The sequence below is a fragment of the Lutra lutra genome, chromosome 10, assembly GCF_902655055.1.
Source record: "Lutra lutra chromosome 10, mLutLut1.2, whole genome shotgun sequence".
Taxonomy (NCBI): Eukaryota; Metazoa; Chordata; class Mammalia; order Carnivora; family Mustelidae; genus Lutra; species Lutra lutra.
The window spans coordinates 76,271,487-76,343,575 of record NC_062287.1 but is presented as its reverse complement, the minus strand read 5'-3'; the positions used below and the strand labels follow the sequence as shown (position 1 = coordinate 76,343,575).

The window sequence follows — 72,089 nt, the reverse complement described above, 5'->3', positions numbered from 1 at the left end:
TTATTAAGAATGTAGGAAAACAGAATGATTTGATTCCTGGTGTTAGCATGGGCACTGCAGTAGAATCATGGAAGGAAAGGAAAGTGGATTTGTTTGAATCCTTTTTTGCCTTACCCTCTAAAGGCAAGCGTATACATTTCCCCTGCATAAGAGAGAAGTGTTTATTGAATTTTAGGACATAGTTCTTCTGCCTGCCACTTTCCATTCTGTGACTGTCTGGTGAAGAATGAACACCCTTCAAATTGAGAGGTAGGCAAGAGTGAGAAAAAGGTAAAAATTAGACTGACTTCTTTGAGCATGGAATGAAAGAAAGATAAAGATAAGGGCAAGAGACTGAATGTTGCCTTGTATTTTAGACAGTCTAGATCAGAGGAAAAATATTTGTAATGGTCTTGATGTCAAGTCCAGCTACATTTTAGCAATATCAGGGAATAGTAAATGTTGGATAAGGAAAGGCTACTTTTGCCTTGAGTAAGTAATACAGAGATTGTAGGATTTATCACTTGTTCCTCAGATTTCAAACTTTACTTCATAACCATGTATTAAGACCTGACACCCTGGACCAGGGCAAAAACACAGAATGTACACCAGACTCCATTTTTCTTTATCTGGTATGCCATCCAGCCAAACTCATTGGACTTAACTATGCTAGCTAGCTCTTTTGAACAGTCCGTATCAGCTAATTGCTGGCAAATACACTTCTATTTATTTATTCATTCATTCTTGCATTTCTTAACACATCCATTTTCCCAAAAGATTTTTTTGAGAAACGTTCAAATTTCAGGTACTGTTCTAGAAATATAGGCTATAATAAGGCAAAGAAGAAGGATGAAGAAGAGGAGGAGAAGAAAAATTGATCAGGACTTTGCAGAGTACTTTGTTTTGTTGAGCACTTACTCTGGGTGGTAGTTAATTTATACGTGTCAGCTTGGCTAGGCTGTAGTGCCCAGTTGTTTGCTCAGACACCAGTCTGGATGTTGCTGTGAAGGTGTTCTGTAGCTGTCATTTAATATTTAAAAGATCACCCATGATAATGTGAGTGGGCCTCCTCTAATCGACTGAAGGCCTGGAGAGCAAAACTGAGGTTAACTAGAAACAAAGGGATTCTGCCTCAAAACTGTAACATAGAAGTTCTTCCTGAATTCCAGCCTATCAGCCTGACCTACAGACTTTAGCCCAAAGATTGCAATATTGACTTCTGTTTCCAGCCTGCTGTCCTGCTTAGATTTTGATTTGCCAACCTCTGCAATCATGAGAATGAATTCCCTTAAAATTTCTATCTCTCCTCTCCCACGCCTCCTCTCTCTTTCTTCTCTATATTAGGCACTTCCCTAAAGCTTTATATTTACTTAATATCTCATGTCATCTCTGTAACCAGAGGCAGATCCAGATATTATCAGGCCTGAAAATAGTCAATTTGGAAGGCTATTTTTAAGAAAAACAATACAAAATTGCAAATATAAAATTAGATACTGAATTTGGAATGAACTTGTGTTAATGAGTCTTTGAAATTTATCCTTTATTGATGTCATGGTAAAGTCACCTCTCTTTATAACAATCTGTGAGATAACACTATTATTTTTATTTTTCCCAACTGACATATGAGGGAATTGAGATTTAAAAGACTGACTTGCCCCATGCTCAGGATCGGACGATGTAAAATTCTAGAATAAATTATATCTCATGCTTGAGGCTTAAGGCACTTTATGTAAGTATATTAGGTAATATTCCAAACAGGAAGTTTCTATTTTAGATTGAAGAAAGACAATTCTGAGAGGTCTGTGCCTTCCAATTTGATGTACCTTTTTAATTTCTAGATCCAAAATGTTCCACCACCACCACTGACCAAACACAGAACACAGAGAAACAATGTACCATGTAATCAAAGTTTTGAAACCCACATAGTGCTGGTATATTAGGATTTATGGTCACAAAGTGGGAATAGCACATTTAAAAAAAAAGAAAAGAAAAGAAACTGGGGGTGCCTGGATGGTGCAGTCGATTGGGTGACTGGCTCTTGGTTTCAGCTGAAGTCCTGATCTCAGGGTTGTGGGATCAAGCCTGCATCGGGGTCTATGTTCCATGCAGAATCTGTCTGAGACGCTCTCCCTCTTCCCCTTGCCCCTGCACACACAGTCTCTCTCTAAAATATGTAATAAATAAAGCTTTAAAAAAAAACTGGAGCAAAATGGAGTGATTTTAATACTAAAGTATTTTAAAATATATTTCCTTTTTTCTTATTCTTTATTCTCAACCAAATGTCATATATTATATTCAAGATACTTGGCTTTATAAAACAAATATTATTGGACCTACAATGAGCTGTTTTTGTTTTTCTTGTTTGTTTGTTTGTTTATTTTTTTTATGAGAGAGAGAAAGAGAGAGAGGAGGGACAGAGGAAGAGGTTGGGAGAGAATCTTAAGCAGGCTCCACATGGAACCTGACTCAGGGCTGGATCTCACAATCCTGAGATCATGACCTGAGTTGAAATCAAGGGTCAGGTGCTTAACTTACTGAGCCATCCAGGCACCCCTGGACCTAGAACAAGCTTTAAACAAATCTTAATATTTTGCCATATTTTCTCCAGATTTTTAAAAACAAAATATTATAGATAAAAGTTAATCCACCATTGTATTCCCTCTTCGGTCATATTTCTTTCTACCTCAATGTTTACTGGTAGAATAAATAAATAACTGAACTAATGAACAAATCCAGTTGCAATAATATTTTCTCTCCTTTCCTTCTCAACAAAGTCATAAGTGCTTCCAACCTCTACTCCAATAAACACTAACAAATACCATGCAGATTTGAGTTGAAGAGACTGGAAATGGATATTCTGATGCACCCAAAATGTTAATAATGTCTTTGGGCAATACACTCAGTTGGAATGGAACAACTAACCATTCCTTAATCTTTAATCAATGTATAGGCACTTGATACATCTGTCTTTTAAAAATTCCTTTCAGAATCTCCCCCCATCCATTTTTAGAATCATAGAATCACTTTTCTTTAATTTCTAGTGAGATCTATAGCTTTAGACAAGGACTAACGCCACCAAAGTTTATGAAATTCAGCATCCATATGTGAAAGTCACTTTTAGCATGAAAGGTGTGATATTTTATACTCTGTTGGAAAGAGAAAAATGATATAGACATAGGTAACAGAATCACTTCAAAGTTGTGTGATCTATAACATCTAAAGAATTCCTGTCTTTGAGTTCTGCTCTGGCTTTCTTGTTCATGGCTTATAATCTCTGGCTGGCCCTCAACACTGGGGATAGAGAGGAACGAGCCGTTCCCCCACCACACCAGGGTTCAGAATTCTTCTGCTCACTAAAGGGAAGTAGAAGTCTGGTCTATAGCTAAAAAGAGACATTTATTAAATTAAATGTCCAAACAGTCAGTGGCTCAAACTCTGAGACAGGCAAGCTTGATTTGGTATCCTGGCTTTTCACTTTACTCATTGTATAAAGCCTGAACAAGTGATCCCTTCACTATAACTTAGTTTCTTCATCTATGATATGGAAATAGTAACAGTAACTCCTTCACTAGATTAACATTTAATTAGATATTTCATCTAAGTTTGTTGTATTGTGCACAACATAGAGTTGATGTGCACCAAAAGTATGTTACTTTAATTAGTATTCTTTTTTTTGAGAGAGAGAGTGGGAGAGGGACAGAAGGAGAAGGAGAAGGAGAGAGAGTATCTTAAGCAGGCTCCATGCCCAACATGGAACCTGACTCAGGGCTGAAATCATGACCCTGAGATCATGACCTAAGCTGAAACCCAGAATCACACTTAACCAACTGAGCCGCCCAAGCACCTGGTTAGTATTTTTAAAAACCAGGACCTGAACTGGGACCTCTACATCTCCCAAAGTCACTTCAGGAGCCACCAGGTGCATACATTATGACCTTACTCCCTGACCACAGGTGATGGCTTTGGCGTGGGCATCTGACGAGTCCTTTCCCGATAATTTTGGAACTAGAACTGAGAAGCAGACTCTCTTTGAGTGGGTTCTGCCAAAGATATAAAACTCAGAAGTTGACTTCTAGGGCAGCCATGATCATCTATTATGAATAAAAAGCTGGTTTTTGGCGGAAGGGAAGGATAACACCCACATGTAAAGGAAATAGATATGAAAAGCAGTAGTGTCTTAACAGCATCTGAATCTCTAATTGCAGTTGGTCCTGAGATGCAGCCAAATCCCTGCATTCAGTAAGGTCTGCATGTTCTACAGCATGTCTCAATAAACTTCCAATACATATATAGTTTATCCATTATACTTAATACTTACATCATATATAATCATATATCAATACATCTCCTTTATACTTAAATTAGTCAAAGTTGAATTTCTATTTCTTGCTAACAATGGCAGCAATTAAAAATACATGATCTTGGGGCACCTGGGTGGCTCAGTGGGTTAAAGCCTCTGCCTTTGGCTCAGGTCATGATCCCAGGGTCCTGGGATCGAGCCCCACATAGGGCTCTCTGCTCATCAGGGAGCCTGCCTCCCGCACCCCACCCGCCCCGCTTCTGCCTGCCTCTCTGCTTACTTGTGATCTCTGTCTGTCAAATAAATAAATAAAATCTTTTTTAAAAAAGATACATGTCTCATTTACTTTTCAGTAATGCTGAAAGGTAAATATATCATCCACATTTTACAGATAAGGAAATCAATTTTCAATGAGTAGTTGCCCAAGGTCAAACCACTGATGAAAAGTTGAATCCGGTTACAATATCCTTCTGCCTCCAAGTCGTTATTCCTGTTTGTCCCTTCCCTCGCTCATGTTCTTGCCTTTTCTTTCTGTTGTCCTCTCTCCCTTCACCTAACTTCTCTTGTCCTTTAGGTACCAGCCTACCTTTCCTTTAAGAAGTTCTTCTTGACTCTAAGGACCAGGTCAAGGTTTTCATCCTACTCTCCATAGTGTCTATGCTTCCCCTTATCGTAGTATTTATCAGCTTGTATCCTGAATGCCTCTCTTCCTTTCTGTATGCTCCACTGTACTATAAGCTGTCTAAATGGAGGAGGGGGTCTCTTTTCCACCTTTGAATTTCATGCCAGTCATAACCTCTGGCATAAAGTAGATCCTCTATACATGCACTTGGATTTGAATGGGTAAAGGATATATTTACAGGAGGAAGAAGGGGAGATCCTTATATCTCCAAAATCACACAACTGAGGAAACTGCCAACTTTCTCATGTGGAAGATCCCCTAGTCCAGCAGTCAGAACCTTCTCTTCCTGGGCTACATTCTCCTATCTTATAAAATCATATAAATCATCTTTGTGCTTAACAGCCCCCTCTTCTACACCCCCCCTCCCCATTTCCCTGCAGCTTTGCAGCTCTGCTCTAATTGGGAGGTGAGAGTGGAAATAACAAATAAAGGCAATTTAAACACTCTGAGCTATCATATGGCAGTTCTACAGAATGGAAAAATGTGTCTTGGGCTAATAATGTTCATAACATTTCTGGCTTTAAATGCTGTCCTTGTAATCTCCAGAAATAGAAGCTATGGGTTTTCATTAAGTTTTACTTCAGAATGTCAACAAGTATCTGGTTTTAATATTTTTTTCTTGACATCCAAGGAAGTATGTGCATAAACATAACGTGCATGCATACACATACACACACAGAAAGAGAATGTAAGTTTTAAATAAAATAATTAAATCTAATCATTAATCTAATATCAAATCTAATAATTCAATCTAAAATAATTACAATATTATCAAAGATTCTTCAAAGTTGAATCAATCATAATGAAGAAAGTTGAAAGAATAATATTTACAGAGATAAATTTTTAATGAGTACCACCTGCACCTAATTAAACTTTTCTCCCTAGAAATGATCTCAAGTAAAGGAAGACCAATTGGAATGGAAGCTAAAATGAGCTATCAGATATGAGATTTATCTTTTTTTTTTTTTTTTTTTTTTGGTATTTCACTTGGTGAGCCTCATGTCTCAGCTTGATAGAGAAGACAGCATGCCTTTTTGTAGAGACCATACTGAAATGGTTTTGAATTATTAGGACTTCTGGGGAATTGTGTCTATTTTGGACAGGTGAGCTGTGCTGAAGCTGTGAGTCTGTCACCATCCTCATTAAACAAAATTCTGAGAGATCAAATCCTCATGCGTGTTTGGACCAGAAGCTTTCAAACAGCTGTTGAGCAGTGAGGGGTCTACTTTGTGGCCAATAGCCATCCAAGTTGTTCTTTAAAAGCATTGTCTCCTAAGCAAATGGAAGGAAGGGGACAAGAGCTCTTCAGCACTGCAGGGGACACTGCAAACAAAAAGATATGCAGTGTAAGTGCTTTCAGAGTGGTGCAGCTTGGCTCCAGAACACAGAGACTTTGACTTTCTTCATGCAGGATGGGGGATGGAGGAAGAGAAGAAATCACAGAAGCACAGAGGGTTAACACCATTAGACCAAAGCTCTTATAATGTGGGGAATTGAGTTTGAGTAAAGGACTATATTCCTCAATCACTGTCGAAACTATTTTCCATAGGAAGATTTTTGGTTCTCCAGTCTGTAAGTTTTATTGTATTTAAAACCCTCTATGAACTATGTTTACCTTCCATGATTTTTTTTTTTAACGGAAAGTTGCTATTTCTGAATTTTGGTGTGATGGAACAATCTGTTCAGCTGTACCTCTTCATTTGCTGATTATAATAAGGAAAGGGTTAGTTGTTTTACAAATACAATTTATCACGAAAGGAGCTAACTCAAAGAGATAAAGTAAATTGATGTTTGTATTTATTGCCATGAAGATGAAAAGAGTTACTTTGGAAATAAGCTGCAAACCTGCTCCAACCAGAATGCGAGTGAAAATCAATAATTCATTCTCATACATCTTCCTGTACTTTGCTGGCAATTGCAGACAAAATTAACAGCAACTCTGACAACCAAAAGGAATGACTCTACCATGTTTCCCCAGGAGGCCTGCACCATTTCAGTCCCAGTGACATGATGAGCAATTGGCTTTGGGATTTATTATAGTTAGGGGGAGGGGCCGGAGTGAGGATTCTCAAACAGGGTCTAGCATGGTTTGGACTTGCCACCAGTGCCAGTGGAGGTGAGTGCCTGAGCTTTCTTAGCAGTTTGCTGAGACATGGAGCAGAAGAGAAAGGAGGGTACTTGAAAGCTGCCAGCAACCACACATTAAAAAATGCAGTCAGATCATTTAATACACTCTCCATCTCCTATTGGACCCCATACTTTGTGGTCTCAGATTCTCTCTGCACATCTGCTGCTTTATCTTCTTTAAGGAACTGCTCCCTCTGTCAGGCTCTCATTTTCTGTGTGTCTTTGGGTCTCGATTAGCAATGGCAAAAACTTAGCCATAAGTCTCAGTGACCTCTTTATGTTAGTGCCTATCACCATATAAATGACAAAATCTCTTTATCTAAATTCAGGAGTGAGAGATAAAAAGGGAGACCAGGCAATAAAGAATAAAAAATGGAGAGAATGAATTCTCTCTTTGGATTTCCCCAACACAAAATATCTACCCTGGTCCATTTAATTCTGTCCAGTGGGGTAAAGTCGTATGGTCCAAATATGGATACTCAATTGCCCTCTTTCTAAAGGTCCAGTGGTTGAGGTAAATTCTAATAAAAGAATTGCTGACTGGGAGATGATTATGGCATATTTAATACACTAAGTCAACACCAAAAACTGCATTGTGAGATCAAATTGGATGAGCGTCATATGAATATTGATCACAGAAGATGGGAAAATAGAGACATGGTCAACTAAGGGCATGATCATTCAGAACACAGCATGATATGATGTACAAATTAAGCTCTTAGATAACTGATTGATTGTTGGTTGGATGAGATCACAAATAAGCAAAAAGTGGTCATATTAGTAAAGAGAGACAGATCCATCATTCATTAAATGCTAATTGAACACCAACTATGTGTTAGGTATTGTTCTAAACACTAGAGATACATCGGTAAACTAAATAGAATATACCTTGCCCACATGCAGCTATGGTCAGTAAAGGGAGATAGAAAATAAATAAGTAATTCGTAATGTAATGTGTTGTAATAATAAGAATGTTTTTATAAAACATAGACAACAGAATTCTATGTTGGCTAATACTTTGTTTATTGAGTACTTACTTTATACCAGGCCCTGCTCTATATCCTTCATGCATTCTCTCACATTCAGTTTTCACAGACCCTGTCATGTGGCTACCTGATTATCCCTGTTTGATGAATGAGGTTTCTGAGACGCTGAAGAGGGTTTCTGCTCAGGATACATAGCTTTGAAGTCACTGAGTTGGGAAAGGAGCACAGGTTTACTTAACATAAGAGATAGTGCACTTAAGTTCTGCATTGTGTGTGGTTCTTCGAAGGTGTCCAGTGAATGCATATTTAAGACATACATTCTAATATCAATTACCAGCTCATCCTAATGAAAAAGATGTGGAAACTCTTAACCAAGAAATATTCTCTTTTCCAATGGAGCCTGGATTTCTCTTCTTTATTCCAGTTGTTTTTGCAAAAAAGAGCCATAAGAGTAATTGTGAAATTCCTCTTGATCATGATTTTACAGGTGATACCATTCACATCAAGTGAGTTTGAATAATGGTTGAACTTTAGACTGTCTGTCTTAATCAAAGCTTTCTTTTAAATAAATGCTCCTCTCTAGCATTTGAAGAGCACATATTGCTGTGGTTTTTAAGCTTATCAAAAGGTCACACTAAGATAAATTATAAGTGGAAAAGGGGAGAGATGATAAGGGAGAGGAGTGGGGATTTGTAGCAAAGGGAAAGAGCAGACCCTGCGGGAAGACATTTGGATCAGTGGGGGATAGTCAGGGTTGATGAATGTAAGGAGGAACGTAAACTAATTCCTATAAATGCCCTATAAAAAGGGCAGGTCCAAAGCACAGTCCCTCCAAAGAAGACTCTCTTAGAATCTACGAGAAGATTCTGCCTGAAAAGAGTCTGAGTTAAGTCCTATCTGTCCCTTGCCAGACAAGGTCTTAGCAGGATGTGAGGCTTTGAGTAAGAAAGCTGGCAAGCAGCAGTCTTGGCATAGGGATCATTCCCTTTCCTGTCTACCATTTGTACCATTCTTTGTTTCTCTGAATCTGATAGCTAGGGACTTTTCTCTCAGACACTTTGACCACAGGCAAGTCAGCTCCTGCAAAGCTCTTTTTGCCTAGTAAGTAACTTGTCTAAAATTCATAACAAGAATGAATTTGGTCCAACAAACCATTTATCAGAGGAGAGCACTCTTCTAAAGGGTTCTTTCACTCACTCAAGACTTTCAAAGTCATCAAATCCACATCATGAATTTTTTTTTTAAGATTTTTGTTTATTTGTTTGACAGAGAGAAATCACAAATAGTCAGAGAGGCAGGCAGAGAGAGAGGAGGAAGCAGGCTCCCCGCTGAGCAGAAAGCCCGATGTGGGGCTTGAACCCAGGACCTGGGATCATGACCTGAGCCGAAGGCAGCGGCTTAACCCACTGAGCCACCCAGGCGCCCCCACATCATGAATTTTTTTAATCAAGAAAGGCAATTTTAACATAACTGTATCCAATGAACTAAAAATAATACACAGTCTGGATTTAATTTTAAAATTTCTTCTTTTTCCAGTACTGTTAGATCTGATCCTGATTCTTCCTGGTTCTTTCTTTTCCCTAATTGCTAGGTATATTTTCCATATTTTGTTTAATGCTATTTAGCAACTACTACCCATTCTTCCCCTTTTTTTAATAAGAGAAATTTTAGCTGCATATGTGGTCACCCAGATAAAAACTACATTTTCCAGCCCCCTTTGCAGATAGGCATGGCCATGTGATTAGTTTTGGGCCAATGGAAATAGATCAGAGCCATGCATTTGACTTCTGGATTATGACTCTTCCTGTTGATTGGCATGTTAAAGTAGAGGAGGGACATCCATGAACATGCAGAAAAGGCAACACTCTCAAGACTGAAAAGCAATAAAATGAACAGGCCTCACTCCTCAGTACTGTCAACTCATCCTACAGTCTTGGGCTCCTGCCTCAGAGATGAGAGAGAAATAAACCTTGAACTGGCCAAACCATTCAAGCAACTATGTTTTAGGGTCTTTTTCTTAAAACATGCAAGCCTACATTCTAACTACTATACTCTGCTCATGACCCACCTCGTTTTTCATTGCTTTGGTCACTCCATGCACCAGGATTCTACTATTGATCAGGGTCTTGACTTTTAATTGCTTAAAATGTGGGTTTTGGAGTTGCCATCAATGAAATTTAAACAGCATTTTCTTCATTCCAATGCACCCACTGCAGGAAATCATCTTTCTTTGTTTTCATAGACCTACTGGAAGAGCATCTGACCAGTATCAAAGTTTCCTAAGTATGCAGTTGGAAATTCTTTGGAATTCGTCCAGACCATTCCTAGCCTTTTAAACTCTATCACCTTATTCATGCTCCATGTTGCAGAGAGCACACAAAACCAGACCAATAAAGAAGAGCAGAAAGTTTTAACATTTTCCCAACACCATTTCCATTTAGCTTTTCTTAAAACTTTATCTACAGTGATAACATTAGTTCATTTTTATTTTTAAAAGTTGTCTTGAATCTCAGAAAAGATCATTTAAAATTGTCAATAAGGGGCACCTAAGTGGCCCAGTGAGTTAAGCCTCTGCCTTCCGCTCAGGTCATGATCTCAGGATCTGGGATCAAGTCCCAGGTTAAGCCCTGCATTAAGCCCTGCATCAGGCTCTCTGCTCAACAGGGAGCCTGCTTTCCACCTCCCCCACTCTGTCTGCCTGCCTCTCTGCCTATTGTGATCTCTGTGGGAAAAAAAATTATCAATAAGCCCAGTACCCAGAGTTTACCCTTCCACTAACCCTTTAATATTTTGGTTTATATTTTCCTACTTTACTTCTGTTATTTTTCAAAATAAATTTCACATTTAAAAACTAACAGTCAGCTAAGCATCTACTTTTGGCTCAGGTCATGATCCCTGGAGACCCACATCAGGGGTTTCTTGCTCAGCAGGGAGCCTGCTTCTCCCTCTGTCTCTCTGCCACTCTCCTTGTTTGTGCTCTCTCTCTCTCTCTGAGACAAATAAATAAATAATATCTTTTTTAAAAAAAGGTAAAGAAATAAAAATTAACTGTATTTAAGTTTCACGTTTAAATTTTCACATTTAAAAACTAACTGAACTCTCTGTTATGTATATTCATCAGGATATGCCAATTGCTATAAAAACTCCAGTTGCAGGGCTTAACATAACAAAGGTGTATGTCGCTCTCACTTAAATTAATAGCTGAGTTGGTTCACTTGGGATATTTACTGTATTTAATCATTCAGAAACCCGGGCTTTTCCATCTAGTGGCTATGCCATCATTAGGTGCTTCCAAGTCCTATACTGCATTTGCTGGATCTGGCAGGAAGATAAGAGTTAGCATGGAGGCATGAAGGCTCTCATAGGAGATTTCAGGTCTCAGCTTCTGCTTACCTTCTATTGATTAAAAATCAGACATTTAAGAACATCTAAATCCAAGAGACTGGGAAGTGCAATTTAGCTGGAAGGAAAGGTCGCTTTTGATGAACACCTGCTCTATTTCTACAACGTAGTGTGTTCCCATGTGAGTAAATATTCTCAGAAAATGTAACTTCAAATGATTGCCTAGATAGTTCCCACCTACTCTGATACTCATATCCCTGGTTCTCGAATAGCTAACGATGTGCTCCAGCTTTCATTTCTGTTTGTGGAAGTATCTCTTTAATTTTCCATTTTCTCTTTCTATCCATTTCTTGGCCATGTTCTCTCTTCTTCCTTCAACATTTCACCAGAGTGTTAGTGGGAAATTTTCTACTCTCAATCTGCAGCCTCAGAAACCAATTAGCTCCAAACACTGATATGCATGCAGAAGAATGGGAAATAGAAAGGATGTTTAGAACCTGCCAACCACTCACCTTTTTGGTGTCAATTAATAGCTCCTTATTTAATTTGGGAAATCATCTCCTCCACCATTCTCAATCAACAACTTTAAATGAAACTGACTCCACCTAGGAGTCATGGATAAAACCTATATCTGAGTAATTAAAACATCGTATTTTCCTCTCCAGTTGTTTCAAGTGAAAGGAAGTCTGTGTGAGAGTGGCTAAACCTTAGAAGAAAGCAAAACAGAAGAAATCCAAAACAATTCGAGTTAGGCTTCTGTCTCTTTCAACAAAGAGTCCCAACTAATAAATATGGAAACAAGGAGGGAGCAATTCAGCTTTCATCAATTCAAGGAGATATCACTCCAGAAAAAGAAAACAAAGCAGCATTTAGGAAACAGCAGAATATATCAAAAATGAGCAAATTTTTTAAAAATAAAAGCATTCTTACTGAGCAACTCAGTAAACAGAGTAAAGCAAAAGAGGAAGAGTGTTAGATCAAGTAGAGAAGATAACGTCTCAAAGTTGGTTCAATAGCTAACTCTAAGATTATTGAATTTCTGCCATGGTATCCACGTGAGTATAGCCAGATAAGTTTCACCAGTGAAAACACAGGCATATTCCTAAAGTGTCAACAGAGCCACTTTGTATATTTTTGTGGACGGATTAGGCTTTCTGCCTCAGGTTACAAAAAACATTTAATAAGGTTCTCCAGCTCATCCTGAGCAAAGGTTGAGTGTGGACTTGGCAAGAAGATCAGCTACCCATTGTCCAGGTGAAAAGCAGTGATTCCCCAGAGAAAGTTGTGGAAAGGCAGAATGGATTCTCCCTTGCCATCATCTCAGGGCTTAGATATATTCCTGGATCATGGGCTTGTGAAGGGCTTTCTTCTTACATAGATTACCAGATGAAAGAGAACAGGTGATAGCTTATACTTAAAATATGACTGTTATTACCCTTTAGATTGTTTAAAATTTGATGACAAAATTGCCATGTTACTTTTTTTTTTTTTTAAGATTTTTATTTATTTATTTGACAGAGAGAAATCACAAGTAGGCAGAGAGGCAGGCAGAGAGAGGAGGAAGCAGGCTCCCTGCTGAGCAGAAAGCCCGATGCGGGGCTCGAACCCAGGACCTGGGATCATGACCTGAGCTGAACGCAGCGGCTTAACCCACTGAGCCACCCAGGCGCCCCGCCATGTTACTTTTTGATTAGACAAGAGGTGGGAATGGTTACCCTTGTGGTAGAACACGTCTCGCTTCTTGGAAAACCATATGAATGGTCATTTACTTCTGCAAGTGCTTTGTAGGAATTATAATAAAAAATAGAAGTGTCTCAGAAGCTGTGGAATGAAGGTGCTAAACTGCTTGATGTGCTAAAATGAATGTTTGTTGATGACGGGCATAGCCACATCTCTGAATGTGACACTTGCTTCAGAGAAGGTTTAATTTCCAAGTACGGATCTAGAAAAACATGTTTCCGAGATATCTTACGGAGTTACATATTCTTCCTTTCGACTATTCTGTCACAGGAGAACAACATTTGTCAACATCACCAACAACTTCCATGTTGTAAAATCTAAGGATCAATTTCTGTCCTCTTTTAAATAATAAATAACAACATTTGACGCTGTGGTCAACCCTTCCTTCCTGAAATACTCCTCTCTTCTGAATTCTGCATCAACTAGAAGGACTTATATTGCATTACTAACATCTGGCTTAAACAATAAAAGGAATTTGTGGGGGTGGGTGTGCCTGGGTGGCTCAGTCGGTTAAGTGTCCAAATCTTGATTTTGGCTCAGGTCATGATCTCAGGGTTGTGAAATTGAGCCCCACATCCTGCTCCATGCTCTCGGAGAGTCTGGGATTCTCTCTTTCCCCCTTTCCTTCTGCCACTTCTTCCCCACTCTCTAAATAAATAAACAAATAGATAAAGGTATTTATGGTTTATACAAATGTGAAAAGTTCAGAGGTAGCACAGGATAGGTCCAGGCAGAGCTTTGTCCAGGTTCTGGCTCCATTTATATACAGTTCTTACAGCTCTGCCCTTCTTCAAGAGTCAGCTTTCTCCATAGCTCTACTTCTTGTGGTTACAAGATAGCTTCCCACCACATCTAGGGTTAAGAGCTTATTCATTTATAACTAGTAAGAAAAGACAGCTTTTCTTTAACTGTGGAAAAATGAAAACTTATGTTTCATATTGATTGGAACAGACTGGAATGGAATCTTGTGGTCAAAAAAATGTCATGCACTACCTAACTTAAGCCATCTGCTTCTCCAACTACATTTCACCCCATGCTCCACATTCCTACTGGGCCCCAGAAACATTGTCCAAGCTTGTTCCCATGAGCCCTTCCTTCAGCTGGAAGTACTCTTCCTCCAGATATTTGCATAAATGGCTGCTTCTTACTTCCAGAGCCAAGCTTACATATCACCTCTGATAGTGAATATGGTGGGTGTCTACGCATATTCCCTTTGCTGTGCTGGTGCACCCATCCCCAGCTATTGGGTGTGTTGGTTATTAACAGCTCACACCTGCCACCTTTTCCAAAGAACTGCCCCCAGCCCCATAGTTTAAGAGGTTACGTTCTCCTCACCAGGAGGAGGAATGAAGCCAGTGACTGACCGACAGGTAGCTACAAAAGGTCAACCTTCTTGCTTCAAGGTGGTACCAGTTGTGTAGTATAATTTGTGTTCTAGAGCTCTTGGTGGGACCAGGCTTAAGGACCCCACATCTGAGACCACATCCCTGCTTTGCTTTCTTTCCCTGGCCTCTTTTTCCCCTACTTCCCCTTCTGCTAAGAACATATATTCAATAAATCACTCAGGAATCCCCATCTCAGCTCCTCTTTTAAGAAATTCTGTATAAGTTTCCTCCTCAGAGAGGTTTCTTGACAACCAAGTCTAAGGTAGAACTCTACCCTCCCACCATTCTCTATCCCATTACTCACTTATTTTTCCCTAACACATACCATTCTGAAATTTCTTATTTATTTGTTTATTTATTTATTTATTTACTTACTTACTCTTAAAAATTTGTCTCCTAAACATGTAATAAACTCCATGACAAACATGCAGTATCTGCCTGTGCGTGGTCACACAGTCCGTATTGGTTGAATGAATGGCATGTAGGCTTTCATGGATGAGGAGGAAAATGTTTTTTCTGTCTGGACTTCAATCTCTTCAGGCTGGCCTCTGAGGTGGGCAGATGCTTTCCAGCACAGCTGCAGGTGAAGGGGAAAAGGTGATGTATGCCACTGGGACATAGGTTAAGAGCATGGCAGGGAGTTAGTCACAGATCTTTCTAGGAAGTCAGGCCTGAAATGAGTGAAGTCAGGCCTGAAATGAGTAAAGCATCCTATATGAGAAGCCTGAGAAATTCCCAAGTCACATAGCCTCTAAACTGCCAGCCCAGAGACTTCCAATGAGAGCCTAAGGGCCGAATTGGCCTGGAGACATTCTGTTTAGCTCACATTGTTTGTTGATTTGCCATTATGTTTGCCAGTATCTAAAAATAATAATTCTGGGATGCCACATAAATATTTCGATTTTCTGCCTCTCAGAAAAAGGTGGCATCAGTTCCACTGGGCCGTAATCAGCTGGAACTGAGGAACTGCTGTCCCCTTTCAAGTGGGTGTGAATTTTCTGTTACCCCATCTCTACTCTCCTTTCTCCTTCTACCTACTACACTTGACATCTGTAGGCCTTTGAATAGTAATCCTAAATAGTGATCAGTTGAAAACCTTCTATAATCCCGGATCCCTTCTTTGACCCACCTTTGTAGAATCTTCAGGTTGTCTTGAGCTGCATTGTAACTAAGGGAAAGATTAGAGTGGTAAAGGGACAAGTCTGGGTGGAGGGAAACACTGGGGCTGAAACCCAGCCAGAACTCTGCTGCCAACCATGTACCTTGAAGCCAGGCGACCGAAAGAAATGGCATCCCATTCCAATCTCCCTCTTTGTAATTCACTGGCAAAGGGCAGGCCACATGTGGAGACCCTGCAGGCCAGGACAGCGGTATCAAGAAGGGTCCCTGATGGAAGCTCTCCAGTCACTTTGCAGCAAGTCGGGGTGGATCAGTCCTCTGGCGCCAAATTCATCAGAAACCCAGTCAGTGACTCGGATGGATAAGGACACCCCAAGGGAATCTCCCCAAAAAGGAAAGTTAGACATCAGGCCAGGAGTGGACCTCAGGTTTAGCTGTTACGTGATCTCATTAGGACCCAGAAGCAGAGTGACCTAGAGGGATTCTGGTTTTATTTGATTTTCAGGCAACTTTTCAATTGCACAGATCTTACCTTGAGATATGTGTGTTTGACTGGAGAATACTCGCTCCAAATAACAGCTCTACCTTCTGCAGTGACTGCTGTTGCCATTGCGTTGAAGAGATCCACTTAATTTTCTGAGTAATGTTAAGCATAGACCAAGATGAACTGCCAAGTGGAAAAAATCAGACTCTCGACTGATTTGGGATACCAGTCACACAGCCAAGTACATTTGTTTTATGCCCTTGTCTCCAGTGCTCATTTTATTTCTTGCCCTTTGATCTAGGACTTCTGCCATCTGATTCTTGAGGGGATCGACAACGTGTCTTATCAGACTGACTCCTTGTCAGCAGAATGACCATGTAGCGTCTCTGTGATGTCTTCCTCACTGGCCGGAATGCATCTTTACTCTCCCACTTCTGGCCGTGTCAGAGAATCACATTCCCCACACATCTTGGAGAGAATGCTAGGCAACCAATGCCCCCAATAAGCCAAGAGATAGAATATTTTGTAAGACTTTTATTACTCAAACTAAATGGAAAAAAATGGAGAGATTATTAAGAATAGCCGCTTTGTGGTCCCCAATTGAAAAAGCTCTGAAAAACTGAGAGACTTCTAGGATCTCTTAAGACCAGAGGGAGGTTGTTATGGCTTGCCTTATGTCCCCCCCCAAACTTATATGTTGAAGTCTTAGCCCACAGGACTTCAGAATGTGACTTTATTTGGAAATCAGGTCTTTGTAGGTATAATTAGTTGAGTGAAGATAATGTCACACTGAACTAAAGTGGGTCCCTAATCCAGTGTGACTGGTATCTTTATAAAAAGAATGCCATGTGAAGAGACAGACAAGTACACAGGGAGAAGAATGTCATGCAAAGATTGGAGTTATACTGTCATAAGCCAAGGAACTAACCAAAACTAGAAGAGTGGCCTGGAGCAGATCACTCACTAGCACCTCTACCAAGAGCTTGACCCTGCTGACAACTTGATTTCAGATCTCTGGCCTCCAGAACTGTGAGATAATTAATATCTGTTGTTCCAAGCTACCCAGCTTGTGATGCTTTCTAATGACAGCCCTAGGAAGCAAATGCGGAGGTGTTCTGAGTTTCCCTCCACTCAATTCTATATTAGGTGAGAGGCACGGTTTGGGTACTGTGGGAAAACATAAAGAGAAAACATGATTGCTTCCTTCAGTACATTTGCTGGGAAGCACCAATAATAAGACAATAATAAATAAGGGTTATGTGAAAAAAAAAAAAGGAACTTCTTGTCAGTGAGCAAAACAGAACATGACATGCCAGGCTTCCAGGATCATTCCCTTATTTTCAGTGTTCCTTTCTCCTCTCCCCACACAGGGTCTTCATGCAGTCATGCTCCTGCCCAACCACACTGAAGAATGTCCTATTAGTCCTGGGTTCTAGCCCCATATTGGACAAATCAAAGACTACCTCTGAGTCTTGATTCTTTTTTTATTTGAAAAAAAAAAAAAAGAGAGAATAATGACTCTTCTCCCTTCTAAGTCACAACATTGGAGTGAGGATCAAATTACAGAGAATAACTGAAGGCATTTTGAAAACCTGTAACAGATCATAAAAGATTCATAGTTACCAATGGGCTAATATGTTTATGTCCGGTGAAATGCTTTCCTTTTATTGAGAGCCTTTTGCAGAGCTGCTAACTTCACCCAAATGGGGAAGCTTGAAGTCCCCGCATTTGTTTGGCTCCCTATAGAGATTTACAGAGTTCACAGATGAAGTTATCTGACTTAATTTTTGCCACGATTTAGTGAGCTCTGCATTTTATGCCCATTTTGAAGATGAGGACACTGACCTCAGAGAAATGAAGTGGTTTGCTCATAAACCGTTGGAGGTATGGATGCAAGAGAGAGAGGTTCTTGTCTCATGGCATTGAAGAATGAATCTCACGGACAGACAATGAGTAAAGCAAATGTTTTTCAAGCAAGGGTACAGAGAAAGCTCTCAGAAGTGAGAAGGATCCCAACGGGGTGGCTACTGAGGGTCTCTAGCGTTGTTCTTTTATAGAAAGTTAACCAGGGAACTTAAGTCTTTTGACTTCTCTACTTGACAACACCTTTGTGTAAGCAGGACTAGTGGGTAACATCCTTAATGGCTCACTTCTTTTTAGGGTCTGTTTATTTTCTGTTGACCACAGGAGACTTGTTGGGAGCCGTGAGGCCTGGTGGAGGACATTGCCCCACTAGGTTAAGGTTTGAGCTGATGCAGGCCTAACTCTGCTGAGGGCCAGAGAGCCCTGCTGGCTGCCTAGGGCCGGATAGCCCCGCAGATAAGCATGGTCTGAGTCTCTTGCCTTTTACTCTGATCCCCGTTATCTCTCTCAAGTAAGGAGCCCCTTGCTAATCTGCTACAAACATCTCTTAGGCTTATGGGCCAGAGCAACTTCAAGGAGGTAAATTATTCTGTACCTAGGACAATGGAGAACTTTAGATGCGTACAGCAGACGGTCTCCTCCCTAGGCTGACGTTTGTCCAAGGCCTTCACAAGTGGAGCCATTAAAATACACCCTGCCTCCTGCAAAGGCAATGCCTTCTCTTTCCTACTTCCCTCCTATATACTTAATTTCTTCAGATAGCTTCTTGTTTTCCATAAACCTATCTCTTGTTTTCCTGCACACCCCAGAATAAGTCACCAAAAAGCACCTCCCATGGCTTTCTGAGGGACATGATTACTCAAGAAGCAAAACCCCATCCATGGCACCAGTCTGTACCCATTATAGCTTAGCTAGAATAACATGGGCTGAACAAAGAGAAATTATTTGATGAGTGCTTGAGTCCTTTAATGTCCTTTGCATGAATATAAACCCCCTACCCCCATTAAACTGCCTATATAAGAAGCTTGATAATCAGAACAAAGGTGGAGATGCCTGACTACTGACCAGAACTCGCTGTGTGGCTCTCCCATCCATCTCACTGACACCACCCCTCCTTTGGGGACACCTGGACCTGCCGAGGCTGGACATGGGCAGAGACTGTCTTAAATAAGACTACCCCCCTTCTCAGACACGTAGGGCAGGGGGGTCTGGTTTCCTTACACCTCCACATTCTTGGGATTTCTGTGAGACTACTCATGGAGACCCTTACCTTGCCCTGCCTGTCCCTTTCTCAACATGATGTAAGGCCAACTCCAACATTGAATTTGTCAACTCCTAGTAAGGGGGATGTTTTGGATCACCCATCCCTTTCTGTGCTTTTAAAAATAAATCCTTAATGCAGGCAACTATAATGTCCACCATGACTGATAAAGAAGTACGATTTTGATCTTACAAGCCCCCTGGTGATACTTTAAGATTTTATTTTTGTTTCCAGACATATCATAAAGAACCATGTTCTATCAAGAAAAAATTCTTTTAAAGAAATACAACTTCAAAAAAAAAAAAAAAAAAGCACAAAAAATGATGGAGTATGGTCAAACCTTAACTTGAATCTACCATTTGGATGAGTCTATTTTTCTCTGAGTTGAGTGCATCAACTTCCTTGAGGAAAGAAACCAATTTAGGGTTCAGAACAAAAATGCTCTGAAATATGAGAGAGAAAACAACCAAAATTGAGACACTTTGTCTTGTCCTTGTGGATAACCTTGAGTTTCAGACGGGCTTTTCAAAAAGAAGAAAGAGAGAAGTTATTATTTCATAAATATTGTGTCTAGTTCTTTCTGTCTAGAGTTGTGAAAGCCAGGGACAAGTGGATCACTCTGAGACTTGGACTCTTTCTGCAAGGTGCAAAAAGCATGAATCATGTATTTGTCAATATATTTTGATTCTCCATATCCTGCTCTTGGGTTTGAGCTGTGAGTAGGTGGATATGAAACTAATGAAAAGTCAAGCTTCTATCTTAACATCTGGAAAGACACTATGATTCCCGGAGTACATCATCTTCCCCCACACCATGTCTGCCTTGGCGCTCTTGTACAGAACCCACTTCCAGTTCCTCCCCACTCCTATGCAACATCCTATGAGAAAGAAATGCTCATCTTAGGCTCCACTAAAAATTCTCTTGAATATAACATCTAAACAGTGTAGTCTGCCATCTAAGGCCCAACATGTCCAGGCTAATCATCCCATTCAGCCTAGCACCTGTTCCTAAGCATACGTGATAGTCCATCTGCATCACCTGCTCACACCTTCCCAACACATCACTGTAGCTGCACCTCCATGATCTGCCAGTGATGTGGCCTCTGAGTCTATGCCTTTCCTCCTCTTATAAGGTGGGCAAACATCTATTCCACTTTCAAAGTCTAGTTTGATGTCTTCTCTCTGTCTCTGACTTTCCTTCTGACAAGAAGAATTAATTTAATGAGGAGGATAATATAATTCTGCTTGCATATCGACTATGCATGAATTCTATGACCATGAATTCTCCCATTAATTATTTGTTGAGTTCCTAATCTATGTTAGGCCTTGGAGATAATATGGAGAGCAAAAGATAAGCCTCCCAGCATTTACAGTTTAGTGGGAAAAATAATTTAATATTAACGTTATTAACAAATAAATGCCTAATCGCAAATTGTGATAAATCATGTGTAAAAGTGAAATGGTACAGTGGCATATTTATGACAGAAATGATTGTGAATTGCTGTTGATATGTGAATTTGCTGCCCAAATGAGAGATTCTATATGTATGAAGTTCGTTCTTTTTTTTTTTTTTAAGATTTTATTTGTTTGTTCAAGAGAGACAATGAGAGAGAGAGCATGAGAGGGGAGAAGGTGAAAGGGAGAAGCAGATTCCCCGTGGAGCTGGAAACCCAATGTGGGACTCCATCCTGGGACTCCAGGATCGTGACCTGAGTCTTGATCAGTCAGTTGCTTAACTGAGTCATGATCAGTCAGTTGCTTACAATTGCTTAACCAACTGAGCCACCCAGGAGCCCTCTCTCTCTCTCTCTCTCTCTCTTTTTTTTTTTTGCTCTGATGACATTCCTTCTATAGCTATTTTTAGTTCTATTCTTCTTCTTTCCTAAACCATTAGCTTCTCAAGAGCAGAGACTATGCCTAATTCATTTTTTTATCTCTGTAGTATAGTATAAGGATGGCATATAGCTTAATAGATGTTGAATGAAGTAATGAATGGGCAAATGCTGTAACTCCTGAAAAAATGTTTTAGTATGCTAGAATTAAGCTTAACTGATTAACATATCTATGTATTAAGTAAGTCTCACTTGTTCTGTGTGCATACTCATTAACATCTATGTAGTGCTAACACTAAAATACCAAAGTAATTACCAAGTTCTTTCCACCTTAGGGTTTTGCACATACCATTTTCTCTTTCTGAAACATTCTTCTTGTCGTGCTCTGGCAGGCTCAGTCATACCCACCTCTGGGGTCTCACATTTTATGTAACACCCCTGAGAAAATTTTCTTCCACCCATAGACTAGGTCAAGTCCCCCATTTGAACCTCTCAATGTACCTATACATCTCTCTCATAGCATCTATCACAAGCATAAGTGATTTTTCTGTTCGTTCTTTATTTTCTGTCACCTCCATGTATTTACAGCTCCATGAAGGCAGAATCCATTTAGCTCTTTTCCCCACCATACTCCTAGTACCTGCCGCATAACACATTCTCAATAAATATTTACTTGACAGACTGCCTGACTTACTGAATGAAAGCGTGTTTCTGAATTATCTCAAAATCTCTGTTATGAATTCCAAGATGTAGGTTAACATAACCCTTCTGCTACTAACTACCTGGGGAGAATTTGACCAGTCATTTCATGTTTCCATCTGCAGCTCCCCCATCTATACATTGAAGGGGTTTTGAGCATGTATTTTCTTCCTTCCCAGTGCCAGGACTTTATAATATATCCCATCAAACCTATAAAAGTTGAGTGTGACCTGTTACTAGAACTTAGACTTGTGTTGGTCACACAACTATGTCAACTCACTTCAGGACATTTACTTAATACAGGGTTCCATATAATTGTCAAACCCACAGTTTTATATGAATGTGTAAGGTGTTTCTTTAAAGGGTCAGAAAGAAAGTAACATCACAGAAAGAAGCCCACCAGGATGAACAAACCTCCAATGACTATCAAGATTTTTTAAATGTCAATAAGAGTGTAGGTAGAAAGTAAAAATTTAGGGGCACCCAGATGACTAGGTTGGTTAGGTGTCTGCCCTCTGCCCAGGTCATGATCCCAGGGGGGCTCCAGTCCTGATCCCGGGGTCCTGGCATAAAGCCTCTCATCTTCAGGGTCCCTGCTCTGCAGGAAGTCTGCTTCTCCCTCTCCCTCTGCCCCTCCCCCATCTCCTGCTCACTCTCTCCACTCTCTCTCTCTTTCAAATAAATAAGTAAAATCTTTAAAAAAAAAAAAAGACAAGAAAGTAAAAATTTAGTTTTATATTTAATGGAATTCTGAGAACAATTACAATCTTAAGTTAACTTGAGGAACTCAGCTATTTGTCAGTGGGAATAAAATCAGAAAACTTCAGAGCCTCAGAACCAGGAGGAACTTTAGAAAACTATCAAGATTAATGAATTCCTTTATCTTCCAGATGGGGAAGCTGGAGCCCAAAGAGCTGAGGTGACTTGCCTTGGGTTATAAAAAGAGGTTTTGGCAGATTTAGATATTTAATCCACATAATTCTGATTTTTCTATTATCCCATTGCAACTGGAATTGAGAATTAATATGCCTTTAGATTAATGGTGATGCAGTAATTTCCACCCTACATTCAAGGAGATAGATATGCTTCTCAAACCTCTTTTTTAATCTTTGAGAAGCAGTCCTATAGACGGATGAGATCTGTCAGAAAAAAGGCTTTCATCTGTGACATTTATTCTCATGCACACTTTTGTTGGCTTTGTGCCCAAGAACTTCATTTGGATTCATAAACCTGTTCATAACTGTGTATAATTCTACCTTTATCTTGACTTTATAAAATAAAAACATTCTCCCAAAGCTGTTGCATTAAGTGCTATGGCTCTTGAAAACTGTCAAATGCTCTGGAAAATTATGACAATATCTTCATTGGCAGCCCAGAGATTAAAAAAAAAACCTGGAGAGAAATAAAACTTGTGTTCCCAGGCAAAATATCTTATCTGGTTTGCTTTTATATTTTACAATACAGAGAATTGTCTAAAAAAGAAATAAAACACCATACATAAATTCTAAGAATAAATAAATATTAGTATTTTATCATGTTTGCTTCAGATCATCTTTCAAAGTTAAAAATGACAAATTTGAAGTTTCTCTTAGGCTTTTCCTAAATCTATTTTCTTTCTTCCTTTCCAGCTACCACCCCCATGAATACTTCTTTGTGTTTCCTTCCCATCCATGTCTTTATCCTTTTACTACACAGTATATCATCTGATAAGTATATATTTCATATGAATAGCATCCTACAACCTGATTATTCTGCACCTGTTTTCTGTTGCATAGACTCTATAAGCTATAAATAGAAAAGTAATTTAGGTAACTACCCTGAGTAATTTAATTTTGGTAAAGATAAAAATATCTGAAGATGGTTTCCAAAATGACCCATTGTGATGAATTTGACATTGAGGTCATACTTGAAGAGTCCATACCTTGTGTTTCCTTAGCACAAGGGGGAAAGGTACAAGATGACCCTTCTTAAATACTAACATGAAAGTTGTGCTACAGACTTTATTTATTATTTTATTTAATCACAATCTCAGCTACAAATTAGGTATTAGAGGGCCATATTATTGGTGAAAAAAAAAACCAGAGCTTCAGAGAAATTAAGTTACTTCTCAAAGTCATACAGCTATTTAGAGGCAGCCAACTGTAGTGATGACGAGGATACGATCTAGAGCCGGGCAGCTTACATTCATGTCCTTACTTTACCCCATTAGTTGTAGGACCTTGGATAAGTTACTTCACTTCTCTGTGCCTGCTTCCTCTCATTTACAAAATGGAGTTAACAATAGTATCTACCACAAAGGATTATTTTGAAGATTTTTTTAAAAGATTTTATTTATTTATTTGACAGACAGAGAATACAAGTAGGCAGAGAGTCAGGCAGAAAGAGAGGGGGGACCAGGCTCCCTGCTGAGCAGAGAGCCCAAGGAGGGGCTCGATCCCAGGACCCTGGGACCATGACCTGAGCCGAAGGCAGAGGCTTTAACCCACTGAACCACCTAGGCGCCCCTGAAGATTTTTTAAAAAAATATTTTGTTTACATATTTATTTGAAAGAGAGAGAGCATGCACGGAGAGGGAGCAGAGGGAGAGGGAGAGTGAATGAGAGAATCTCAAGCAGACTCCATGCGGTGCCCCTATGTGGGGCTTGACCTCAGGACCCTGAGATCACAACCTGAGCCGAAATCAAGAGTTGGTTGCTCAATCAACTAAGCCACCCAGGCACCCCACAAAAGGTTATTTTGAAGATTAAATGAGTTAAATATTTACATGTGAAACCCTGGGAACCTGGGAATTTCATAAGCCCTGTATAAAAGATTCTTATAGCATTATTATTACATTATTATTATTATTATTATCAGATCGCTTACTCACGTCCTCCTTTGAAACAAAATCCAAAATAATAACACCTAAATAAACAAACAATGAAAAACAGAACTAACTGAAAATGAGGAACGAAGATAAAAGTAGCGATTGAGCCAAACAGCCCGTCTCTAAGATTCTGGAGAGGGAGACAAAGAGGAGACGTGGCAAGCGGACCCCATGTCTTTTCATTTCTAAATGCCAAGAGTGCACTAATGCAACAGCAAAAGCAGCCCTCAAACCCTTAGAAATGCAAGGATTTGGATCTAATGCATATTGAGCAAAGTAATAAAACACGTCCTCGAATGCGATTTAACAAAAGTGAAGTGTTTTCTTCATTTGGTTTGCTGTTGGTAAAATCTGAGGGTTTCATTCAATAAAAGCTGCTGAATTTGGACAAGGCACAGGGTTGTAGGTCCAGCTGCAGCAGCTTTTAGGTGCCTGGCCACATTCATGAGGAAGCTTGGAGAAGCTGGGGCATTTTCAGCTACTATATGGCACAGAGCAACCTTCACAGAGGAAGTGTTTCTGACAGCCGCAGAATAAAAATGCAGTTTTGAGGTCTTGTATGAGGATGGAGAAAAAAGAATTTTAAAAGACCCTGCTAGTGATATCACCCCATTAAGAATTAAATCTCAGGGGCACGTGGGTGGCTCAGTGGGTTAAGCTGCTGCCTTTGGCTCAGGTCACGATCTCAGGGTCCTGGAATCGAGCCCCACATTGGGCTGTCTGCTCGGCGGGGAGCCTGCTTCCCCCTCTCTCTCTGCCTGCCTATCTGCCTACTTGTGATCTCTCTCTCTGTCAAATAAATAAATAAAATCTTTAAAAAAAAAAAAAAAGAATTAAATCTCAGTAGCCATGGCCTGTGGGTAAGACTGACAAGGGAGTATATATAAGAAGCGTGGGGAGGTGAGATAGAAAAAATGTGCAGGTCATTAGAAACCCAGGGGAGGGGGCGCCTGGGTGGCTCAGTGGGCTAAAGCCTCTGCCTTCAGCTCGGGTCATGATCCCAGGGTCCTGGGATCCAGCCCTGCATTGGGCTCTCTGCTCGGCGGGGATCCTGCTTCTTCCTCTCTCTCTGCCTGCCTCTCCGCCTACTTGTGATATCTCTCTCTGTCAAATAAATAAACAAATTAAATTAAAAAAAAAAAAGAAAAGAAAAGAAACCCAGGGGAGGAACACAGACAGAAAGAAAGCTGGAAAATGAGCTTGGAAGTTCAGCTCTTTCATCTCCCCTCCTGCGGAGATCCAGGCACTGGAGGTAGTTGATGCTGATCTCGCCAAAGGGCCGGGACTCCCCCCAGCGTGGGAACCTCTAAGGCTGAGAAAAGTATCCTCACCTGAAACTTTAAAAAAAAAATTGACATGGGGAGCACCTTGAATGCACCCACCTTTGAGAGTTTTGGGAATTAAGAAAAACCTTTTCTCAGGGAAAAGCCTCTTAACTTCAGTCATATCTGTGTGCCCTGTCTGGGCAGCTGGGGTGCTGCAAACACCTCAGAGAGGAAACCTGGATTTTAGGAGCCAGGAGAGCAGGGGCTGTTTTCTCACCACGGTATGGATAGTGACTTGCACAATGCTTATTAAACATTTATTGAGTGAACCCATAAATTAGCAAATGAATCCCAGAAAAGCAGATTGCCAGTAGCACTCTCGGTAGACAAACACAGGAATAATAAGCGAGGGCTAGTAACTTAAATATCCGTCATGGTTATAGAGGTTTAAAGTGTGCATATATAACTTTGCATTTCCCCAAATCATCCATGCAAGTAGAAAGGTAAAGGGGAAAAGGTGCAAAGATAGATATAATTTTCAAAAATAAGGTACTGGATACATAGATTAAATACAGCTTATGCAGATGCAGTAAAATATTAGACTATTGTTTAAATACGAAAATACACATGCTATATTGTCAATCCAAAAAGTAGTTTGCTGAAATAGACCAAGTATGACTACAGATTTGAGAACTGTCAAATATCTTCTGCATATTTTTCTTATAAAAGATTCCAGAAATATTAAATGGCTTTTATTTCTGGATAGCGAGAGTATCAACTACCCTCATTTCCGCTGTTTCTAAAAACGGTTCTTTACCTAATAAAGCTCCTTTCCCTTGTACCACATTTATAATCAGAAGAGTAATAAAGTGATTTAAAGATAAAAATAAATCACTCTCTTACTGTGGCCAAATAGTCTATATCTTGTTCTAATCCTACCTAGGGAATCTTTAGGAAGTTAATTACACTTTCTTACACCCAGTTCCCTTACTTGGAAAGTAGAAATGCTAATATTGATATGTGGCCTTTCAAGTTCACAAGACAGATGTGTGGATGAAATGGGATAATGCATAAGAAAGCATTTTGCAAATTACAAAATACCTCATATATATAACATTGCAGATGGGGATACGCATTGAGATGAGGAGGAAAAGGAGTGTGAGGAGAAAGGGAAGGGGTGCCTGGGTGGTTTAGTCCATTAATCTTCCGACTCTTGATTCAGCTCAGATCATGATCTCAAGAGTCTTGAGACTGAGCCCTACATCAGACTGCACTGAGCACAGAGCCTGCTTGAGATCTCTCTCTCCCTCTGACCCTCCCCCTGCTTGTGCACAATCTCTCTCTCAAAAAAAAAAAAAAAAAAAAAAAAAGGAAGATGGAAGATGAGGTGTAGGAGCAAATGAGGGTAGCCAGTGGTAATTTCTGGAGACATCATTAGAACGATTCTCTTACTCTCTTACAGGACATGTAAACTTTTGCATTATAGAATTGGGAAAATTATAAAGTATTAGATCCAAGACGCTTTCATTTTTGCCAAAGTTATACAAGGATGTCATGTGAGGTTCCGTAAGAGAGCTGGGTCTCTGGCTGCTGTTTCTTTGTGCAGAGGATGGTAGGGAGAGAAAATACATTCCCTCCCCTCCCATCGCCTTCCACACACACTCTGAGCTTATGTGAGTTGTGGATATGGGGTTGTGGTTCAACCGATAAATATTCTTCAATTAACTTCTTACATTAAATCCTGGCTAGAAAAGAAAGTAAAAATAAAAACAATGCACAGGGGGCACCTGGGTGGCTCAGTGAGTTAAAGCCTCTGCCTTCGGCTCAGGTCATGATCTCAGGATCCTGGGATCGAGCCCCGCATCGGGCTCTCTGCTCAGCAGGGAGCCTGCTTCCTCCTCTCTCTCTCTGCCTGCTTCTCTGCCTACTTGTGATCTCCGTCTGTCAAATAAATAAACAAAATCTTTAAAAAAAAAAAAAAAACACAACGCACAGCTTACCATAACAACTCCATTCCAAACCCATAACATCCTCTGTATCCTCTGTATCCAGTCAGTTTCTCTCATTGAGACTTGGTAGTTAAATAAGGAATGTCACCTAAATCATCCCATGAGTCCTTTTGAGCAATAAAGTTCTAGGAATTGAAGATTCCAGAGCTGTATGATTATGGTCTTCCCTTTCTACACATCTGTCAAATCGGGAACTGGAGTGGAATGATCACTTTTCCAGCAACACAGACATTGCACGGGCTGCTACCTTGATACGTCTTGCTCACGGCTTGCTGGTTTAGCTGACACCTTATAATATAATGCCAGTACTCTGTTTTACCTCGGAAAAGTTATTTAACCTTCATGAGTTTCAGTTTCTCCCCTTGCAATCTGGGCTGAAAAGGAGCACCTGCTTTGGGTCATTGTGGAGTTACAGGAATACTCTGCCTAGAATGGTTAGGACAATGACCAGCACAATCTACAGGTATAATCCAAATTAGATGGGATCCTTGACCTGACAACTTTTGAATTTTTTTCCCAAAGTTTTCTGTAAGTTTAGTGCACAAGCTATGAGAAGACGATCATTGAAAGATAGAGTCTGACTCTGAGACCCATTTCTTGATGCAAAATTCTGTCTATGGAACCACATCCCACACACTCTACATGTAATAATGTAATAACAAGAGTTATTTTCTCTTGTAGTATGTAATAACATATTACAATATGTAATAACAAGAGCACCATGTTCTTCCATTAGAGCTCAAGTAGCTAAAAAGGTTATTATTCTCAAACCTAGCTTTGGCTTCACTGGAGCACAAAAAAGCTAAATTCCCATGAAGCTTCAAACTAAATAAAGTAAACCCAAATTAATGTATTGTATTTTTACAAAAGGATAAATAGAGCATTTTATTAATACTTTTTTTTTGCAGCAACAAAATGAGAGTCCACATCTTCTCATTCAACACAACAAAAGCTATGATCACATTACATCACTTTGAGACACAAAGCAAAGGATGTTTTTATTTTCTTAAGGTCAAGGATGGTTTGCATCTTTAAAACAAATGTTATGTTTTCTATTTGTAGTATCACGGCTTCCAGTCACTAGCACAATACAATGAACAGATCAAATATCCAGAAGAGACAATTAAATACACCGATGACATTTTGCATTGAATTGGGAAATGCATTATTATCATTTAGAACATTCTAAAGAGATCTGATGTTAACTTTTTAAAAGAAAAAAAAAATCATTCCAACCACCCAGACAGCTACCACAAGCAAAATGAAGATAATATACAGACAGGAAATTGTATGCATTGCACTTATTGCTTGGAACACAAATGTTGCAATTCCTGTTGAGTTGTATTAAGAAATGACAAGCAAAATGCCTCTGCCCCATCTAAAATTCTATGACTCTATGAAAGTAGAAATTGCAGTCCCCTAACCCAACATTAGGTGTATGCTATTTTTGGTTTTTTGTGATGATTGTTTATTATGCTTTTGTGTATGGATATGTATAAGATATACAGATATATATAGATATAATTTTAATATAATTTATTGTCCTATATATTTAAGACAAATATCTTTTAAATGGGAATTTAAATAATAAAATCATCTACTTACAATATCTCTATTAAGTTTATCTTTTCATATTATATATAGCTCTGTGGCACAAGTTTCATATAGTATTTTGTTATTAAGGAAGAAGAATATCTAAACCATTTTTTTTTAATTTCTTGTTGTTAATATTGCATTTTAAGGGCTGTATCTCCATAGTAAATTTCTTATTAGATTCTTTATGGTGTATGCATCTTTTTTTTTTTCTAATGCAAGTTACAACCAGTACAAAGTTGTAATAAAAAATACATTAAAGTTTATTTACTTTTTATATTTTTTGCAAAAAGTTATGTGATATGCTACATGAAAAGTCAGATTTCTGTTGAAACGTGAAGTGTTTTATACTGTTAGGTAAATGAATGGAAGAACATGAAGCATACCCTTACCTTTACAGGTTCTCTTTCACAGATAGAAGTATATGTGCACAAGCATTTCATATAAAACACTGCAAGATATTTCTTTTCAGAACCAACAAAATATTCCACATTATGTAATAACAATAATTATTTAGTACACCTTGCTAGTTGCTAGCCCACAATATTCTTCTCTAACTGAGAGATATATCAACTCCATAATATATTCAATAAACATTGCCACCACCTGATCCAGCCAACGTGACATCCTCAGGTTTCTTAACAGGACTTCTGCATGATATCTTGCAATACAGTGTAACAAATATATAAGTGCATTTTGCATGATCAAGTAGCTTTGGCTTCCTAACCTTTGTAGGATGGGATGTGCCAACTGTCGTAGTTGTGCTTTATTAAATGGTGATGAGTTTTAGCTCACATGAATCCAATGAGTAACTACTCGCTTCTACAATTTTGACCAGTCAACCTTTAAATCACAAACGCAAAAATGGATGGCCTGAATGGAAATGATGGCATTTCACAACTTCTACAGATTGCACTTGATGGTAACTTCATGAGTTTGTTTTGATTCATTTTTATAGCAAGACTTGCCTGGTTGATATGTTTACGTGTGTACACCACTTTTTTTTTTAATTTTTGTGCAATCACAATTAATTTAATCACAAACACTAAAAATAAATCCAGCAATTAGCTTTGTTATGAATAGTCATCTCGCTCCTTATAGGTGTATGAGTCTTGTACTTCTTCTTGTACAAATTCCTCCTTCTTTTCCCAACCATTAGGCCAACCTCCATTGGCCTGTGTTGTGGCACCATAAGACTTGGTGGTACCATAATTTATATAATTTTGAGTAATGTCCCCTGTTTCTTCATCGAGCTCATCTTCATGGATAAATCCACATTTTTCTTCACTTGTTTCCTCAGGGTCTGCCCAGGGTTGCTTCTCTCCTGAGGCAAATATTGCATAAAATACAACTCCGCCGTAGTGGACCAGGGCAGCAATCAGGAAAACATACTGCCATTCTTCACGTGACTGCGATGACAAAAAGCAGCACGGTGAGAACAGACTCCCCATGTTTGAAAAGCATAACCTCTTCTTCGAATGCTCCACCATCAGGCTTTTCATAAAAACGCTATCTTTAGGGGAAGACCCTATTCTGATTCTATAAAGCAAAGACTGTGGTAGAAACTTTCCATAATCTTATGACTTTCATTAATTAAAAAGTCTTTTAAATCTCAGGTTCTGAAATAAAACTCCAAACATATCTGTGGTCTGCTAATTTTTAAAATACCCATCATCTCTCTTGGAATTTCCATTGATTTACGTGTATTTTTTCCTCCTACTTCTTTTGTTTATTTCCTTATGGTGAACAATAATTGTGAAGCTCTACATGTCAGGACAGAGAGCTAATAACAATATTCTCCCACTGATAACTGCAGAGTCTGAATTGATGTTTCCAAATAAAGCTCAGAAGTCTTCTATTGAGTGCTCTAATAAGCTAAGAGAAAAAAAGGTCTTCTGTTGTTGTTTTGCTACACCAGAGATACAAGAAATATTAAAAGGTGTTGAAAAGCACACTGCTTATTAGTTAGGAAGGAAGATTTCCTCAGAGTTCTCAGAGATTTTCTAGTGAGCCTCAGTTAACTCCTTTATCAGAGGTCTGGTGGCTGGACCACAGAGAGAGAGCCAAACAGAATACAGTAATTCTTCTCTACCATAAGGGAGAATCTTCTAAAACGGATCATTTCTTTAGCTACATCTTACCTTATTCTTTGTCATTGCACCAACAATGATAGGGCAAACCATTCCTGACAATGTGCCAACACCATTTGAAATGCCCATTAATATACTGGCATATCTCGGAGCAATATCCAAGTGGTTAACATTGAAACCTGAAATAACACACATCAGCTTAGAGTCAGAGAATCCTAAACCCCTGGGAAGTGGGTGACTGTAGGATATTCTCTACCACATTCAACACACTCAATGCTCTCCTTACAGGAGACTAGGTATACAGCAGGTGCTCAGTAAATATTTTTTTATACTTTAGCTCAAAGATATGATCGGAGTGGAATAAAGTATGGTTTCTTATTCAATACTTAATACATGATGCTCAAATCACAGAGAAATGTTCTCTTAAAAAAAAAGAAGAAGAAGAAGAAGAAAGGTAAGCAGGAGGAAAATGAGAAGTGACAAATCCAAATAACGATTTCTAAATGTGTTATTCTTTTTATTTTCTAGTGGGACTATGTTAATTAAATTGTCAACAATAGAATATTAAAGAGGAAAGGAGAATATATGCATTATTCCAGCAAAAAGCAGCATGTTACATTTATAAATTTAGGAACATGTATCTTACCAGAAATAGCAAATCCACTGAATCCCACTGCAAGTACCAAGAATGAGATAGCTACCCCTCTAGTGTGAGAATAGCCAACGACCAGAAGCAGGGTTGCTTCCATGCCAAAACCTTCAGAAACAAACACACGTAAACACTTCAGAAATTTGTGTAAATTTTTCCAATGAGCCAAAAGTGCTAGAACTTCTCAAGCTTATCTGACCTAAGAAACCTCTTCAGGGAGTCTATCTTAAAAGTAATAATAACAGCGGCAGCTGGGTGGCTCAGCCCATTAAGCATCAGACTCTAGACTTTAGCTCAGGTCATGATCTCAGGGCTGTGAAATCAAGCCCCAGGTAGCCCATGCGCTCTGTGTTCAGTGGGAAGTCTGCCTGAGATTCTCTCCCTCTGCAAATGAATAAATATTTAAATGAATAAAATGAATAAATGAATAAAATATTTAAATAATAATAATAACAGTTATAATTTATGCAGAGAGATTACTGAGATTACTGAAGCTTTCCACTTTATTTTTTTAAAGATTTTTATTTATTTGACAAACAAGGAGATCACAAGTAGGCAGAGAGTCAGGCAGAGAGAGAGAGAGAGAGAGAGTGAGGAGGAAGCAGGCTCCCCACTGAGCAGACAGCCCAATGCGGGACTCGATCCCAGGACCCTGAGATCATGACCTGAGCCGAAAGCAGAGGCTTTAACCCACTGTGCCACCCAGGTGCCCCTGAAGCTTTCCATTTTAATAAAAACACTGAACACACCCTTAAGGTCCAATGGGGGGCAAGGATGAGCTATTTATGTAGTTATTTAAAACTAGGAGTCATAAGGGGTTCCTGGGTGGCTTAGTCATTAAGCATTTGCCTTCAGCACAGGTCATGATCCCAGGGTCCTGGGTTCAAGACCTGTGTCAGGCTCCCTGCTCAACAAGGAGCCTGCTTCTCCCTCTCCCACTCCCCCTGCTTGTGTTCCCTCTCCTGCTGTCTCTCTCTGTCAAATAAATAAATAAAATCTTTTTTTTTTAAAAAACCTAGGAGTTGTGAAAATTTGAGGATAGGGAAGTGATTATAAATGAACAGGGAAAACGTGAATTTAGCTGCATATTTGACATGCACAGTAAAATTACTCACTCCTGTAGATCAGTACTTCATGAACCAAAATCATGTCCTTCATGTGACTTATGTACTTACCACCACAATTCATGATCTTTCTTACTGTAGTAGTTGAAAGAATTTGCTTGCTTCTTAGAAAATCTGCAATCTGTCCTCCAATGGGCACAATAATTGTCATTACTAAGTGTGGCACAGCAGATAGCATGCCAACCTGAAGAAAAAGAAGAAGAGGAAACATACACGTGACCATAAGTGATATGAGCAATGGTCTTGGTTGTTTGAATCTGTCATAAATTCTTTATAGGAAAAGAAAGAGAAAAATACTGTCTTCAAATGACCGCTTACTCATTCCTAGAATAAGCAATAACTTCCACAGAATAAATGAGAAAAGCTAACTAAATTACATTTTATCTTTTAGGAGAGAATAATGCTTTTTCCTGTGTAATGAATCAGTAAATTTCGAGTTTATGAATAAACTATCCTGTATCTTATCACAGAGTGATTCACATTTATGTGCCCATTTCATATTCTTGAATATATTTGCAAAAATTTACCATTTGTGAGTGGGAGAATGACAGAGACAGAGTCAGAGGGACAAGAAATGTATCTGACAAGCTTTAAAGAGGCTGTATTTTAAATTTTTTTTTTTAATTTTTAGGAAAGCTAAAAAACCTTAATTGCATTTTAAATATGTATCTCTTATGAGTTTTATATTTAGTTTCGAAGCTAAATTTAGCCCAGAAAATGCAGATCAATTCTTCAATTTTAGGCATTTTCTATTCAAACATTAGTATTTTGTCACATTATCCACAGCGGTATGTCATACAAAATAGCTCAACCGACAATCTAACCTACCAGCATCAATTCAACACACATTTCTTGGCTAATAATTTTGTGCAAGACACTCTTCTCTGGGCATCATGAGGACAGGAAGTATGAATAAAATGCATTTTAACTGTGTTCATAGACTAAGCAGATTTTGAATATAAACATATTAAGGAAGTTTTTTTTTTTTTCCTAAGTGTAATTTGAAGTATACTTCCTACAGATTAGGAAGTACACTGGGGAAAAGTGTATTATTTGTATAAAAATGTCTTCCAAGTTAGATTATTGAAGGTTTGAGACAAAGACTGGTCAATTTCACAATGGCATACAATAGAGTACCACGTCCACGGAGTCCCGGTTGTTATCATGATTAACCCAGTCAGTGAATGACTCCTACATACCTTAAATGTCTGAGTTATTTAATTCACTCTTTTTTATCCAGATGAACTTTTATTATATTATTACTCTCTTGTACCAATGAAGAAAATATACTTAAAAGGGCTAAATCATTTCCAGAACCAAATACTGAGCCATTTTTACCCGAGTCTGAAACCTGGGCTTTTAAACACTATGCTTAGCACTATAACCATCTGAGAAAGAAAAATCAAATAAAACCAGACAATGTGCTGACTGCTCTTTTAATTTAGTTCAAAACCTGTCATTTAGTAAGGCCTAACAAATCTGAACTAAGTTAAACTCTAAGGTAAACCGACATTAAGGCAAACATTATCACTTTTGAGAATAGCACCTCCAAAGCAGAGTTGTTCTTTATTCCTGACTAGAAAGAAGCTCTCAGACAAGAAAACATTCTGAAATACACCACGTAAGGATTTGCGCAACATTGTATGTTGTGTTTGCTTTTAGAGGCAGAGAAAATGGGAGAATGACTTGCATTTCCTAAATTCGCATAATGGGCCCGCATTTTGACTCAGTGTTTAAGGCATCTGAGAAGCTCTTAAGTCGAACACCCTTTGCTATTTACTATCTACTGAAATAGACATTTTAATTCCTTTGGATAAATGAAGAATAAAACTATGATTATCAGCTACTCACTTTTAGCAAAGCACTATAGAAAGTGGAAGGAGCTGACTATCTAGAGGTTAATGAGACAGAAGTTGGGGATATCCTACTCCACTGACTTAACACTTGAAGGTACTCAATCTCTCAGTTTCTAGGACAATATGGGGACCTATTCAGTATGTGACCTCATCAGGGCCAAGTTGCCCTGATGAGGTCACATACTTTTTTTTTTTGAAAGTTATTTATTTTTTTTTTTGAAAGTTATTCAACGATCTCCTCAGTCTTTGGTGATTTACCATAATCACTTGCAATCACATGTTATCAGAATGCTCACAACTTTGGGGGAGTATCATTATTTATGATAATCCCACAGCACTTTGCTCATTATTTTAAGATTTTACAAGACTAGGCTAAATGTTTTGAGTCTATGACTGATTGATTCTTCATAGAAACTCATTAGACTTCATGCATTCTCCTCTTTGCTTTTCTGGGTCACAGTCTGGATTTCCTCTCTCCCCACCTGTTCCATATTCTGTTTAGATATTAGCAGGCTATCACACAACAAAGAGCAGCCACTGAACACTTCTCTTCTGCTCCTAAATGTAAAGCTCAAAAGGAATGAATGTTTCCTTTCATTTGGTTGTCTCTTGTAACGTGACCTCTCAAAGCACTAGCCTTCCCTTGATAGGTCATTTTCAAAAGGCTAAAAATGTTTCTATATAAGCATTATATACTATATATATAATATAATATATTAATTACAATTTATATTAATTTTTAATTTCTATAAAATACTAAAATATAACTTAAAATATAATATATATACACATCTATGCATATTTCTGCTTTAACTGGGTCAGTCTACTTGAAATGAAGATTGAGCTATTGCACTTGTGGTTTAGTTTAGTTTAGGATACTCAATTTAACTAAGGTTGGAGAGAACTATCCTCCATTTAAATATTTTAGTTTGCTTACATTTTGCCGTGATTCTGAAGGAGGATATTAATACCATTATTTATGAAAAAGAAAATCAAAGCTGGCAATCATTCAAAAACCAGCCCCAGGTTATATATCAATAATCGATTGCAGAGCTTGGATCCGGAGCCATGCCAGCCTGGATCTAAAGCCTGTTTTCTATTTCCATTACTACCTCCTTTATACATTTTTCAAGTAAGTCAGTGACTTTTTTTTTTTTTAAGAGTATAATCAAAATCTTCAAGCCAATCTGTGTAGAACTTATCTGAATTTTAGTTAAAAATATAACACGTGAATCAGATCAACTCATCTGGTTATTCTATTTAGCTTTTGCAAAATATCATTGCTTTTACTCAAGCACTTTTAATTAAGTGGAGCTACAGGCCCAGAATGACCACACGGTTTCATTAACATCAGTTGGCTCCTTCACTTCTCCCCCATGAGACCTGACTTTATTAATAGCCTCTCAGTGTCATATTTGTCCTAGATTATGAAAATGGACTCACACCTCCAGCTGCCTTTGTTGAGAAGTGTAACACCTCTCAGAGCTTCCAAAGGCTACCCTGCAATGTTTGATCAGCTCTAGAGAGAAGAGGCCTATCTAAAGCAGCCATTCTTCTCAGGAATGGAGGAAACAGTTTCCTTAGAAACAGGGATTACAAAAGAGCTCTTAGAATAGCTTCTCCCTAAACTCAGGTTTTCTTCAATTCCAGGCCTCAGATAGTCTTTCAAGTAGAGACATAATATGAATAGGGAGCCCAGCTGGATGTATGTAATGACATGAAGAGAAATGGCCAGTCCATGGGCAGCACACACAAGTGTATTCAGGACTCCGCAAAGGGCTTGGCAGGGATGGTATTTAACAAATACTTGCTAAGTGCTTAAATGAAGATAGGGTCCACCTGAATTTGAATAGCATAGTAAAGGGAACTGAAACATAAATTAAAGAATCGGGGCTTAAGCTTGAGTCGGGCATATATTTCCAGCGTGGCCTTGGGCAACACAATACCTTCCCTAGTTTGTTTCCCGTCAACAGAAATGAGAGTTATCCAGCTGGTCAACCAAATAAGATTGTTCATGAATGTGAAAGGATCTTGTGAATTTTAAACACTTCTATAAATACAAAGTCGTTATTTTTATGTTCATTTTGTCCTTCTAGAAAATCCCAGAATGATTATATTTTCACAGCTATGAACAAATGTCTCTAAGATTTAGCATACTGTGCTGTAACTGGTAACTAATTACTTTCGTGTATACCACCAAGCCGGGAACTCCTGAGCATGGAAACAATGATTTTATTTCTGAACCTAACACAAATCTTCACACACATCCTATTCAACAAATGCCTGTTAAGTGAATAAGTTGAATAAATGACACATAAGAATGTTTTCAGATTTTTTTTTTTTTTGCTTTCTCAAATCTTTTAGCAAGACAGCTTTTTTTAAGTTTATAGGAAATTAAAAAATTTTTTTTACTCGAGTATAGTTAACACACAATGTTATATTAGTTTCAGGTGCAGGACAACGTAATTTGACAAGTTTATATGTTATACTATGCTCACCACAAGTGTAGCTACCATCCATCAGCATACAACATTATTACAATTTCATTAGCTATATTCCCTATGTTGTGCTGTTTGGTCCCATGACTTATTCATTCTATAACTGGAACCCTACATCTCACATTCCCCTTCACCCGTTTTGCCCATCCCTCATTTCCTATCCTTCTGGTAACCATCCGTTTATTCTCCGTATTCACAGGTCTTATTCTGCTTTTCATTTGTTTATTCATTTGGGTTTTGTTTGGTTTTGTTTGGTTTTAGATTCCACCTATGAGTGAAATTGTATGGTATTTTTCTCAAAACCTGATTTATTTAAACTAGTATAATACCATCTAGGTCCATTATGTTGTTGCAAATGGCACAATCTCATCCTTTTTATGGCTGTGTGATATTCCAGAATGTCTGTGTGTGTGTGTGTGTGTGTGTCCATGTGTATTACATTCTCCTTATCCATCTATCAGTCAGGACTACATCAAAATAAAAAGCTTTCACACAGACAAGATAACCCAATTTTTGAAAACATTGAAGAAGAGATTGGTAATTATTTAAACACAATTCCATTTCAATAAAAATTTTTTTTGTTCACTGTTATATTGTCTCTGACCTGAGACTTAAAGGAAGTTATGTTTCTTTAGAGGGGAAAGGCTACAGCACTGTCCACCTTAACTGAACTGTAAGTTCCATGAGGACAGAGACTGGGTTGATTTTGCCTGTGTTTCCATCAAAAAGAGCGATTTCTAGCAGACAGCTGAGTACAGCAGACACTCCAACACCTCACTTAGTCTTTACTTCCCAGAAATTATTTGTTAAGTGGATAAACAAATAAATAACTCCTAAAATTTAGAAGGTAAAATATTGACAAAGGAACTTACTATTCAATTGAGCACAAAAATAATGCACTGGTTAAACAAGGATAATTTTCACGTACCTTGCTGATTTCAAATCCAAAGACTTCCTCAAAGTATGCTGGCTGACTAATCAGTAGTAAGTAAAACGTCCAGCTTCTGCAGAAGTTGGCAACAATTATTGCATAGACAGGCATAGATGTAAAAAATTTCCTCCATGGGGTCTTGAATTTCTGAAATCCCAAAAACGAGAGCCATTCTGACCATTTAAAATATTTTCTGACTTAAATGGGAATAATAGGTGCTTTGCATTTCCAGGATGTATGTGTTGAGGCATGAGTAGGAGGTAATGGAGTTAATTGCAGCAATCTAGTTAACCTTAGCTGCATGAATAATTGTTGGAAGAAAAAAAGATATTAGCCTCTTCTGATTAAATTGATCCCATTTGAGGAATGTATAAGATCCTATGTTTATAGAAAACAATTCCTAAAGCACAGATCCTAGTTTCCAAGATTTTTTTTTTTCTGGCAGTGATAAATCACACCTCAGCTAAAGATCCTTGCCCGATCAGTGACCTTGTTGTTATCCAAAATATTTTATCTAAAACATTGAGAATTCAATATAGTTAGGAGGAGAAAAATAAGAAAAATTAAAAGTGCAATATTCCCGACCCTATGTAAAGTTAATAATACCACTATTATAAATTCTCTTTAATATGTATTTTTTAAAGATTTTATTTATTTATTTGACAGATAGAGATCACAAGTAGGCAGAGAGGCAGTCAGAGAGAGAGGAGGAAGCAGGCTCCTTGCTGAGCAGAGACCCCCCAATGCAGGGCTCGATCCCCGGACCCTGAGATCATGACCTGAGCCAAAGGCAGAGGCTTTAACCCACTGAGCCACCCAGGCACCCCTATAAATTCTCTTGATAGACAATGAATGTCAATATAAATTCTATAATACTGAAGAGCATGGTTCTATAAAACTCACATGGTACACAGCTGGGTTGAAGTATGTGTCTACCCAGCACAGACCATGGACACATCATAACTAGTTATTTACAACATTCAAAACATTCAAAATTAGCCACCTACATGGGATTGGCTTTACTTATGATACCCATTTAGAAATTATATCTAGTGTACTCAAAGATTCTATATATGCCCAAATATGAAGCAAGTATCTTCCCCTAAGACTAACATTTTTAGTCTTGGTATAACATTTTTAGACCCAAAAGTGTCTTTCACATTCTCACTTACTCAGTGACTTTATTTTGAATGTCAAAATACTGTTCGGTGAAGTCAGAGTAGCCTGAAAAAACTCCATTTAATGCTAACTTGGGATCGTTAACCTGGCCAAATTAGTAAAAGGGGAGACAAACATTTTTTACACAGATTTGGTAATTATTCCTGGATGGAGAGCCTCATAACTGCTAGTATTGGCTGTGACTCTAACTAATCTAATTAAGCCTTTCAAGGTCACTTTAACAGTTATATAGTAAGAAGCTATATCGTCACGATCACAAATACACATGACAAAAAAGAAAAACCAAACCAGACCAAAAGCATCTCCTAATAATATATAATGAGTACTGTGGCTTTGAATGAAAATATCCAGTGACAATATCATAGCTGGGTTGAAAATGTGCATTTTTTAAACCCTATATACTCTGGAAAGATAATGCCAGATAAATATACTTATTTCACAGAAAATGAAAATTGTTCAATACAGGGATGTCAGAATTGTGGTATTATGTTAGTGTAAGAAGTAACTTCAGAATATTATTAAAAGTAAATAACTTTTTCCTGCTGGGAAAGTGTTTCTATTATTCATATCTGGATCATCTCTACTAAGAAATTTATTCTTCAGGTTGTAAAACACTTCATCAAATGTGAGATAGAAGCATCTAATTTTATATCTTAAAAAAATTGTTCGGGGTCATAGGAGGGCTTATAGTATCCTGGTAACAGTCTACTTACTGACCTGGCTGTTTGCTTCACATGTGTGTATGGCTTACAAAAATTAAGCAAGTTGTTCACTTATGATTGGTGTGTTTTTCTGTATATAGGTTAAATTTAATTTTTTTAAGAAAAAATATTTAAAAGGCTTTACAGTCAGCTGCAATGTGCACTTCTTAATTAGATGCAGACTCCAAAGAAATAGCCACAAAGGACATATGATAATAGACTAGATATTCGAATTTGGACTGGGTATTAGAAATCGGAATATGATCTAGGTATTAGGTAATGTTAGGGAATTATTCTTCATTGTTTAGATATAATAATAGTACTTAGATTGTGAAAAAGTATTTTTAGTTTTCTAGAGATGCATGTGAAGTATTTGTGCTAAAATGTTAGGAGATCTCATTTCCTTTGAAATCATTCAGCAATAAGAAAAGTGAAATAAATAAGGCAAAGTGTTGACAACACTTGCATGTCTGCAGTGGATACATGAATGCTTCTGTTACTATTCTCTCTGTTTTGCTGTATATGGAAATTTTCACAATAAAAATTTCAAAATAACCGTAAGTACAATGACCAAAATATAATCTCATTTTTAATTTTGATTTGAAGCTATAAGAAAGTATCAAACTTCAGTAAGAAGTGGAATATTATGTTTGGAAAAAATATTATGTTTGGAAAATATTATATAAATGGACCATTTGTCCATTTACAGATGGAAACAGACAGGAGGAAGTCCTGAGTGCAGACTATGCCAGTCCAGAGTGCAAGAATTTGTTTTTAAGTACTGAAGATTCACTTCTGAATGATATCCAGTATGGGATTTTTCTTATTCATTAAAGGCTTCAACAATAGTGGGTGAAAGATAGACCTTTTTTACCTAGGCTGGAATGTCAAAGACAGACCTTCTCTAATAACGAAGTAGCTGGACTAAAACTTAATTAGAAAGAGGGGAGGAGCCTTCAAAAGAAAGAGAAGTGTAACTTATAGGAGACACTGGTTCTCTACCTTCCAGCTCTCAGCATAAGGAAATTGAGTTACTGTTTAGGTGCTGAATTTCTGAGCCCGTCTAAATACATTAGTTTTGCTTCCCGATTTTTAATAGTATCAAATGGCTATTTATTAATTAATATGTATGATATATTAATGTCACACAGACTAAAAGATTTGCATTATTGATGCAGAGCTGCATTTTCTCTCTCCACAGAGCCCATGCAAGAAATCAAATTAGAATCAGAAAAGGGGTCCATGTTATATTTTTTATGATACTTTATCTTCATAAAAAAATCCTGAAAATAAGACTTTATCAATAACAAGATTATATTACATTAAAAATATTTTTATGTCAGCTCTTACTGACTTTCTAATAATTCTGGATTTCTTTAACCACTTGTAACGTAAATACACACATGTAAAACCTACATTTAGACAATTCAATACACAAAAAATAGCCCTTTTCATGATTGTGTTAGGTGATCTGGCATTTCCTACGATCTGAAATTTAACCTGTATACAGAAAAACACACCAATCATAAGTGAACAACTTGCTTAATTTTTGTAAGCCATACACACATGTGAAGCAAACAGCCAGGTCAGTAAGTAGACTGTTATCAGGATACTATAAGCCCTCCTATGACCCCGAACAATTTTTTAAGATATAAAATTAGGTGCTTCTATCTCACATTTGATGAAGTGTTTTACAACCTGAAGAATAAATTTCTTAGTAGAGATGATCCAGATATGAATAATAGAAACACTTTCCCAGCAGGAAAAAGTTATTTACTTTGTTGAACTTGTTTAAATTATGAACCATTTGAACATCTATAAAAGCTTATTTAGGTTTATAGTCATTGCCATAGTCCAGGGAAAACTTGAAAATCATTAAGAAAGATAAAGAAAAAAAAAGAATTATAGATGGGGGAAGTAAAAATTATTCCTAAGTCAGAAAGTATGGATGGAAGAAAGAAAACAATCATGATTGACAACAAATTGGTTTTGTTGAATAGGGACCCAGAAAATGGTTTGGTTGGTCAAAGGGAGGTGAGATGAAGAATAAAAACAGGAATGTACACCATAATAAAGTCCTTACTTCCATTGCACCTAAAAGATTTGCACTCTCTCCAATGCTTTCTTCAATGTACCTACGTTCTTCATCTGTAATAGTAGGATGCTTTGCAGGACTCTCATAAGACACCAAAAGCCAAAACATGTACCAGACCATTCCAAAGCTTCCTGCAAGGAAGGGGTCAAAAGAAGAAAATCAAAAGTCTGTCATAAATACCCCCCATTTAACTGTCATTTGCTGGAATAAAACTGTAGGGATCTCTTGATAAACCCATTCTCTAGGATGGGAATTGGAGTTTATGCTTCTCCAATTCAGTTCTTCTCGTGTTGATGCCACTAAACTCCAAGCTTCCTGAAGGCTTGTCCTGTAGTTTTATCTCTTTGTCTCCAATAAGGCTGAGACACAGCATTGGATAATTATTGAATGGTGTGGTTTGGGATATGTTCATACATCCAACAAACATTTACTGCCTTTACTATTCCAGGCACTCTGCTAAGTGAGAGAAACATGGTGAACAAGACAGAATTCCTGTCTTCAAAGAATTTTATAAGGGGGAATTGTTTTCTTATTTGCCTTCCTTGGCTATATGAGAGTGGTCTGTATTTCCACAAAAACAGAAGTACTCATTTCCCTTTCTTGTTAGCACTTCCAGATCTAGTAAAGAGATTATTAAATAAAATCTAGATTATTTTAGCTTGGGTTGCTACCATTCATAAAAAAGGCAGGGGGTGGGGGGCTTCTGTAATTAATGTAGTAACATTTAACACTTCATGTGACGATGTACCATTATTATTTTCAGTATATAATATTACCTATTTATCACTCTGGGCAAATGAAAGCTATAAATTCTAACACAAAAGACTGTTTACAATTTTTTTGCATCCCTTTCTTTATTTAGCACTCTATTAAAACATGCCCTTATTGTGAAATGTAAATCTAAAGTATTAATAAAAGAAAGAATTTCAAGTGATTCATTCCAGTTTCCCAGAGGCTAGTCATATCATTTTTGGCTTCTACTGTTCTTTGTCCCTTGGGTAACAGTCTAAATGCTCCTGATCTCTATAATACTTTTTTCTTGCTTGTTCAATCTCTAAGAATTATTTCTTAATACCACAGATTTTCACGGGCCATGCTCCTTTTCGTTACCAAACATGACAGCAAACACAAATGGGAGTTAGATGGTATGTGAAAATTTGGTATAGTATAGTGGTTATGGAATATGGCTCTCCCGGATTCAAATCCTGGCTGTGTCACTTACTAGTGACGTGCTCCAATCAATGACTGACTCTCCGTGAACCTCCACTCTAAAACGAGACAATTTCTTTTCTATGAGATTGTGGCAAAGTATAGTTAAAGGAGATAATGCATGAAGCAACTAGCATGGTGAATGGCACAAAATAAGCTCTCAATAAATGAAAGCTCTTGTAATCCAGTAGTAATTATCATCACCGCCGACTGAACGCATCTGAAGTGCTGGACATTCAGCTAATGGCTATATATGCATTATCCTCTTTTAACATAAGCCACTATACAGGTCTTATCTTATTTATTTTTGAAATATTAATATTGAACACGTGGCTCAAAGACCTCATTTTTGCTATACACAGTAACTAAGCAAGTACTATGGGGCTGTGGTATTTTCAGATTATCTAATATTTAAACTTTGTATCATTCAATGATAGCTATTAAATAAGATACAACTTGACATAATGAGATTGATTTTCATGAGTGCTTTGTGTAAATTAATATTCTTTTTTTTTTAAAGATTTATTTATTTTGAGAAAGAGAGAGGGAGAGCATGTGCACATGCCAGGCGCATTAGCAGGGGAAGAGGCAGAGGGAGGGTGGGGGAAGCAGAATCCGCCCTGAGCAGGGAGCCTGAGGCTGCTGACCTCATGACCTTGAGATAGTGACATGAGCCAAAATGAAGAGTGGGATGCTTAACCGACTGAGCCACCCAGGCACCCCTGGAAATTAATATCCTTACTTTAAAGTCACATCATACTTTCAATCAAGTAATGGATTCAATTAAGGGACAAATCAGAGGATTTAATGTCCGGGCATCCCAACTTGTACTATATACCCTATACACATTTGCTTTCAACTTCTTTGAATTATGGACTCTAAAATCTAATGAAAGATATGGATTAAAATCTAAGAAAAGCATCTCCCCAGGAAAAAAATGTACAAATCCATGCATGGCTTATCCTTTAGACGTTCATGAATCTAAAACCTATCTATGGCTTTTGAACCAGAATAAGAGCTCTTGCTATAAAGCATATTTAATAATATTCTGCAAGCATAAGAATTTGCTCTGATGAGAACATTTTGAAATGGGAGTGGATCATGCCAAATTTGGAAGCAGCCATATACTGTTCAGTTCTACCTCATGATGTCATTAATATTTCACATTCTCCTGCCCATGTCCAAAGATGGTATTAATCAATGACATCATGGGCTGCCTGGGTGGCTCAGTTGTTTAAGCCTCTGCTTTCGGCTCAGGTCATGATCCCAGGGTCCTGGGATCGACTCCCGCATCGGGCTCCTTGCTCAGCAGGGAGACTGCCTCCCACTCTGCCTGCTTGCGCTTTCTCTCTCTCTCTGACAAATAAATAAATAAAATCTTAAAAAAAAAATCAGTGACATCAGTTGGAATCCAGCTCTCTTATATTTCTTTTTTCTCATGGCAAAAAAAAAAAAAAAAAAAAAAAAAAAGTCTCCTAGAGAGAGACTCTAGGGGTACTCTCAAGTGGTAAGCTTTCTGGTTCTAGTTAGAAAGTGAACAGAAAGGGACTTTAGACTTAGGACTTCTTGTCCTTTTTTATTTCCGTTTGAGGGCTTCATCTCATTTCATCCTGGAGTAACAAGGACTAAAATGTGAGGTTGCTGCAGGTGACTGTTAATAATTTGTCACAAAAGTGAACTGTTGCCTTAGCACTGCTATCCCCTGCCAGCTTCCCGTCCCTGCTCAGTTTTGAGGAGGCAGGGTCCGCCGAGAAAACGGTAGCAAAGAAAGAGAAGTATGTTCTAGCTCTTTCCTCTTAACTGGCTTTGAATCAAGAACTTATTTATTTTTTTCCATAATCGAGGACAATACATGAAATATATCATAAAGTTTCTACCAACAATGTACTTGTATTTTTAAAATAATAAATAACAAGGTAGTGAGAATCATAATGATAGAACATTTTCCTTAATCTTCTCAAAATATAAGGAAAGGATTCTTAATGGAAAAAAAAATGTGAGTGAATGCAGAAGTATATTCAGTGATCTACCTCACCATTTTAGTTTACACCCATGTCTTTGAACTTTACTGTGTAGTATGCAACATACCATAGACATAGAATACTGAAGACCAACCAGTATACTGCACAAGAATGCCAGCTAAAGGCATTGCAATTACAGCTCCAGCATATGAACCTAAAATAAAAGGAAGAATGGGAGATAGGTAAGTGAAAGAAATAGAAATTCTTGACTTCATCTCATGTCTCTTGGTAGGCTCTCACAAACACTCTTGCACACTCAGGTGCATGTACACTCATACCTCTCTATCTCCAAATACATATATATGTCTATATATATAGCCAGTGACACAGGACCACATAAGCAGATGTGACCTACTTATCCCAAGACGCAAAAGATATCTAAAAATACTAACACTATAATAAAAAAATAAATTTAAAAAGACTATTACAAAAATTATTCATGAATATATTTGAAAACTTAGATAAAATGGATGAACTAGAAAAACACAAAACACAGAGGAAACAGAGGATTTAAGGAGACCAATAAGAATTAAAGAAATTGAAATGGTGGTCAAAAACCTTTCCTCATGTACATACACACACACACCCTCCAAATGATTTTAGAGGTGAGCTTTATCCTTTATCAAGTTGTTCCTGAACTTTTACCCACCATAACTGTCTGCATGTAGGACTCACCGCAAAAGGAAGTGGTTGCCAATCTACTCCTCTCTAGAGGAGGAGCCCATTTACTCCATATCCCATGACATGCTGGGTAGGTGACACCCTGTGATGGGGAAGATGTATATCACCATTAAAGGGTCACTGAAAAACAAGCACATTCCCTTCTCTGACGTTGTCTCCTCAGAATGGGCCCAAGGCATTAGGAAAAACTGCTACTCATAGATCTTTGCTAATTCCCTGAAATTCCACTTAAAAAACTTTCAGCCCACATCGGGTAAGACATGGCTTCTTTTTAGTGACCTGTCCAAATTCTCCGCACCCTTTGAGTCTTCCTTCTACCTCAGTTCCCTTCTGATGAAGGCAAAAGAAATGACCCTCTATTACTCCATTCATCTGGAACTCTGAATAGTTTGAGAAATGTGGGAGGCCTTTTTGTGAGGCATTAAACACAGTGATTCCCAAATATAAGGAATCCATACAGAGGAAGCTAAAGCTAGATCCTTGAAGCTCACACTTCCCAAAAGTAGTGTCTAGAACATAAGACTTTTAAAATAACTACTCATTTTATACATTTTTATCCTACCAATCTTCTCTTTCTTTTTGGAGAGAAAGGAGAATGTTTTCAGTGCCTAACACTTTATCTGATTTATCTACTCCCACTATATTCCAGGAGAAGAGAAGGGCAATAGGTAGGCCAATCTGAAGTTTTTAAAAGTCAATCATTAGAGTTACATTCCCAAAGAATATAGTCAATGAAATATTTTAGTGAAAACTCAAATCATGACTCAAGTCCAACAAGGATTTGGTATAAATCTCCCAGAAAGTATTAATTCAGGGTTATCACCAGCAAAGGACAGACTCAAAAATTTTCCTTACAGCACATTAACCAAAGTGCCTGTTCTTCTCCGCGCCCCCCCACCCCGCACCAGTCAAATAGTCATTAAACATTTCTTTAATACCACTTAATTCTAGAGAAGGGGAGGCAAGTGGTCACAGTCGTACGTTAGCATTAATTAAACACAAAATATCTGTATGTCTAAATTTTCCAATTTTTGAAGCCTAGTATGTAGACACAACCTTATAAAATGTTTATTTGTAGATCAAGTCCAAGATAATCTGCTGGTTCTGATTAACACGCCCATCTTAAGATGGCGCCCGCCTGGGGTTCCATACCTCAACAAGCCCCTGCAGTATCCGGACAAAGATGACGCACCCATAATGCACTCTGGCTGCTGATGGGATTAGCATATTCAGAGTAGATGTAAGAAGTATGGCAGCTCCAAAAACCCTGAAAAAGAGCAGGAGTTAACGGCTCTAAATTTCTCAGGTCAAGTTAAAGGCAATTTTAAGGTAGGTTTTTTGTTTTGTTTTTTTTTTTTTTTTTTTTTTTTCCTGAAAGAAATATATTCTGTACTTGATGAGTTAGCTACTACAAATAGATACTTGGACTACCTTGAAATGTTACATTATTGAGGCACAAGAAATAAAAGATTCAATAAATCCAGTTATATGTACTTATATTTATTTTCTTCATAGATCTAATTACAAATTGCAAATATTAGGACACCTGGGTGGCTCAGTTAAGACTCTGCCTTCTGCTCAGGTCATGATCTCAGGGTCCTGGGATTCAGTCCAGGGAGCCTGCTTCTCCCTCTCCCTGCCACTCCTCCTGGCTTGAGCTCTGTGTCTGTCTCTGACAAACAAATAAATAAATAATATCTTAAACAAACAAAAAACAAATTGCAAATATTTATCAAATCATTGTTGATGGTTTGGGTTGATATCTCAGTCTGCAACGTAAGCTGTTTTGGGGCGAGACCTTGTTTTTCAAGTCTGTTATACCCCTAATACAGCACAGTGCCTGACACATAGCACATATTCACTGAAAAGTTGTCAAAAAAAAATAACAAACGCCTGAATGGAGTTATATCTCACATTATACAACTGTTTGCGACTTCCCTAGAAGCTGCATGTACATAAAAATCTAATGAATGCAATTACATTTTAAATGCCCCAAGAAATCTCATGATCAGATCCGACAGCACAAGTATTGGTAATGAAAATAACTATTACTTAATATATATTTTTTAATTTCCTTTTTGTATATGTGAGTGGGGGTATTGTCTGAGGCACATCTCTAGCTGCACACATACACACAACAATTCAGAAAAGAATTGCTGAAAATACAGTGCTCATACCTTCCTCTACCTGTAAGCAAAAATTCCACTTTGTTCTTAAAAAAATCTTCCATAATGTTCATACTAAGTAAGGAAAATATTCCCTTTAGGGAAGTTTAGGAACTTTAGAAATACCGTCTTGTGGAGAAGTTTGGGGACACACTATCTCTAATGAGCTAAGCTGTGTGTCCTCTGCATGTTTTCTCCAGCTGAACATTGAGCCTTGAATTCAGTAAAGATTGTTGCCTCACAGAAGCTCCGATTCTTCCAGCGGGTCCATTTAAGCGTAAGAGTTAAAGACTGAAGTTTCTGAAAGGGGCCTTGATTGTTATTTTTGTTTTTAAGATTTTATTTATTTATTTGACAGAGAGAGAGATCACAAGTAGGCAGAGACGCAGGCAGAGAGAGAGGGGGAAGCAGGCTCCCTGCTGAACAGAGAGCCTAATGCTGGGCTCTATCCCAGGACCCTGAGACCATGACCTGAGCCGAAGGCAGAGGCTTTAACCCATTGAGCCACCCAGGCGCCCCGGGGTCTTGATCATTATTAATCACCTACAGAAATCTGAGAAATGACTGTGAAGGGCTGAAGGGGATCAGCTGTTTTTCTATGAATCATAGACCAGGTCAAATTCTTTTGTTTACTTGATGTAACCCAATATCCGCCTGTCCTCAGTGGCTTCTCACCACTGAGGTCGACGCTCAGGAGGTAAATATCCTGTTCCATTCTGCCTCTGTGCTGTTTGCTGAATAGGTATCTTTAGGCTTGAGTCAAAGAATAACCTATTTCCTAAATGTGTCGCAAAATAGAAACTTCCAATTTCTAAAAATGATTACTCCCATTACGACGCCACACACCCAGTGACGTTCACTTTTTTTCAGAAAAAGAAAGGCAAAGTTCCATAACCTGTCTTTATAAATAAGAACACAAGATTGTTATAAAAATTGACCTAAAATGCATTTTTATGAATCATTACTTCTACGTCGAAAGAATTTTCACCTCTCTTAAAAATGCAATCTGAATGTTCTTGTACGCAAACCCCAGGACATTTTGGAGGTCTCCTTTAATAGGAGAAAGTGTATGGGGCATGTTTCCTGGAGCTAGTGGTGAATGGTGCACGTTCCCAAAGCTGGTGAGATGAACATATGTTTCTACTGTTCTGCAAGTGCAGTGTTACCTGTGTAACAGAGTGGATGAAAGCAGGAAGGGCAAATGACATTGAAGTTTTGGTCGTATGGGTAGGCTGCCTGGGTACTGCCAAACTCGTGCTGACTGCATTTTCTGTCGATGAATCCCATGTTGTTAATGGGATCCTCGATAAGAAAAGACACTGACTCTGCTTCAGGCTTTAAGCATAATGAGAACCAGAGCTACATAATGCTATAGGATTTTTGAAAGTGTTTATATGAGGTATGCGCCCGCTCCATTTAGCCCTTCAGAAGAATCCCTATAAACTGTTGTCCATGAACCAGCTGCATCAGAATTCCCTGTAGAGCTTATTAACAATGCAGATTTTTCACACCAGAGGTCCAAATCAGACTGTGCAGGAGTGAAGTCTGAAAATCTGTGTTTTAATAAGAAACCCAGGTGATAATTTTGCAGGCTCAGATTTGAGGAAAAAAAAAAAAAAACAACCATAAGGTTTATATCTAGTTTTATCTAATACGTGTGTCTTCTTTTATAATTTCTTATAAGTATGATGCATGACATTTATTTTCTATGAATATAACTTTCAACCATCACTTTCTCTGAAGGGTTTTAAATAGTGCATCTGCCAGAGGGAGATGAATTTTACTCATTCTGCAGCTCCAGGCTTCTCAACCTCTACTCAACTTTATTTCAGGATGGCTAATTCTTGGTTGTGGGTTGTTGTCCTGGGCATTGTACATCTAGAGGCTTTTCCATGTTAGAAGCCAGTAGCATTTGCCCCCTAGTTGTAACAACCAAAAACATCCACAAAAATTGCGAAAGGTCCCTTGGGCGACAAAAATCACCCACCAGTAGAACTGAATCAATTATAAACTGTTCATTGAGCGCCCACTAGAGTTAGACCTCAATCTAATAAGTGCTTCTTCAACTTGCTAGACCCCATGCTAACAGCTCACATGCCATAAAATCCACAACCACTTCACAACCCAGCGAGATGGATATGATTCATACATCCATTTCATAGATGAAGAAACTAAGCCTGAGATAAGTGAAAACACTTGCACAAGTTGTTCTTCAGTTCCAAGTAGAAGAACCCTGGTTCAAATCTAACTCCAAAGCCAGTGGGGTTTACTACTAGGGTTTTCATCTGATTATGCACAAATGCAGTTAGTAATATGTTTCAGGATTCTAACTTTAAATTTAAATAATAGCCCTCACAGAGCTATTTGAACTCACCCTACTATTGCTGAAAGAAAACACCAATAGATCCGTTTCAAAGTTCATTTTCCACTCTTGCTCTGGATGGTGTTTCTAATTATATAATCTTGTGACATATCGAAATGCTTCCTACTTTTAAGTTCTTAAATTCTTTTAATTATCTCTTTTTTCATTATTAGTTGCTATTGGATCATAAAAACGCATTGGCTTTTTTTCTATTTAAAAATGAAATCCCTCAGACTTTTCAGAACTTCATCTTCTTTTTAAAATTTCGTATCATTGTTATCCAACTCAATACCCAGATAATTAAAATTCTGATTATCCAATTCTTGTCCAGTATGGGAAGCCTTCACACTTTCTCTTGCTGTGCTACACACAGCCAAAATTAAAACAGCCACTTCATTCAACATTCATTTATGCATTCACACTCCAACTCTTTGTGAGACTATATTTAGAGTAGGATACGGTGCTGAGGAGGAAAAGGGAGCTAAAACTTACCAAGCGCTTACTATACACACTCCACCTACATTAATTCATGTAATCCTCACAGCTACTCTCTGAGCCACACAGTCATCTCTGTGTACAAATAGGAAACTGGAGACAATGATTGTGCAAGACAAAAGCAAGAAGTAAAGCGGAAACTGGAATCCAGGGCTCTCAGACATGAAAATCAGGGCTCTTTCACTGGTATGATGCTATTAGGCACTCAGGAGAAAGATAAAGATGGTCCTGGGTGTAGTAGGAGAAAGGAAGGCAGAGACAAGTACCATGAGACAACTTAAGCCAAAGGTCATAACTCCTGTTATGAAATGAAATGAAAAGCCAGAGAAAGGATTATGAATTATGAATTATGAAATGAAAAGCCAGAGAAGGGATTCCATCCCATTCCAGCTGGGATGACCAAGAAGCAAGCCCGTCACAGGGATACTCTCACATTGGGTCTTGGAAGATGAACGTTAAAAAAAAAAAGAAAAAATAAGGAAGAAGTTTCAAAAAGAGGAAATGGATCAGCAAAGGTTCAGAAATGGAAGGAATTTCATTCTATATTAGAGACTAGGTCAGTATTTAAAATGCCTGGACATGGTGGTACCTGGTACCCTGAGTAAGAGAAGTAGGCCATTGAGAGTGAGATTATGAACAAGGAAGATGTGAGGAGGGTGTGAGGAAATACAGATTAAACAAGGAGGGGAGGAGCAGAGTCTGTAATTTCGTGGCATCCTGGAGACGATGCAACTTGGAGTGATTGTAGAGGGTAAACAATGATGAAGCCCTTAAGATGAAGTAATCACAAAGCTTACTAGAATTAAGGGGAGAGGGGTCTAGGAGCCCAGGGAGACAGAAAGTGATCAGGATCCATGTAAATTTTGGTGAGATGCTGGCTTTCAGATGAGCAAGGCACCAAAGTCACTAATGGTGGTCAAGGTGGGGGAAGTGACATAAATATGGTACAGAAATTTGTATAAGACCATTGTTTCATCACTCAATAACTGTGTGACTGGAAAGTTAGTTAACTTCTCTAGGCTTCTGATTCCTTGCCTAGAAAAAGGGCAGAGCCATGTAATGATCAAGAGTCTAAGGCTAGGCTGCTTGGCTTTTAAGTTCATTTCTGTTATCTATTACTTGAGTGATTTCAAGCAGTTATTTAACTAACCATGCTTCATTCCTTGTCTGCAAAATGGGGCTATTAGCAAAACCCATGTGTTATTATAAGTAAAGCATCTAGAAGATTGCCTGGGATAGCCTAAGCATTTAAAGGGTGTTAGGATCTGTACAATGGTGCTATTCATCTATTACACATCATAGGATTGCTGTGAGACTAAAAATGATGCACTTCAAAGGCACCTGGCACATAAAAATAAATCCATAAATGTGAGTCAGTCAAGTAGCAATAATAATAAATCGCCAATGGTTATTGAATTGTTAGCATATGTCAGTCACTGTTCTAGATTCTCATTTTAAGTTAATAATAGTAGCAGCATGCAGCTACTGCTGTCCTTATTTCATAGGTAGAATAACTAAGTGCAAGTGAGTTTAAATAGCTTGCTACAGTCACATGGATACTAAGTGGAGAATTGTGGTTTGTATTGACTTGGTCTGGTTATAGATCCTAGATGCTTATCTGCTAAGCTCTACTCTACTGTAATGACAGCAGAACTAGTACTCATACAGTGCCATCAGCAACAGGTAAAAATGGCAACCATTTGGGAAGACAAAAACATGTTGAATAATTGATGATAGCAGCAATGAGGAGTAAAAAAAAAAAAAAAAAGGATCCTTCTCCTGTTCTAGGTTTCAAAGTAGTTGAATTGTGAAGCTTATACTGGGAGAGTTTTATCTTTTTATGAGCAAAGTCTAGCTTTCAAAAGAGAAATGGAAGAAATCAAACTAAGTATGGAATACAAGTTCTAGAATATAACATAGTTCAGCACAGGGATTTTCAGATTTCATCATTCACAATCATCATCTGCAGGGGCTTGCTCAAACACAGATTGCTGGGCGCCAGAGCTTCATGCTCAGGAGGGTTGTGTGGGGCCTGGGAATATGCATTTCTCACTAGTTTCCAGATGATGCTGATATTACTTTTTCTGACTTGGGAATCTTTGGTTTAGCAGTACTATGCTAGATACTCCCCCACGACATCACAGAAAGGACAGATCTGGGGCAGGACTGGGGACAACCCTAAAATGGACAGTGGTAGACATAGCTGGAAAAGGGGATTTACCTTTATTTATAGAAGGGAAGGGGAAGAATGGAATGGAAACGCCTGCTAAAAGGCGCAATATCCCTTACAAAGCACAAATTATAATTAGATGGTTGGATAAAGATCCAAAGTGAGGTTCTCTGGCCTAATTTCGACTGCCCTCCCTGGCCAGATTGCCTGAGCAGCTGCCATATTTCTCCTGGGGACATATAAACAGCATACTATAATATTAAGACTAAAAGTTGTGGTTACGGTATGTTAATTCAAATTCCAGCGCTAATTTCTTTCTAAGTATAATGTTGGGCAAGTTGTTATTACTTAAATTCTCTAAGCCTTACTTTTTTTCCATTTGTAAAATGGAAATAATAAGTTTTCATACTTCAAAGGACTATCATGAAGATTAAATGAATCAGTTATGAAAGGGACAGTGCCTGGTTCTTAGTAAGTGTTTTCGGCTATCCTTATACAGGAATTTCCCAACAGTCATTAGAGTTTTCAGAGAATTCTTACTCTTTGCCCTTTTGTTTTCCCAGCATGCTTTTGCCCCGGTTAAATAGTATTGCTTCTTTTTTTTTTAAATTTATTTATTATTTGACTGACAGAGATCACAAATAGGCTGAGGGGCAGGCAGAGAGAGAGAGAGGAGGAAGCAGGCTCCCTGCTGAGCAGAGAGCCCGATGCAGGTCTCGATCCCAGGACCCTGGGATCACGACCTGAGCTAAAGGCAGAGGCTTTAACCCACTGAGCCACCTAGGCCCCCCAATAGTATTGCTTCTATAACAACAGATTCAGAGTTGTTCATGTCATCTTGAAATTCTAGCAGCTTAGGGGCACCTGGGTGGCTCAGTCAGTTAAGCTTCTGGCTTTGGCTCATGTCATGACCCCAGGGTTCCTGGATCCAGCCCTATGTTCCTGTTCTGTGAGGAGTCCGCTTGTCCCTCTCTCTCTGCCCTTACCCCCAATGTGTGTTCTCTCTCACTCGGTCTCTCAAATAAATAAATAACAATCTTAGAAAAAAAAAAAAAAAGAAATTCTATCAGTGTAAAGTGCATGAAGACATAGAGTAAAAATTCTATGTCCCATTCTGAAGGCATACTGAGTGTACTGAATTGCATCAGGCTCTCAATCTGTGCCTCCACAAGCCATCTAAAATATCTGGCAGGAAACAAAAGATTTTTTTAAAAATGTACAGCCTTGTCCAAATGAATTATGTGTGTCTTGGTGTTTGGTACACCGCCACCCTTATCCCTAATACCTACCCACCACACACACACACACACACACACACACACACACACACACACACACTCACACACCTCTTTTATTGGCCAATCTTTTCTCTCAGATATCCCTCAAGCAACCGTAGATTACTTTTATAAGACTTAATTCAAGGGCACATTTCCCCCTACCCCCCAGCATGATTTGTGGGGAACACAGTCCAGGTCTTTATTTCACTTCTTCAAACCCCATGATGCTTACAGAATGTCTTATAGGTGATATGCTCTTAAGAAATGACCACCCAGGGGCATCTGGGTGGCTTGGTCAATTAAGCGTCTGCCTTCAGCTCAGGTCATGATCTCGGGGTCCTGGGATCGAGTCCTGCATCAGGCTCTCTTCTCAGCAAAGAGTCTGCTTCTCCCTCTCCTGCTCTCCCTGCTTGTGTGTGTCCTCTCTCTCTCTCTTTCTCTGTCTGTCAAATAAATAAATAAAATCCTTAAAAAAATGACCTCCCAGTTACTTTTGTATGAAGACTTTAGGGCAGTTTAACTTCCCTTCCTGAGGTAGATGTGGGTGATAACAGATCTTTCTTCTTCGAGCCTTTATTATCCCAATATCCTTTTCAATCAATTGACCATTTCCTTGTTCTTGCACTTTTAGTGGGGATGAACTACGTTCTGGGTATCCTAATAATCCTGGGTAGCTGAGTTACTCTCATAAAATAACTGGAGGATGGCAGCTATAGACCAGGATGTAGAATATTCCTGTGAATAAATCCTCACTTGAGAGAGTTGCTGAGTTCAAGTACTTGGCCTGGTCTGACCTCATCCTTGCCTTCCCAACAACACTACAGAATCTCTGAAAACCCACCGCCATCACCGTCTCTGTTTATTCCAGCATCCTCATCAGCCTTTGAAACCACGGTCTCTAAAGCTCTGCATTCAAAATTAAATTAGGTGGTAATGCTTCAGAGATGACATATTGTCCTCTGAAAGAATCCCACCATTTATCAATTTTTAATGTCGTCATCATGTATATCATATTACGCTTGACAGTCATTAGTTTTGTTTGGCCTGATGTCAACAACAACAAACAAACAAACAAACAAAAGACAGACATAAGCATTGAATATATTTTTGATTATCTAGGTAGAAGGAAATAGATTATATACTAAAAAACATTTACAGTTCTTGTGAGTTTCATTATCTCTAGCACTGGTTCCAACATTGACACATAATTGCATTTCATAGCACTGTAGCTCTGAAAGCAATCTCCACATAATAGGTTTCCAAGTTTATCCTGATTAGAAGGCTTGTCTAAAAACCAAAATCATGGAAAAAATATTATAAATTATTCTACATTCATGTTCTTTCCTCTGAGCCTAGCCCAGCACTAATTAATATGTGAAATTTTTAAGGGATTGTAAAATAAATATTCTAAAGAACACAGAGAAAGTTATTTTATAGGAGAAATGTGTTTAGTAAAGAAGCACATCCTTTGAAATCAGACCTACTGGGGTTGATAGCCCAGCTCTTCCTCTTATCAGCTAGTGATCGTTGGGGAAATAGGTACTATTTTTTTTGTTCAGTTTTCTCATCAGTAAAACAAGTGCTAAGAATGTCTGCCTTACAGAGTCTCTATAAGGAAGAAAGATGATGGCTATACATAAAAAGTTTTGCAATACATGTATTTACTATTGTATTCAATTCTAATTTCATCTGCTTCCTGAAATGGGGAACTAAGGCAATTAAGCAAACAATTTATAACTCGTATCCTCTCTCTGTCTTCCCACCCCAGTACAAATGTACTGTTTAGGGAGAGGTAGAAATGTTATCCCTGAATGATCTACTTTACGTTGATTGAAAAGCTTTTCTGATACTCATCCCTCTCCATTGTGCCTGGTTAGAGCCGCGCTTCTGGGTTTCCATTCAGTAGAGCTGGCTTTGTTTTCCCCCGTTTTAATCTAAAAGCTAGATTTCTAGACTCTTCTTAACTACAGGGAAGGAGAATACTGTCCTTTATTCCATCATATAAATTAAGCGACCTTGTTACTGCTTGACTTAAGTAGGCCTAAGAAGAACATCTATGCTGCTTTTTAGGTTCATTTTTACAATTTTTTTTTTCTTTTGAAATTTCATTGTGGGTTTTCTCAGGTACATTTTCTATGTTTTTCAATAGGTAAAATGTTAAGTTTAATGACCTATTAAATAATGTAGTTTATTTGAGAATATTTTCATGAATGTCAATTATAGAATAGCAATTTAAGACTAGTCAATATAAGTAACCAATTACATGTTTGAAAAAATAAGCTGATTTCTGATTTATATTCTGGGTTTTGTTTTTTTGTTTGCTCGCTTTATAATCTGTGTCAGTTAAGAAGCTCACTTATGGTCTGATCCACCACTTATTCCAAGTAAAGGTGAATAATGTATAGGTAAATAAAGAACTATTATTCAAAAAAACACATTTTCTTGGGGTGCCTGGGTGGCTCAGTGGGTTAAGCCTCTGCCTTCGGCTCAGGTCATGATCTCAGGGTTCTGGGATCGAGCCCCATGTCAGGCTCCCTGCTCAGGGGGAGCCTGCGTCCCCCCTCTCCCTTTCTGCCTCTCTGCCTACTTGTGATCCCTCTCTCTGTCAAATAAATAAGTAAAATCTTTAAAAAAAAAAACACATTTTCTAGAAACAAATTTTCCCAAGTAAATATTTGTCTATTTTTAATACACACACACACACACACACACACACACATATATATATTTTACTTTCTCAGTTGTGAATCTAAGTTTTCTATAATCCCAGGCACTATTTATATCAATATAGGTAATATCAGGCAATATATTCATATCAGTATGACCCATAAAAATAAAACATCACTGAAAATACTAACAAATTACACAAAATTTTTCAGCAATAAACTTAACTAAACCATTCCTTTCACTGAACAATTAATTAAGCCATCATAAAGTTATTAGATAAATAAATATCACCAAGCTTGAAGTTTCATAGAGCACGTTGCATCTCAACTAGCATGATAGTTCATTTCGCCTCAAGTCCTTCTCCTTGTATAATTGGCAGCTAAAGTTCTACGTGAAAAACCCATGCTTGTGAATATAAGTCAGAGATGGGTGTTAGTAAATGAGCCAAGGGAAAAAAAAAAGGCAAAGAAACATGCAAAGTGAATGTGAAAAATCTTAACATTTCAAATGCCTTAAGAACAGAATTAGAAACTGATGGGTGCTCTCCATTCTTCAAAGGACATCATAATCTCTGTGAAATAAAATAAGGTCCATTTGCTTATTAAGATTGCTTTTCAAAATGATAAACCACTTGAAAGCTACTTAAAATTGTTGTTTTCCTCATGTTTTCCCCTGCAACAAATGACATATTAAAGTGAATTCAATTTGCTTATTTTTAAGTTAAAACACACACTATCTCTCTCTCTTCTTTGTCTTCCATTGTGAAATGATTATGTTCTCTTACACAGAATGACTTTAAGGACACGGGTGTGTAAACATGTGTGTGTGTGTGCGTGTGTGTGTGCATGTGTGTGTGTGTGAGTGAGTGCAGTAGGAGGCTCCATATTACTAAACAGATTCTCAAAATTGAGAAGCATGCAGTGTCCCTGTTTGGAAAAGCAAATGCAATTGCTGAAAACCTGCCTCACCCCTGCCTGATGATTAACGTCCCGTGTGCTCCAGGGTGAGTTAGCTGTGAAATTCTCAGTCCCATTATTTCTCTATGACCCACGGCCACAAACACCCCCAGCTACCAAGCCCACCCCAAAAGGATTTGCCTGGTAGAGGTGACAGGAACACTGGTGACTTGTCACTTCTACAGATGATATCCATTTTCCCCAAATCGATCAATCCATTTCCATTTGGACAGTGGCTTGTCACTTAACAGGGAACTAGTGTTCCTCACCCCAGGTGTGGCACTAATCCTGTCCAAGAGGGTCTGTAGGAATAGACTGATTCAGGCTGCTTAATCTATTTAATCTAATCAAATCAGGGCCCAGGCGCCTCCCTTTGTCACATCTGACGCACCATTCCCGTATTTAAAAAGGAATACACAAGCACAAGCCAGCCCTCTGGGTCCCTTGGTACATCATTAAGTTGTAAAAATGACTTCATCACTCATGACAGAGAAATTGGACAGCCCCAACAGTGGCATATGGCAGCGGGACAATCATTCCACCAGCTGCCCACCTGACTCTCTCCTCCCTCAAAATCACGGCCCTCCCCTCCAGAGGCTGCCTCTGCACTGCGGTAGTTGGCTGTGGCAGCCACAGGGGAAGCCAGAACTAGTAAAGGGCGAGAGGAGAAGAGAATCGAAGGAAAGAGGAGCTCGTGTCAGCAAACCACGTGCAAGCCCTTAGGGACCCCCTCCCTCTCTCTCTCTCTCTCTCTCTCTCTCTCTCTCTCGATCCATTTATTCATCTTGTGGAGAGGCATTTTCTTTTGTCAGAAAAAGGAAGTCTCTTCTGCTTTGTCCCTACAGAGCCCACAATGGGAAGGCAGTGAGATGCTAGAGGAGTGAAACACAGTCACCTCTGGCCCTAACGGACTGGATGGTGATAAACCATTTCCACCACAGCAGGATAGTGGTCGCTTGCCACAGCTTTATGTTCATAGTCAGAATTATTTTCTCCTACAAAAGGAATTTGCAAATGTTTCTCACTGGAAGGGCTAAGGAATCCCTCCAATGTAGATGTTGCAAGGTTAGTAGAGAGGAAAAAAAAAGTGAGTGACAGATAGATAGATAGATGATAGATAGATAGATAATGTTTGCATATGTGTTTGGTAATGACACTTAAGAATTAATTTCCAGTGCTTATTCCAGTAAATAAAGCACATCTTCATTGTTTTATTTCTGTGAAGGAAAAAGAATAACATTGGTAAAATTGTCCCTTCCTGGGCTTAAAATATGAAGATGTTATGTTCAAAGTATCTTCATTCTTCTCTTTCTGAAAATCCCTTTCACAAGAGAATTTTTCAGAATCAGGCAAGCCAGAATATTTACCTAAAGTATAGCAAATTTCATTTTTATAAATGCAAGTTCACATGAGTTAACAGTTTTAAAATCCAGGCATTTGAATTTGTTGATTTTTAAGTATAAACTGCTCTCTCTTTCATAACAGTGGTATGAATTGAGTTGTAGCCATCAAAATCCCAAGGAAAAAATCTCTTCTTTTTTTTTTTACCCCAACCACCTCCTCCCCCCAGAACTCTCACCCCCTTGCCCAGTGGTGCTCAATGATTGCAGAAACCCACATACTACCAAAGTGCTAGGTACAGAGAAAAAGTTCTAAATGCCATTATTTTCTCCTATAGAAAATCACATTATTTGTCTAAGCCATTATCAAGTTTAGGTTTTTGTCTCTTGCAGAGAAAAGAACAGAATCATTCATGCTATATAGCCAAATTGTTTGGGAGTCCATACACACACACAAAAATACAGTATGTTTCTCCTGCCACCAAAGCCTAAGACTCCCTTGGGCCAGCCTAAGGCTTCTCTTTCTAATTCTTGGATTTCTCTCCTGGATTTGGGGCATGATAGATTGTAGGCACTCATTGAGAGAGCAGATGGCTTTATGGGGAAGTACATGGTATCAAGCAGAGATGCTAAATTTCAGCGTAGAGATAGCTTGAGGTCATGCTTGCTGGCCACCTGAGTTTTAGTCCCAATCTCTTTGTGATCTGGGGCAAGGCACCACCTCCCTGATTCTCTATTTCCTTCCCTGGTCTCTAAGTGAGAAGATTGGATTAGATGAGCCTCTAACATTAGTTCTTTCTGTTAGCTGAAGTTCGCTGCGTGTTACAAACAGGATCCTCAATATCTTATTCAAATAAAGAACTATTTTTTTCTTTAGCAAAAGCCAAGATAGAAACCCAAGAAATACCTGGAAAGACAAAACGTTGCACCAGGAATTAAACCCTTTTTAAATAAAAAAGAGGAGTAGGAGGAAATAAACTGTAACTTTATACAGAGAGGTCTAACCTCAGACTTAAATGGAATTCTCTAAGTGTTTTTACCATACCAGACTAGAATTCAAGACTGAATGCACTGAATTACTAGCACTCTCTATCCCTCGGCTAAAAAGCTTTCCTAAGACAGTCCTTCAAATGAGACTTAAGGCATTTTCAGTGGACAATATTTTAGCTGGAATAATGTGTATGGGAAAATAATTTTAATAAAGCTAGAAATCTGACGGGTGGAAAGATGCATTTTCATCACAATAGAAATAATCCTTTTGCATTACTAATACTTAAGACAAATTTAAACATAAATAATACAGACTGGCCTTAAGATATTACTTATTCTTTCATTTTTTCTGAAGTTAGAGCTTTATTAATAATAAATGATAATAGGGGTGCCTGGGTGGCTCAGTGGGTTAAAGCCTCTGCCTTCCACTCAGGTCATGATCCCAGGGTCCTGGGCTCTCTGCTCAGCAGGGAGCCTGCTTCCTCCTCTCTCTCTGCCTGCCTCTCTGCCTACTGGTGATCTCTGTCTGTCAAATAAATAAATAAAATCTTTTAAAAAAATAATAATAATAAATGATAACAGCCAACATCTAATGAGGGCCAGGCACTTCTAAGAACCTTACACGTATTCTTTATTTAGCTGTCATGATACTCATATCAAGTAGGTACTTTGATTAGTCCCCTTTTACAGAAATATAAACTGAAGTTCAGAAGAGTTAAGTAATATTTTATGTTATTCATTTACTAAGTAGTACCTTTAGGAGTCTGAACCTACATGGTTTGTCTTTAGAACCTGTATCTTAACCACTCTGCCATACTGCTTTTTTTTTTTTTTTTTAAAGCCCAGACACTTTCACTTTATTTATTCAACAGATATCTGTCTTGGGCCATAGGGATGCTAGGGATAGAGCAGTGAGAACAACGTGGATACAATTGCTTGCTTCCATGGAGCTTACACTTTATTGGACAAAACAAAAAGATAAATAAGTAAAATACTGGTAGGACAGCTGACCATAGGTGCCATGTAAAAAAACTAAATCACCATTGGCAGATCAAGAAGATAGGAGGAGGATTGGAAAAATTTTTAAATAAGGTTCATACATTATTGCCCTCTAGAAAGAAGGAAGATAATATTGTCCAGGGTGAAGATCATATTGTCCGTTGAAAACATAACGTTGACCAACTATTTGATAAATCTGACCATCCTTGATTATGTCCTTTGCAAAAATTCTGTTGTTTTTCCTGTTAAGTACTTGCCCAGGTTCTTAATCAGTCAAAATGCAAGATAAAAATAATCCTTACCAAGTCCACATTTGTAATGATCTGGATTAATGTAAGCCCCGTGTCTTGTACTGTTTAGAGGCAACATTAAGTTCCCCCAACACACTGTTATCACTATAGTAAATATGTCCTCATCTAGAAAAACTGCAGATTTTGTAAGGAATCTTCCTTGGATTCCTCACCCCAAAGCCCTCCAGGGAGATGACTAAATTCTCCTGTCAAGGAGGTGCTATAGCCCTTTAAGAAAAGACAAAGGAAAAAATGATGCAAAAGTCCTCCCCCAGGACTGAGATTTCTCTTCTCTAGCTTTTTTTCTCAATGAGGAAGAAAGCAAGAATACTTAGAATCTGACCAGAAAAAGGACCAAGATTCTGTATTCTGACCAAGGGTGCAGCTGCCTTTGCTTAAAGCATAAAATGGAGAAGCCACATCATTGCTGTTGGTTTTCCATTGAGAAATTTGCCAGGAGGCATATCCAGGAGCCCTTCTCTCTAGGGGAGCAGTGTTCACACACCTCAGTTCCTCTACTCCAGTTCCACCTGTAACTGTGATGGCAAACCCTTTGCAAAGTGAGCTTTTACACCTAGAAGGAAAGGAATCTGTCCCCAGTATCCCACTCAAGGGAAATCTTGTTCTACTATTAGATGATTTATAGGGAGAAGTTTATTTGAATAGGCATACAATATTTGTAGGTGGAAAACTTGTCTTGCTGTATTGTTTTTTCTGTTTCTGAAAAAGGGTCATACTAGGAAATGTACATCTTTCCAACCAATTCTAAATCTCTCAGATTTTGTGTTAATAAAAAAGTTCTAAGATAAAATTCTATGTAGCTTATATATAGGATTATTTGAACATTTATCAACATGTTAACAATAAGGTCTCTGTGTGATTAATTTATGGTTTTTATTATATCTTCTTTTTTGTATATTTTTCTTAGGATACAATACTTCATCATCAGAAAAGGGAATGTTGTACATTTTTTAAACCTGTTTTCACAGGAGGCTTCAACTATTTGTAACATTATGTTATATCTTTTAAGTGAGACAAAGATGTCAAAACCCAAAGATCTGATAAGGTAGTTAGTCTTTATCTTCTATTATGTTGGTCATATTTTACAATAAATTTTAGCTTTCTCAGTCTTGGAGAGCACACGACATTGAAAACATTATGAAGATATTAAGTTTCTCTTCCTTGAATAGCCATACAAAGGTAAGGTGACTTGAGATCCAAATGTGACTTCTAAAGTTCACAATTTTTTCCTTTAAAAAAAATCTACCAAATAAATTAGAACCTGAGTTAGCTTGAGTCTTCACTAAACATAACAAAATGATAGTATAGAAATGAGTGAGATTGCTTTTTTTTTTTTTTTTTTAACCAGGAAAACCTGTTTATTGACCTCCCAGTGTTACAAAGAGGGAAAGCTGGGGCATCCCTGGTGTTTTTTCCTGGCAGGAAAATGTTAGCATTTTAACAATTGGCAAGCTGAAGGTTTTGATTCTGAAAAAACCTTAAAGGCACAGCCATTATTGTTACATTTCACATTATTTTGAGTTTCTTGTATCATTGTTGTTTTTTTGTGAATTATTGGTTGTTTTCCCCCTGAAGTGAAAATATTTCACAAACGTGTGTTTGGACTATCTTTCTAGGAAGCTTATTTTGACTTAGAAAAAAAAAATTTTGAGGAGAAAAAAAAGATTCGAGACATTCTGACTAAGGGATCCAAAAATGTAATATGTTCATTACCAGTACTATTTAAGGAAATATTTTCTTTAATTTGATTTATCCCATCCATAGAATTGGGTTTTCTAGATAGTTAATGATTTTCATTTTAAAATGGTTCTTTTTTTTTAAAAGAATAGTTTGTCTCCTATTGGGTCTGAGTACTAACCATCATGATGTCAGGGTAAAGATGATATTGAAAAGGCACTATTCCTAAACTTTTACTCTCTTCTTTTGAAGGGCTGCCCACAAATCCTGGCCCAAGCAATTGTGAAGACTAAAATAAATTTGCTAGAATTCTTCCGGAGGCTTTGCTGGGGACAGAAAAATCTTGGGCAGGAAGTCACCTCTGGTGAATGGGATCTTAGGTGACAAAAGCCACTGGAAGAGGCCTCCTAGGAGATTTTATTGAGAAATGAGAAGGAACCAGTTTGCGAAAGCAAAAGCAAAGAGGGGATCAAGACTAGAGCATGCCCAGCTCAAGATATCTTCCCCCAGAAAATCTAACTTTGGATGGGGGGAAGGGAAGGGGAAGTCAAAGATACAAAATCTGAGGAAAGACCTGAAGTCTTTTGGGGGGTGGTCTCTATGAAGCAACACTTGAAAAGGTGAGTGCCAGAGTTCCTTCTCAGTTTTATAATTCAGCCTTGAGAATGTATTTAGTTTTATTTAGCTTAATATACACAATGAAGCAGATAAAGCTGCCTCTTACCCTGCAGTGGTGAGGCTGTGCTCCTAAACATACCCACCCCATCAGTCTTTATGCCCCATACTTAGGGGTGTCTCTGCAGGTGACCCCAGTGGCATCCCCGGAGGTGGCTCTAGGACCTGGGCTGCAGTCCCCGCTGCTAGCTGGAAGCCTCAGGACTCAGCTGAGCTCAGTCCCCACCCCCGCCCCTACTCACTGGCGCTCATTAACAGGTGGAATCGCACCCCGGGCGCCTGAAGTCCCGCCTGCCTCCATAGAGACAAATCCTTCAGACCCAGAGCACCATCTGGGCGGCTCCGCGGCCCGGCGTTCGATGCGCCCTGCGGGGAGGTCAGCACCAAAGGGACCGGGGCACGCGAGGGGGCGCACTGGCGAGAGTGCAGCACGTGTCGCTACCCCGCTAACCACACACACACACACACACACACACACACACACACGCACACACACACACACACGCACACACACACACACACGCACACATAGTGCGTCCCCGTCCCCTTTGTGCACCCAGCGGCTTAGTCCCGGCTCGGGCCACTCCTCTCCCGGTCTCAGTTCCTACCAAGCCTTAAGGCATGTCGACCATGTAAAGTTGGCTCAGCCATAACAGAGAGGAAGCGGCAACCAGCGCCCAGCCTGGCGAGCCCAAATCCTCTTGGGTGCCGAATTCTGGAAGGAGGCACCAGCAGTTCCAGCCCTGAGAGCGGAGGTGCCCGGGAACCAGGAGACCTCACGCAGGAGTTCCAATCCCGCAGGGCTATCGTCCCTGCCCCCAGCCTCTGATGCCCCTTCGGAGGCACAAGACCCCCAGCCCTGGGGGCGCGTTACCTGTTGGCGGCCAGCCGAGACGCGATGTAGCCGCCCGGAATCTGGGTGATGATGTAGCCCCAAAAGAAAGAACCGTGGATCATCCCCACGGTTTCTGGGTCCCAGTTGAATTTGGCTTTCTGTGGGAGTAGGGGAGAAAGAACGGGGTGGAGGGAAAGAGTAGAGTCAGTGTTTGGGCTGCAAACTCACGTTCAGGAGCCCTCAACCCCCGGGGCACTCCCTGAATTCTGGAGGTGGAGGTGGCTGAATTTTCGTTTTCTGACAAAATTGAATGTATACCTTCTTCTAGAGAAGAGATGCTTCTTTTTAACGGAAAAACTGTGCTCATTTTAAATGTATTGCCATTAATGGCGAAGCTGGGCGCCTTGGGTTTGCTCCCCGATTACAGTCAGGCAGGTCTGATCCCCTCGATGACTGAGGACTCCTCTGAGCTCCAGTTTTGGAAATTAGAACTCTCCACGGAGAGTTTCCATTTGCTGGCTGGAGATAGCGACCCCTGAGCGGGGTCCGTTTAGCTAACACCAGTCAGTACTAATGCGGTAGTGGGGTCGCTTTCAGAATGAGATCCAACCTCGGGAATTCTGACGAAGGAAAGTGGGGCACTTGGGACGGAAGGTGAGGAGGTTGGAGGAGCCAGAGGAAAGGGTGGTCCCTGCAAAATAGGGATGGGCGTAGGCCAGAAAGATTTGGAGTAGCCTTGGGAGTTGGTGGGGGGTTGGGTTGGCCAGTGGAGAGGAGAATTTGTTCGGGAGGGTCTTAAGAGCTGGGGAGGGTTGTGTCTGAAGGTCAAGGCCTAGCTCCGCCCTAGCTATCCTAGGCAGCCCTACAAGGTGAACCTTAAAGTAAATATCTGCATCTGAAAGGCAAAGGAGTGCTAATCCCGCCAGGGGCACTGAGGATCCGTTTTCTCCTTTTGAATAATTTTGAAACCGAACGCACTTTGCAGGGTCTCCCGGAATCCCCCGGGCCAAGCAGCATTCACCGCTTCTCCTGCATAGTCGGTTCCCGAATTTTCTCCTCCCAACCCTTGCTTACGGTCGCTCAGATCCCCGACCAGGAAGTCTATACCACGGGTTTCGGTGACTTTGACGTTGACCCTCCTTTCCCTGGGCGTCACCCCAACACATTCACAAGATTACGGGACTGAATTCCCTGTGACCTCGAGGCACTCCGAGCGGCGGCTCGTCTCCACCAGTTAAGTGGACAGTTCCTAAAGGCCCTTCCGCAGAAAGTGCCGACATGCCCACAGTTTATTTGATTTCGGTTTTGTTTCATTTTTATTATTAAGAATGCTTGGCAGGAATTGGAGGGAACCAGGGGGACATTATCACTGATACGCAGCCCTACTCTTCAGAGTTTATATATATATATATATATATATATATATATATATATATATATATATATATATATTTCGATTTAGATTTAACGGACATTATGCAACTTCTCGTATGAAGTCACTCCACAAAAATCAAGTGAGCTAGATGCTATTTTCCACTTTGCAGGTGAGAAAAGGAAGGCCCTGAGAGCAGGAACGAAAGGGGAGGTAATACTGCTACCGCGGGTCTACTCCTGTTTTAGAATGGCAGTGCTAGCAGGGGGCTGAGCGAGCATCCAGGCTTCCTCGTTCACTGGGGGGAAATGGAGCTCAAACAGGTGATGTGGCTTTGCGAACCCACACGGCCAGCGGCTGCCCACCTCCTTGATGACCTTGCCCCCGCGGTGGATGGTGCTGTTGTTGACCATGTCCACGATGGCCACGCCCAGGTTGCAGCGGATGCCGAAGGAGATGCAGAAGCCCAGGCCGCTCATGATGGCGATGATGTAGCGACGCGGCAGGCCAAAGCAGGTGCAGTCGCAGAGTGGAGCCTTCTTCTCTGGCACCTCCAGGGGCTTCCCATCCTCCGTCAGCTCGATGGTCTCCCCGGTGTCTTGCTTCTTCTCCAGTACCCTGAGCGGTAGAGCGGGGGGCCGGGGGAAGGCAAAGACGCGGCCTGTTAGGCACCCCCGACACCCGCCCAACCCAATTCCCAGGACCCGTCAGGGCTGGAGGGAGGGGCGCTGACACGTTCGACTACTTCTGGAGTTAGGGTGCTAGGGCGCCACCAGGCTTTGGGACCTCCCCGGCTCTCCAGGCTCCTGCCAGTCCTCCTCCCTGCGATAGCATCTCTTCAACTTTAATACAGTCTGGCCGGGGGCATCCAGCCCCCATTCCCTCGGGATCCATCCTGCAGCACCTAGATTCACTGACACCGGCCGTTTGGGCCTTTCTCGCTGGGTCTGTAGCTTAGGAGGGAATGGGACACCGGAGCCGCGCCTGGTCCGCACCCATGTCGATTCCTCCTGTCCACCCTGCTTTACCAGCAGCGACGGGCAGTTACCCAGCCACCCAGCCTCCTGGGGCCCGCCTCTGCAGGCCAGCCCAGCTCAGTCCTGCACCCGGGCTACCCCTTCCTTCCCAGCCAAGTTGAAGCTTTCTGGGTTAAGGATGCGCGATCCGGTCCCCCAGCTGAGCTCGGCGACCCGAGGGACTAAGGCCTCTCCAGACCGGTGCCCACGCGGAGGTCCGTGAAAGCTGTCAGAGAGTGTCACACGCGCATTCTACTGCCCATTCCTCCAGTCCCGGGCTGCTAGTTCAACGTTTACTCCCCTGTCAAATATCTTACTTTCTTTTCCTTGTTAATTCGAGTTTGAAACAAAGGCCTCCGCAGCATATGGCCGACACTTAAGCTTCCCACTGCCAGAACATGAATAATTAATTATTCACAATCTTGCGTCATTACTATCTCGGTTACAAACACTGAAAAATGTCACGGGCAGATTTCCAAAGACGTAAAATGCAACTCCCAGATACACAAACGTGCCCCAAATCAACTCTGGTAAGATATTCCACACCAATGGAGATCTCATTTATGCTTTGTTTGGTGTTTTTTAATTTGCCTTGTATTTCACAAGATTTCACAGGTCTAATTCAGTTCCTTTTAGGTTTTTGTCCTTGAGGGAAGGGGGCAGGGAGAAGGGGAAAGCAGGGTGATGGCATGGTTTTACTAAAAACTGAGGGTGTTGTTCTAGCCCACAAGATATCTGTGATATGTCTATTTTAAAAAGAAGAAAAAAAGAATGAATGTGAACAGTAGAATCACTGTGGACCCTTGAGATGGATAATTTCGATATTTAAACAAAGAACTTCTCTGTTTGCAATTTACAGGTGTGTTTTAATCCACCATGTGGTTTATTTTTCTGTGTGCCCATTTAAATTATATATTCACACACAATTATTTTCACACACATGAGAGTAAAGCGAATGAAATGTGAAGATCAATTCCAAGAGTGCACAGGTTGGGAGCTGACTATCAAGCAATTTGAGGCTACCAGAACACAACGTTAGACTTCCAAATTCTACAAAATATCACCTGGAGAATAGGTCACGAAGACTTTTGCAACTATGTAAATGCTTATTTTTAAAGTTCAATCCCACCGTGAGAACATATGGCAGATTATTTATTCTTGGAGAAAAAAATAATGTAACTAATGTGATTTTTTTTTATATTGGCTTTAGCTGATACATGCAAAGTTGGACTATGCACCTGAACTCCCTACCTGATGATGGCAATTGAGCTGGGAAAGAACAGCTCTTTCCAGGACAGCTGCGGACTGCAGGGCCCTTGCGGTATCTACTGCCGCATAGGTGCATGATGGTGCCTACACGAAGCCCACCAGAGCCAAAGAGATTTGGAAAATCAGGAAGTGCATTGGTCATTTTCTTTACATTTTCTATACGTTTCTAAAGAATTCAATTTCCCAAATGTGAAAATTAGCATTGTCTTGGAACCATTTATCCTTCTGTTTCTGCCCTCTCTTCTTGATTTTGTTCATATTATTAAGAAAAGTGTATTCATGCAATATTCTTTAAAGGTGTAAAAATTCAGTATAATTAGTACCTTGACTACAGGGAGAAAAACAAAATTAAATCATTTCTAATACTCGAAGTCATTTTGCGGGTTATTATAATGGCTTTTCTTATGAACACTGTGACATTTGCCATGCAAGAAATAGACTTCTGGGAGAAGTCAAATAATTAAAATACATATACATTGTTTGGGTTCTGAGAGACGAGCTGCTTTAGCTATTAATTATTGATATATTTTGATTCTTCTTCCTTCAGCACATGAGGAAGATTCCACTGGGAGATCCTCTACTTGAGTGGTTTTGAAACTGAGATCTAAATTTCCTTCTGCCATTACTCTTTGGAATTTCTTGGTTAATTTTTTGAGGGTTGTATTTTTAAAATTCATTTGTCTGCATCAAAGGAATTTAATTTGTTGTGATTATAAACACCAAAACACAGATTCTCTGAACAGGTGCTGGTCATTTCTCAATTGTACAGAGGATAAATCCTGGGTAGGAAAGGATGAAAATCTGCAGGTACCAAAACAAAAAACACACACACAAAGCAGACAGGTTCATTTAGTGCAACATTCCTGAATTAATAAGCAGGTTTCCAGAGCAGCCCCGCTTAAGCAGTGAGCAACAACAACAACAAAAAAAGACTTCCTGATCATATTACAATCTCTCAAAGCAACCAGGGTTTACAGAAATAGCTTTGTAGATTTTTTTCATGCTGAGCCCCAGGCAAACATGGGTTTGCTTTCTCTTACCTGTAGATCTGGCCAAGGGATTTTCCAGCAAAATTCTTTAGCCCCTCTTTTCCTGGGGTCAAAATCCTTTGTTTTACCGACTCCATTCTTGCAAAGACTGGTGTTGGCTCTTGCCAGATTTAAATAGTGGTGGCTATGAAAGGCGAGAGTTGCGCATATTGTCTTAATCGCTGACGGTAGTTGTGGGCTTTTTCTTCTCAGCAGAACGGTATTGGTGTGCCTCCAGCAAGAGTGTGAGTGAGAGAGGGGAGGGAGTGAGAAAGAGAATACAACAGAATAGCTGCATGCAACCCACGGGTTTCCTAATAGGAGAGTTGGTAGACACAATCAGAAAGTCTCATTGGAAGGGGAGGATCCGGTGGCAAAGGGCGCACGCAGTGCCATGGTATTTGGGCGGGTGCAGATGAGTCCTTGTCCTGGAAGTCAGTGCACTGAAAAACAATGCAAATTCCGGGTTTTGAAAACCTTATTGCTGTCAAATCTTCTGGCTTTTAAACGGAGGAGCAGAAATATCACAGAACCTTTGTGTAAAAGCAAAGTCAGAAGAATAGTATTTTTTTTTTTTTAATGGTGTCTTTGCTGTAGGGAGCAGAGCACCTCCAAAACTCATGGGAGCATCTGAGGTCTCAGGTGAGCAATGCTGCTGTTAGTTTTTCCTCCTTGCCTGTGATCTCCTTTCCTCACGCCGGCGCAACTCTGCTCTGCGGTAGTGTCGAATTAAGATGGAGAAAGCTTGCTGCTCTTTGAGGACGTGAGTAAATAACAGATACACAGTTCTGATTTGGGCAGCGTCAGGAAAGATTTCTTCAGCGCTGCTGACAGCGCCCGTTAGGGCGCGTCTCGGCAGAATTGTTCAGCACCACGGACAGAGTAAGTTTCCGGAAAACGGAAAGCTGCTTTTGGCTGGCCAGGTCGCCAACTTTCTAAGGGAGCTGGGTGGATCGCCCTGACCAAGAACCACTCTGGGAGTCTTCAGGATTGGATGCTATGGAAACCAAGTGAAAATATGTCATCATCGCCAGAGTTTGCAGAGAGAATGGTGCATTTGACTCTTCAAAGGAGGAAGACTTCATTAAAAATTGACAAGTTACTTCTAGTTTCTTACATTTTGCCCAGTGCACTACCGCCAGCTCTGACAGTGTTGCAGGGAAGGAAGCTTACAACATATTTCATTTATGTTTCTGGAATTCTGGGGCACTTGGTCTCCCTGGGATATAAAACATTTGTACACAGAATGTATAATTATATTGTTCATGTGTTTTGTTTTAATTTCTGATAAAAAGGAAAAAAGGAGTGAAGGAGGGAGAGAGGGAGGGAGGGAGAGAGGAGGAAGGAAGGAAGGAAGGAAGGAAGAAAGGAAGGAAAGAGAGAGAAAGAACGAGAGAGAGAGAGAAAGGAGGAGGGTAAGAAGGGAAGGAGAAAAGGGAGAGAAAGAGAAAGAAAAGATGAGTTGCAACCTCAGTGCCCTTGGTTAAATAAAATACAGCTAGTTTAATATAAATTCCTCAGAATTTTATGATTCTTCATTTAACTGATTTACAGCACACTATGGAAATGTCAATATACCGAGAAAATTTGTGGCTATATCTTGTGCTTGTTAACAAATTATGAGTAATGATATTTTCAAGATTTATTTGAAATCACTTATATTCCTTTAAAATGTGACTTTTTTGTACCATCTTCCCCTAAAGCAGAATTCTAGAGAGACATTCATATAAGACTTTTGTTATCACATACATAGATATAGCATCAATGAATCTATTTCACTAAGCAAAGCAAGAAAGCTATGCTAGCTTAATGTTAATTATTAATGCATTTAACATGAATCACAAACCTCTTAGATGCCATTCAGCCAAGTGATTACAAAACTGATTGCCCTTGAGCCACATTATGAAGGTCAAAATCTTT

The 72,089-nt window shown here is 39.2% G+C and overlaps 1 protein-coding gene and 1 long non-coding RNA gene across 2 annotated transcripts; both read right to left on the bottom strand.

Moving 5' to 3' along the window:
- Positions 1 to 14,922: 14,922 nt before the first annotated feature.
- Positions 14,923 to 16,538, bottom strand: LOC125080085 (uncharacterized). The gene is made up of 2 exons (XR_007121207.1): positions 16,193 to 16,538; positions 14,923 to 15,118 (listed from the first exon to the last, which is right to left on the bottom strand). It is a non-coding gene; the product is annotated as an uncharacterized LOC125080085 (long non-coding RNA).
- A 14,002-nt stretch (positions 16,539 to 30,540) lies between these two features.
- Positions 30,541 to 70,880, bottom strand: SLC17A6 (solute carrier family 17 member 6). The gene is made up of 12 exons (XM_047692018.1): positions 70,182 to 70,880; positions 67,222 to 67,474; positions 65,524 to 65,642; positions 47,718 to 47,832; positions 46,560 to 46,647; positions 45,952 to 46,038; positions 42,643 to 42,785; positions 38,677 to 38,826; positions 33,446 to 33,578; positions 32,268 to 32,378; positions 31,673 to 31,800; positions 30,541 to 30,940 (listed from the first exon to the last, which is right to left on the bottom strand). The coding sequence occupies exons 1-12, from the start codon at positions 70,265 to 70,267 to the stop codon at positions 30,605 to 30,607; spliced, it is 1,749 nt and encodes a 582-aa protein (XP_047547974.1). The 5' UTR covers positions 70,268 to 70,880; the 3' UTR covers positions 30,541 to 30,604.
- Between the last annotated feature and the right edge of the window lie 1,209 nt (positions 70,881 to 72,089).

Coding starts and splice junctions, on each gene's coding strand:
- SLC17A6 (XM_047692018.1), bottom strand. CDS start 70,267: ATGGAGTCGGTAAAACAAAGGATTTTGACCCCAGGAAAAGAGGGGCTA. Junction 46,039..46,559: donor GGCAACCACTTCCTTTTGCG/GTGAGTCCTACA, acceptor CTTTTATTTTAG/GTTCATATGCTGGAGCTGTA. Junction 30,941..31,672: donor GTGCAATGACAAAGAATAAG/GTAAGATGTAGC, acceptor TTGTCATCGCAG/TCACGTGAAGAATGGCAGTA.